At 41.9% G+C, this 72023-nt stretch overlaps 1 protein-coding gene across 1 annotated transcript; it reads left to right on the forward strand.

Moving 5' to 3' along the window:
• The first annotated feature begins 14707 nt into the window (after positions 1-14707).
• Positions 14708-44090, forward strand: LOC128468356 (uncharacterized). Its single transcript, XM_053450047.1, has 21 exons — positions 14708-14756; positions 15297-15367; positions 20266-20748; positions 26009-26050; positions 26144-26179; positions 26650-26691; positions 26773-26817; positions 29082-29671; positions 30726-30861; positions 31685-32500; positions 32917-33095; positions 34186-34333; positions 35665-35735; positions 36697-36715; positions 37760-37824; positions 38757-38885; positions 39172-39348; positions 40436-40533; positions 41350-41500; positions 42668-42831; positions 43708-44090. The coding sequence occupies exons 2-21, from the start codon at positions 15319-15321 to the stop codon at positions 43757-43759; spliced, it is 3492 nt and encodes a 1163-aa protein (XP_053306022.1). The 5' UTR covers positions 14708-14756; positions 15297-15318; the 3' UTR covers positions 43760-44090.
• The last annotated feature ends 27933 nt before the right edge of the window (positions 44091-72023 follow it).

Raw genomic sequence — 72023 nt, forward strand, 5'->3', positions numbered from 1 at the left:
ACGGAGGAGTTAGTCAGACAAGCCAGGATTCGGTACACGGAGGAGTTAATCAGACAAGCCAGGATTCGGTACACGGAGCAGTAATCAGAGTAGGAGCAAATAACAGCACGTCAGACTCAAAGACTACACAAGGGTAAAGTGCAGCAGACCAGTAGGCCTTTTAAATTAGGAGCCACACCAAGCCACGCCCCCGGAACTGCACTGGAGATTGCTCAGGCAACAACACCCCCAGTCATCTCCCAGCCTGGGCACGCCCCCTCCTATGACTCACACGCAGGTTGCTAGGAGACGTGTGGCTAGAAGCAGCTACACTAGGTTTGCTGTTATGCCGCAAATGCGAGGAACGGCGCCCGGACAAGGCTTCTCCGGAGAGGTAAGTTGTGACACCGGCCCATCTCCCCAGCGGCAGAAGGAGCACCAGGGAGGGGGTGCAGCTGGCATTCCTCCTGAGCGACTGACAGATATCCAGGGAGATGCGGCAGTCAGCCCATCTCCCCAGCGGCAGAAGGACCACCAGGGAGGGGTGCAGGTGGCATCCCTCCCCAGTGGCTGATTGCGTACTCGGGAGATGGCACAGCTGGCCAGTCTCCCCAGCGGCAGCTCACAGGCTGACAGATGGCCTGGGAGACGGAGTACCAGGGAGTGGTAGCAGGAGCACCAGGGAGGGGATGCAGGCGGCATCACTCCCCAGCGGCTGAGTGAGTGCATGGGAGATGGCGCAGCCAGCCAGTCTCCACTGCGGCAGCTCACAAGTCCGGGTGCGTTGGAAAAAGTTGGATGGGGGTAGATAGTGAGAATGGGGAGAGGGGATACATAGTGCGAAGGGGAGACAGAGTAGATAGTGAGGGAAAGGGGAAAGGGGTAGATTAGAAGAATAGGTGATTAGAAGAGGGATTGTAAAAATATTGAAATAAATAGTTAGAATGAGTTAGAGAAGGAATGAATTAATGTGTGGATGAATTGTGTGAATGAGTAAGAGAATTAATTAATGTGTGGATTAATTGCTTGAATGATTTGTGAGAATGCATTAATGAATATATGTAAATGGTTTGTGTGAATGAGTGAGAGAATGAATGACTGTGAATGAAAGAGTGAATGAGTGAATTACTGTATAAGTTTTTGAGTGTATCATGGATGTTTAAGTGATTTGGGGAAAGGTAAAGATGGCACAAGCACGGTGTTTATGAGACAAAGCACAGGGTGCTGTATGGGGACAAAATTGGCTCACTCTGGGCTGTAATCCGTGTGTGTAATCTGGGTGCTGGTCAGGTTCTATGTGGGCAATGTGGATGCCAGAGCTGGCCTTTGGAGTGTGCAACCTGTGATCAATGCCTGTAATTTAGTTTTTTTGTGATTTCCAATTGATCTATACTTGAAAAACTTGGTTTGTGTGTTATTCTGTTGATCTGTATCTGCTATGCTATGTTTTCCATACATTATTTATATATGTGTTAATAATAATAGTGATCAGGCGCTAAATGTTGTACTATTAAATAAATAATTATAAAAAAATTTTTTTATAAAAAATTAAATATGAAAAATATATATAAAATTATATATAAGTGATTGTAAATAATGCTGCAAACACTAATAGGATGACCCCAAAATACCTATAATAATAAAAATATAATAAAGTGTTGCGCCTATAATTGTGAAAGTGACAATCAATTGATTATTACACCAAAATAATGTGCAGTGAAAATAAAAATAAAAAACAATACTTATATTGGTTTTCCAATCTCCATTCGTTGTATCAGAATCATGTATCAATATATGGAAACAAAAAAGAAACAAAAGATCATAGTGCTTTCAACAAATAAATGTGAATCAGGTGTATCCTCTATATGGTGTTTCACTCACATGGAGATGAGTTTGCTCTGACTTGTTCAAATATATAGCAAAGGAGTTCCGACTCCGTTTTCGTTTAACAAGTTGTTTTGGGAAGTTCTCTCCGAATCCCTTCTTCGAGCATTTTAGCCGTCCACACAGCAAGAGCACGAATCAAGCAGTACAAAATAGAAAGGCAGGGAGGTGAGATATAAATGCGTATTTAATATTTAAAAAAGATGCAGCATGCTTACATTTAAAAAAACAATCTGTAGCGCGTTTGAGTCTCTCCGTTCCTTTCCGAGACGGGCGACTTGCAGGTGTAGCGCGACGACAATCCAACACTCAAACGTGTTTCACCCAATCCGGCTTCTTCAGTGACGTGTTGGTTTGTTCTCTCCTCCCTCCTTAAGTACTTGATCCCATGTGTGACGTGTTAATTGTCTCTCGTTACTTTGGATCAAGTGTCAATTATCGCTCTGTGACATGTTAATTGGCTCTCGTTACATTGTATCAGGTTTAGGTAGGTATTAGATTAGGTAGCGATAGTACACATAGCGAATCCATATAAAAAAGAATGAGTCAATCAATTAAGGGTATATTTAAACATTAGTGTAAAATATGTAGTATAGGATTAATTCTAATCTACCAACATATTGAATATTTAGGTAATCTCTTAAATTTATAAAAATTTTACAATTATAAAGTGCATATCAAATTAGAAATCTCATAATTTCCTTAAACCTTAATTTCATGATCCATACATATATATATATATAAGATCAATAAATATAAAGTTGAATAAATATGTATATAAATATAAATATCTGTAATATACAATAAATACATATCCAAAATACAAGAGAGAAGAATATAAAAAATATATATATGAAAATAAATATAATAATCAATACAATAAATATTAAATATGATAAATACATATGTACAACACATAAGAGTTAATCTATTCCTCTCCATAATATATATCCATATAAGATTTTTTAATCAAATTTAAATGTATATATGGATGTATAAAATACATATGTGTATTTACAAGAATATAAATCCTATAAAAGAGGAGAAAAAAAATATATATTAGAAAAGGCAAAAATTATTATATTTTAACAGGTAATCTAGTCTAAAAAATTAAATAAATCAAAATCTTGATTTAGACCTTTGGGGTTTATAGGCGCAACACTTTATTATATTTTCATTATTTATATATATACCTGCAAATATATGGTTTGTATGTCTGATGCAGATGACCTATGCATGCAAGTGCTGTTTATCAGTGGTGGAACTATCGGGGTCACAGGGGTCGCGACTGCGACCGGGCCCTGGAGTTCTGCCAGTCATGGGGGCCCAAGGGGTGCCGAGTGGTTGCTGAAAACGACCGCTCGGCAACTCTTGGGCCCCCCTGACTGACAGAAATCCAGGATGCCTCCGCTCCCCGCCGCTGCCGCGGCTGCCGTCGCCACTGCCTCAGCGCTGCCCAGAGTGCAGTGTTGGGAGCGTGAGGCGTTTGTCTCGGGTGCCGGTGCTTCACGCTGAGCGCCGGCATATGACGTCATATGCCGGCGCTCAGCAGTAAAGCGCCGGCACCCGAGACAAACGCCTCACGCTCCCAACACAGGAGTTGTCGGTAAGTGACCTACAAAGGGGAGGTAGGGAGGGATTAGGTAGATAGTGAGAAGGGGGGGAGTGGGTAGATCGTGAGAAGGGGGGTAGGGAGGGAGTGGGTAGATCGTGAGAAGGGGGGGTAGGGAGGGAGTGGGTAGATCGTGAGAAGGGAGGGTAGGGAGGGAGTGGATAGATCGTGAGAAGGGGGGGTAGGGAGGGAGTGGGTAGATCGTGAGAAGGGGGGTAGGGAGGGAGTGGGTAGATCGTGAGAAGGGGGGGTAGGGAGGGAGTGGGTAGATCGTGAGAAGGGGGGGTAGGGAGGGAGTGGGTAGATCGTGAGAAGGGGGGGTAGGGAGGGAGTGGGTAGATCGTGAGAAGGGGGGTAGGGAGGGAGTGGGTAGATCGTGAGAAGAGGGGGTAGGGAGGGAGAGGATAGATCGTGAGAAGGGGGGGTAGGGAGGGAGAGGGTAGATCGTGAGAAAGGGATAGATGGGTTTGGGTTGGGGGTGGTGTTGGGGGGGCCCTTAACAGATTCTCGCACCGGGGCCCTGAGGTTTCTAGTTACGCCCCTGCTGTTTATATATGTTGTTTATTTGATCTATAGTTCACAGGGAGGAAGGAAAAGAGAGGTATGGCTTAGTGAAAGAGTTGAGAAAGGGACTCTGGGAATGATTACGGGGGAGAGGACCTCTCAAAGTCGCGGTAGGGTCAGAAAGAGGGAAGGCTGCACTGACTCTCACAGTCTTCCCCTAACCTGCAGAGTCAGTGTGGCAAAAGGGAAGCATAGGGGGGCGTGTCACAAACGCACTCTACTCCAAGCGTGCGTGTGACTTGTTTCTGGTGGTAAAAGGGTGAAAATTCACTGTCTACCCTAGACCAGAAATAGTGATAAAAATACAAATATCCGCCCTTATTACCACCCGCAATTAACTATAATGATATAACTAATATCAAAATAACAGTGCCACCAATGGTCTAATCAGGTAACGTGAGTCTTTACCAGACAAAGGCAGAACTTAATAAAGGAATATTTATTATGAACAAAAAATCATACAAAAAAGATGATAAACAGATTATTTACACCAACAGATAAAATAAAAAGGAGAAAATTACAGAAAACCTAACTACTCACTTGAATGGTAAAGTAACAGTTTTTCTGTCCGTAGGGCTCCGGCAAGGAAAGATGGCGACTTACTCAAAATTAGATCTTGGCCCCTAGTAAGCACACTGACCAATCTTCTCTCATTAACGTTATACTCTTTCCCAGTTCATCTCAAGTTTGACCCCAGAGGTGGTATAAGCGGAAGGAAGGTGTACCATAAGTGACCTCCCCCTTGTGTGGTGGAAACATATCAGTCAAAATAACTTATTTTCGTTTTATCGTCCCTTCTGTGCTCGCCACAGCAATAGTTCATGCATTTATGAATTTCTTGTAAATTGTGAAGTCCATAGATATGTCACTCTCGCTACTTATGACTGAACAATTCCTTCCAAACGGTTTAAGTTGCGCCGCCATGTATGTACTCTTTTTGTCGGGTGCGCTTTCCCCGTTCTAGGTATGCACACAAGGAGGTATGATACTGAATCTATGAGTTATTATTGATATGTGTTGTATATGACCTGGATATGAAATGGTTTTCCTGACTGCTAGTGATCACTTAGCATATCAAATAATTCAGTATCTATGAGGGGATACAGGCATATGGTGAATGACTCAGCTAGTAGACTTAGTAGACTCCGCTTCCCTGTGACATTTCACACCTTGTAGAGGGCCTTGGTTGGAGTCCCAGCTTCAAAAGACCAATTTATCTTAAAAGACCTTTTGGCACCACATGCCTATACAATCGAATTAACCCCTCACATCCTGAAATTGGCCATACCATCTCTACCGGGTAGCAAGCCCATGTACGTACTACACCAGTTGGTGTGACAGGGCGAACTGGTTTTACTTTCTATGCTCTAATGTAAACAAGCACAACAAATTCTTGAGCACTTTGCCATAAAGCTGAAGGTGTGGTTGCACTCCATGCTTTTAGGTGTGATTCCTGTATTTCATTGTTAGAAAGTTGGGTAAACACAACATTATGGCAAGCACTACATGACAGGCGCATAGTTGAATTGTGTCCCAGGATGACTGTACCCATACCCAGTAAAGACGCTTACACTTTATTAGGTGCAAATATACTGTATTGGCTTGATTAAAGGAAATGTTGCCACTCTGCTCCCCCAGATATGCTGCCACTCTGCCCTCCCCCCAAGATATGCTGCCACACTGCCCCCAAGATGTGCCCCCCCTTAGACTTACCAAAGCAGACTCCCGGGTGTCGTGCGGGGCAGGGGACATCTACGCAATACGCGTATACAGCTTCCGGTGCCGGCACTTTCACCTCCGCTCCCGGTGCGTCTGCACGATGTGCTTTAACAATCTTGTTAAAGCACATTGAGCAGATGTGCCGCTGCCTGCTCGGCGCCCGGAACTGCATGTCCCGGACGATGGGCGATACGAATTGCGCATTCCTGCGCTAAACCCTGAATATAGGCCACACCCACACTTTAAAGACTTAAAGTGTGTGGGGGGGAGTATTCAGTCAAATACGGTAATTTCAAAACCCACAATATTGGGGCGCATGTACATAAAAAGGAAAACCGAATGAGTTCACGGATGGTCTATCCAGACCCTCTTGAGATCTGCATTCAACCATGCAAGGTCAATGGAGCCCAGCTCACTAATCAGTGTGATTAGTAAAAAAAAATGTAAACAAAAAAATATGGTAACGTAAAAATTCCCCACTGTCACCAAAATAATAAATGTTTTTTATGAGCAAGTCCTACAATTCTATATCTTCACAAAAATCCCCGTGTGGAAAGAGTTAAAATATTGGCATTATAAATGCGGATAGGGTGTCTAGTTTGAAAAAAAATTATGATTTGAGGGATAAATTGGATTGGCCGGCTTCAAAGATATCCCAAATATGGGACGTGGGCACAGACTGACCAGATGTCTAAATGGCAAAAAATACACACCTCACAAAGGTGGCCTTTTACCCCCCAAATAACCCAACAAACTCAAAATATTGGGGTGTTGTTTGACGCGGACATATACCAGGAGTGGTAAATTCATACCTGAAGTACAACGTGTGAGAAAAAAATACTAAACACATTTACTACCATAAAGTTTGACAAAGGCTGGTGGTAAAATTAGTGCATGGAAAGGGTTAAACTACTAGCATTTCAAATACCTTGGGGTGTCTAGTTTTCAAAAATATTTGGTTTGATGGAGTGAATTGTATTGGCCGGCTCCAAAGATACCTGAAATAGGATATGTGGGCAATCTTTTTGACAAGTCAAAATTCCAGTTTGAAAAATGCACGCCTCTCAAAAAGGGCATTTTAGTCCCCAAATAACCTAACAAACGCATGTATGGGGTATCACTGTGCTCAGGAGATGTTGTGGAACACATATTGGGGTGTTGTTTGGCAGTGACATATACCAGGTACAGTAAATTTATACCTGGAGTACAACGTGTGTGAAAAAAATTCAATGTTTTTTTTATTATCATAAACTTTGACAAAGGCTGATGGTAGAACTAGTGCATGGGAATGGTTAAAATATATGGTTTGTTGGGGTAAATAGCATTAGCCGGCTTCAAAGATACCCGAAATAGCACATGGGACAGAATGTCAGCTTTGGGAAAAAATTGGTTTTGCAATAGCAAACCGCTACTGGTACTTATTGCCCCATAACGTGCAGGAAAAAAAGCAAAAAAACATAAATTCATTGGGTGTTTCTAAACTCAGGACAAATCGTAGAATCTATTTAGCAGTTTTTTTCATTAGTTTTTGCAGATGAGTAAAAGTTAGATTATATGATAAAAATAATGGTATCTAAAGAAAGTCCTGTTTGTCCTGAAAAAAACAATATATAATATGTGTGGGAGCACGAAATGAGAAAGAGGAAAATCACAGCTAAACAGCAACACTGAAAAATGTTAAAAGAGTCATTGGCCCTAAATGTACTACGGGTAAGAAACGGTCTTGTCATTAAGGGGTTAAAAAGGACTATACTAATTTCATAAGGGTAAGTATATCGAGGACTGTATTTAGTCCACCTTTTTTGTACGTTCTAAATTTGTAAATCCATTCTGGTTCTTTTTGAGACAATATTGGTGTTATATCTCCCCCTCGCCAGTGTGGTTCTACTAGGTCTATGCCTTTTATTTTAAACTCGGGAAAGGAAAATGACTTGCAACTATTGCATAGTGTCTTGAGACACTATGTTTCACATTATTATTTTGAATTCTGCCTAGATGTTCCAAGGCCCTCACTTTTAGTTCTCTTGACGTACGGTCTATATATTGCGTGCCACATGTGCATTCTAAAAGATACACCACATTCTTAGAATTGCAATGTATAACTTGTTTGACTACACATTCTTTCCTTGTGATGGTACATACAAAATATGTTATCTTTTTCTTCTGACAATTACAGGTTTTACATAATTTACACCTTCCACAGTGGTGGAAGCTCAGGGTTTTTTTAGACAAGAAATGTTCTAATGGTTTCTCTATTGTTGGAAGAGCACTAGGAGCCACAATACTTTTTACATTTCTTGATTTCTTATCAATAGTGTTCGGTTTAGGTACTCTTGTAATATCGGATTTCCCTTTAATATTGGACAGCATTTATTGCTTTTTTTATTGTAAAAGTGTTAGCATTATATTGTGTCAAAAATGAAAAATGTAATAATATAATTATATAATGGCAACAGTAGATGTCTCATCTTTATATACTGTAATTTCTCATTAACAAGGAGTGGATCCATCAAAAAGACTTTATCTACTAACAAAAGTATGAATCCGCTACAAAATAAATTTATAGTGGATGGCATTAATTTCATTTTGACGCATAATTACTTTTTATTTAATGGAAGATTTTATCCACAAATGTGCAGTACTACCATGGGAACCAGATTTGCACCAAGCTATGCCAATTTGTATGTGGCAGATTGGGAAGCTAATCACATCTGGCTCAACAATCCCTTTGGTGCAAATTTGGTTCTCTGGAGACATAGGCTGCACTTCAAGAGAACTAAACATGAGGGCCTTGGAACATCAAGGCGGAATTCGGAATAATAATGTGAAACATAGTGTCACTAGTTGCACTATGGTGTTAGCAATCACACTCCTATCATGTCAAGTCAGCCCATACATGCTGGTACAGGGTGGCTGTAAATGATGTGCAGACCCCATACTGCTGGCAGCTGTGATGTCACATGAACTCTGCTGGGTTCCGCTTCCTCTGTGCAGTACAAAAGACCCTCCCACAGGTAAGCAGCCGGACTCTTGTGATCCCGGTTACACTGGCTGCCGATCTCACGCGGGCCGCAACCTGAGGTTCCGCGGGCCGCATTTGGCTCGCGGGGCGCATGTTGGACGCCCCTGCCTTAGTGTGATCCCTCCAACCATTAAGTTTAAACAAAAACGCCAAAGCCGACATATTATCCCCAAGCGCCGCCGACGAAACCCCTTTGGAAACCAAATCAAACAAGAACCATAGCAACACATCTAACTGCATGAAACCAGCCTATCCCATTCTTCCCAGACCTTCCCATATGCCGACCACATTACCGGTGCCAACAATGCCCTTACGCCTCCTGCAAGCAACCGGTCCCTAATTGTCACATCTCGTCCAGACAAACAAGACCCGAGTCCTGAGCCCCTGGCGCCACCTCACTGAACCGATCCCACTGAAAACGAGATAAGGAGTCCGCTATAACGTTCAAGAAACCATTCAATAAAAGAACAAGAGATGGAGCAACCCATAGGTAGACACAAGTCAACAAAATATTGACCCTCAAAAGAACAACCCAAATCCAAACCGATTTCAAATTATGACCACAACTCTGAAACTGCCGAACACAAAACGGAATATAAAAACCCGAATGAAAACCCTCCAGCAATAACCTAGCCGCCTCGTGATCACCATAGCGGCTTAGCCAGGGGAGCATCGCGTTTAACTTCACTGGGGGAAGCAGCCCTCGATCCAGTCACAGCAGATCCTGAGACTCCACCTGATTTACCCTTCTTAAAACATCTGGCGAGACTATGGGAACCCCCACAACCGGAACATTCATGCTTGAATTTACAAGCCGACCCCCATTTGCATTGACTGTCATTAAACAGCCAGCAGAAGCCTTTCTTGTTACTGGCCACCGTGGAACTTGTCCTCCCACGCCGGCCCCTGGCTGAAAGGGCTGAGCCTTTTGAGCCATCATAAACCATCCATAATGGCAGGTCCATTTGGTCCCACTGCATACCTGGATTAGCTGACAACTGCTGCCTAAACTGTTTGTCATACTTCCATCATGCTAAACCCCCGTAAGTTCGATAAGCCTCCCAAATACCATTTAAGTAACAGAAAAGAGGAGAGCACAAGTTAGGCGCCTTCTCCCCAATGACACTAGCCAAAATACAAAAACCCCTCAATTTCCAAACGACTTAAGAATCTTCCTATACCGCTTTTTCTTTTCTTCCTCCTACTTTTTCAAATTCTTCAAATCAAGAAACTCATCTAATGGTAACAGAGAGAACATTTCAACAAACTCCCCTTTCCAAATTTTATCCTTAACTTCCTGCTTAAGATGGATCCCCAAAGGACCAGCAAAAGAACCATAGGCATTCTGCCTAGGCGAATCCGGAATTCCACCTACCAACTCTGCCCTCTCGACACTAACTTCCAAAGAGCTTACACCAACCGCTGACACCTCACCGCTAGAAATACCTTCAACCTCTGGGACCACCACAGGACCAACTGCTCCCTGCCCGGAGCCCGACGAAGACCAAACTTGACCACAGCCTGACCCACTATGAGACCCCTTCTACAGAGACCCCAACAAACTCTTCAAACCATCCAACAAAATTTGAGTAGTAACCGAAGTTTGTAGCTCACCACCGGAACCTCCGGCCATAGCTCCTGTCCCCAAGGCTGCCCCCTGCCTTCTCGAAAGTCAGGTGGCAAGGCCGCACTCCTATCACTCCCAGCCGCTGCCGCCGAATGTCCCCGCTGGGTCGGACGAGTCACCCTCCTCGGGTTGCTGGACCTAGAAGGAGAGGAAAGCCTAGGCACAACAAGAAGAACTCTACCTGACAGGAATTCTGGATGTAAAACGACTAGAAACCCCACACTCCCTCACAGGGCTCCTGCTAGTAGATCTAGACCTAATACAAGCATGACCCAAACCCCTGCCTAACCCCACTGACCAGTCGAGAACCCCTTCACCCTCCCCGAAAGAACCAACATCCTGAGGCCTGTTGCTAACGCCCTGGGGCTGCCGATAACCCTCTCCGCTGCATACGCCGCGTCTACCTCCCCTGAGGGACACGCTGGTGGAGTCCCGCTACTCTGGACGTCACAGCCCGACGTACAGGCAACCACGCTGCCCTCTGTCTCACCTACTGCAGACCTGACAGCACCGCTCGACCTCCCGGGGCCCGCCGTGTGCGATCCTCCGTACCTGCCGATGTAGCCGCGCCCAATACCAGCCAGGTCGTCATCGAGGTTCCTCTCCTCAGCCAACACTCTCTGTAGACCACATGGCGCCCTTGCTGCACCGCTCCCTCAAACACCAGCTCCGCTGCGGCCTCTTCCGCTCTCGTCGCATCTCTCGCCCGAGCAACTCCGAACACACCGTCCTCCCGTCGACACTTCAGGGCTCAATCGCTCCAGAGGCCTCGTGTGCCGAACAGGCCGACTCGATGAAGGAATTGTCCCGACATCCAGCAAGGGCACCAGCTGCTCCCTCAACCATCCGGTACCGCGCTCCCGCGTAGCCATCGGAATTCATTCCAAAAGCTCCTCAATTTCCTGCTCCATACCTGCAAAATAAAGCAAAGGCCTCTCTTAACTAAAATCGCCCAAATAAATGAACAACCAGGATTTGGAAAAGCAGTTAAGTGAGCCTTTAAATTAAATCCTTTATGCACACCACCCAGCTCTGTCAAGGCCCACTCCACCTAAGCTGCACTGCTTCATGGGCTTCATGCATCTCTGTGATGTGAGTGCTTTTGATGACTACAGTCCACTTTAAAGATAAAGATAGTAATTCTAATACTAGGTTCATCTCAAGGTGCAAATACTAAGGGGGGGGCCTTGCCATGTGTACCATATAACTGCACAGCTTTATGAACAGTTTTTGAAGAAACAGCTAGAGACAAAATCCTAGATGATAGCAAGTACAAGCTTGAAGACAGGCAAAGGAATCTTACATTGTGCCATAATGATGATCTACATTTTAATGTATATACATACTGTAGCATCCTAAAATGGTAGTGGTACAAAAATAATGTTCCTTCCCAATTAGCATACCTCCCAACAGTCATGGGTTGATGGGTGAGATCATTAGATTTAAAAGCAGTAGGGGTCTGTGTACTTTATTGGTTAAAATGGGTGGCTACAGCTCCGGGGCGATCCACTTCTGGCACAGGCCACCACCATTTTTCTTTTCTTTGCTTTTGTCCTTCCCCATGTTATTTGTGTTTATTCACTAAAAAGTCAAGTGATCATTCTGAGCTGAGAGCCCACATGCAAAACAATTTGCAGATTCTCTCATTTGCAAGTTACTTGTGAGCAGTGTTCCCGCACATAGCTTTCAGAGGGAGCGCACACGAACAAAAATTGTGCGCACAACCAGTAGCGTACCGAAGGGGGGGGGCATTTCGCTCCCTTTCAATGCGCGCGGCAACTGATGCTGTGCGTCGGGATTTGATGTAATATCCCGGCGCACAGCACTGACGCCACGCCCACCGCCTCCACTGCAAAGGAAGGAGAGGACACAGAAGAGGAAGAACGAAGAGGAGGAAAAGTGACAGGTAGGAAAACATTCTGTGAGAGTGAATTAGTAAATGTGTGAGAGTGATGGGTGTTATGCTGTAGTTTAAACTGAATGTTTGTGAATGAGTGTGTGTGTGATAGCATGGATGTGTAAGTGTGTGTGGGGGGGATAGCATGGCATAGGGAGGCTCTAATCATATTCCTATCATGCTCAGGTTCCAGCATGTACTGGCTGCCTGAGCATGATAGGATTGCTGTTAGCAATTATATATTTTTTTGTTCAATTTTGGTGTGTTAACCACACCTTTATTAAAAGTAAGTAACACACCAAAATTGGACAGAAAAATATGATAACAATATTAATATAGATATATGATTGCTAACAGCAATCCCACTCCTATCATGCCCAAGCAACCAGTACATGCTAGAACCTTGGCATGATAGGAGTGTGATTGCTGTTAATTATATATATATCTATATATATATATATATATGCATATATTGTTATTGATTTTGTTGTCTAATTTTGGTGTGTTACTTTTAATAATTGTGTTTTTTTTGTTTTTCAAGGTGTGGGGGGATCATTTTCGGTTTCAGTCAAGTGAATGCTAAATTTTCAGGTCCAGAATTTTAATTTCGGTGCACCCCTATATATCTATATATAGATAGATAGATATATCTATATCTATATATATATAGATATAGATAGATAGATAGATAGATAGATAGATAGATAGGTATAGATATATATATATATATAGTATATATATATCTCTCTCTCTCTATATATATATATCTATATATATATATATATATAGATACTAGGCCAGACACTAAAGTGGTAGGCCTACACCACATCAATGTTTGGCTTAGTATATAGTGATAGGTGTTATGTTGTACCACGGTCAATGTGTGCCTCTGTATATAGTGATAGGTGTTATGCTGTACCACCGTCAGTGCGTGCCTCAGTATATAGCAGTTATGCTGTAACACCGTCAATGTCCGCCTCAGTAAATAGTAATAGGTGTTATGTTGTACCACCGTCAATGTCTGCCTTAGTAAATAATGATAACAGTTATGCTGTACCCCTGTCAGTGTTTGCCTAATGATAGAAGCTATGCAGTTTTAAAGTGTGTGTGTGGGGGTCCACCCCAGGTGCCAAAAACTCTAGGTACGCCCCTGCGGACAACAGTTTTTCCCAATTTTTTTTTATCCTTTATGCGGCCTGGAGCCTCCGCTCGTGATTCACTCATAATTTACTTATGCAGTGAGAATTTCACCTTTAAAAAAACATTACAGTAAGTAATACTGTTGTGTAACTAATACTACATTATCACACTAAAATGTAGTGTTATTAACCATGAGCGAGCTATACCAAAAATATAGAATAACAATTTAAATTTAACATTTGCAGAAGCATATTGTGGGCACAAAATTTTGTCTCTGGGAAAAATTTTCTGCGCACACCACCTAAGAAAAATTAGAGGCAACATTGCTTGTGAGGGCTTGCAAGGTTATGCAACCTTATTTTTTATTTTGCAAATTACAAACAACGGCATGCAGATTGAGTGTGTACTTGCATGCTCCTGCCTACAACTTGCAACCTCTTCTGTCATATAACATTTTAGAAATGGGGGTCCCCAGGAACCTAATATTAACCAATGGGGGATTACAACTGAGATAAAATGTTGGCCCATAGCTTATGACAGCTTTTACTCAGTATTTTCTGTTGAGCTATTCCTCATTTCTGTATCTCAAAGAAAGCTGAGTGAAGTTCTCAATGAAGTGTCTGCATTGGTTTCATTATTCAGTCCTGCATGGAACTTTTCTGGCATTCAACTTGTCAGTTTAATATTACGTTTCTCCTGAAACCACAATTAATTAATCCTTTGTGAGTTTGTCTCAATCAGTGTTTATTTACTTGCCAAACAGCCCCTTCCAATGTTTCTAATAAACTGTTTTATGGAACATTAATTATCCCTTTTTGTAAAAGTGAATCAGGGTCCCAAGTCTCTTAAGATGTCATTCATAAGCATTAAAAAAAGCTAATCTTTGTTGTTTTGTATTTAGATATATCATGTCCTTGAGAGCAAACCACTCGCTAAGATTGAGGATTGCAGAGATAGATGGGTCAGCTCAGTTGCTGGGAAATTCCAAGTTTGACTTAAAAACCAAAGGTTACTTTCTATGCAAACAATGAGATACAGAACTTCCTTGATGTTTCAGATGCTTTAAAGAGTTATTTTGAATAATTCACATAATGTAAAAGAAAGGAAAAAAATAAAATACCGTAAAGAACACAATGAATAAGAATACGGCACTTCTCAGTAGTAGGAATGTTGTGACGAGAATGATATTCGAGAAGCTACAAGGAAGTAAAATACAATAAACAATCTATACATTTCCCTGATGTTGCGTTTACCCAACTTATTTCACAGCTACCACTCACAACTGATCTATAAAAGACATAGCTATACAGCTGTAAGTAGAAATACTTCTGATAAATTATTTTCAGCATAATATTTTCTTTATCATTTGTAATCACTTTAACATTCTAAACAAAGTCAGACTTCTTGTACCTTTAATTTATTTATTGTCTTGGTGCTTTTAATTGTGTGTCAGAGTAACATTCAAAGCAAAGAACAAATGGATGTTTGGAGGATTTTGAAAACCGATTGTAAAAGATACCTGGTCAGAGAAATTTAGGAAAAGACTAGTATAGTTAACAGCTCCAAGTAAGTGCATTTATATGTGTGGCTACTATCTGTAAGATATGGCATTCAGATTTTCCCCTTTCAATGGAACTAATTCTCATGAAAACCTTCAGAACTCTTTAAATGTAATATACATGCTGCTACATGTTTATGTAGTTGTATTTTGTGTATGTTCACTTGGGCAATAACCAATAGCTCCTCCTCAAGTCTCAAATAAACAGTTTGATCGATAACCATATCAGGCTAACCAATTGTCCTAGGCATTGCTGTATTGGATGAGTTATTAAATGTGCATGCATATTTACAGAAGACGCAATCCACTCTGAAATATGGATACTGATAGAGGAAAATGTGCTAACTGTGGGCAAGACGAGACTGGTAAGTACAAATATATAAAAGTTATAGGTTAACAATATATATATACATATCACACACTCTTAAAATTTGGTGATTCAACCTTATATATTTACGTTACCGCCCCCCCATTTTTTTTTGTTACACACTAAACACACGCACACTTTGGAATTTGATCCATAACATTCCATCCTATACAACATTTAGCTCATTTTCTTTTCTACTTTTTTTTCTTGCCCCTCTTTCTCTTTGCTACAGACTTCTTACATGGGCAATGCTTGAATTTGATCCATACAATTCCGTCCAATATACAATCGATATACCATATTTGTTCGGTTAAAAGTTTTATATTTGAGGTCGCTGCAGGGGACCTGGATCCTCCTCTCTGGTAACCTCTGCTGCTGCCAGCAGTTCCTCTGGTGCTTCTATGATGGAGCACCGGAGTGACATTATCTTACAGTGCTCCAACATAGAAGCCCGGCGGAAGTGCCGGCAGCAGTGGAGGTTGTCTGTGCACATTGCGCAGATGTTCACCGCCTTCCAGAGAGGAGAATCCCCGTAGCGTTGCAGGGAACCTGGATCCTTCCTAGCAGCTGGTGAACTTCCACAGGAGCTTCTATGACAAAGTACCAGCGTGACATGACCTTCCGGTGCTCAGTCGTAGAAGCCCCGGCAGAACTAACGGGCAGCAGAGGTTATCTACGAGCATTGCGTAGACGTCCACCGGCTGCCCCCACTAGACACAAGGGAGTCTGAAGCACAGGGGAAAAGTCTAGGGATGTATTGATAAGTCAGGTGGGGGATATAAGGCATTTCTGGAGGCAGAGTGGCATATAGGGGATTATTTGACATATCAGGGAGGCAGAGTGGCAAATAGGGAAGCAGGGTGGCATATAGGGAGTTAAAAGGCATATCTGGGAGGCAGAGTGGAGTATAGGGGGTATAAGGCATATCTGGCAGCAGAGTGGCATAAAGGGGGTATAAGGCATTTCTGGGGGACAGAGTGGCAAGCCTGGGGGCAGATGTGCATAACTGGGAACAGGTTGGAAAATAAAAGGAAATAAAAACAAAAAATATGTTTTCTCAATCATAGTTTTTATTAAATATGAAAAAATAGTTTACATGTGAAATATTTACTAGTGAAACTTTTCTTCCTATGGGGTAGTCTTATATTCAGGCTTTTTCTTTTTTTTTCCTAAATTAATATTCAAATTTTGGGCAGTCGTCTTTCAATCAAGCAAATACAGTAATTTAGTTCAGTTTTTTCTTTTTGCACTTCTTACACACGCACTTTTGGAATCTGTTTTTGTTGCATTTTTGGTGATTCTCATTTGAAAACAGATAAATGACTGCTTTACTCTGTGCGCTCTGGTGCTATGTCTCTTAACTGCCTTCAGTGCTATATCAGTATTACTGAACCACTAACTATATATAACATTATAATATAACATCATTATACATTCTGTTTAAAATAAACAATTGGTGCAAACATATCTAGAATTAAGTCTATCCAGCATAATACAATATTCTTTGGACAACATCTTGTGTCACTTTAAATCTCTGTTGGAGTTTGCCGAGAATAGTTATAATACACAGTAAATAATAACATTCTGCTTGACTTTCAAAAACAAAAACATATATTGAACTGATTCTGGATACCAGAATAAGGCTTATACATAAGGTCTCTATTGCTTTACTAGCCACAGCCTACTTCATATTTAAGAAACTGTTTAACCAGGCGCACCTAATGGAAAATAACCAACTGCCTTTATTTTGTTAATCTGCCACCATCCTACAGTTACTGTAGTTTACAATAAACATTATACAAGGCCTGTCACAGCAGATGATCCGCAGGGGTCCGTTTTAACCCCTTCAATCCCAGGGGTTTTTGGTACCTCAAAGCCCGGAGCAATTTTGCCATTTTTGGGGTATGTCGGTTTAGCGATTATTCTATTTTCCTGTGAATAGTGCACCCATGTAAACTATGTATTGTTTTTTCAAGGAGAGATAGACCTTTCGTTTGATACCATAGTTGGATGATTAGCTGAAAATTTAGAATGAGAAATTTTGTAAAAACTAGCGAAGATTAGAAAAAAAAAACTAATTTTTTTTACATTTTCCCTCTGAATCCTCACAAAATTAGGTAAAGTGATGGAAAATCCCCTCCAAGTTTATCAATTCAGGTGTCCTGATTTCAGAAATACCTAATTTATATAAATTTTCCAGACTTTCCCAGCACCAGGGAGCTTACTATAAGGTGTACAATTTTGTATACTTTTTATGTCTATGGCTTAATGGGTTTGGGGGTTGTGAACGGGGGCAGGAGGGTTATACTGGCTAGATGTTATGCTAGGGCAATGGGAAGTAAGGTTTTTTAATATTTTTTTATTATCTTTTTTTATATATTTTTTTAATTTTTTTTTATTTTCATTTTTTTATATTTGTTTTGTATTTTTTTATATATTTTTTTAAACACAGAAATGGTTAGAGGTCCTCTTAGGGACCTCCTGAACATGCCAGTGATGTCACAATGACATCACAGCTCACATTATAATTTTTTTTAGTATTATTTATATTATTATTTTAATGATTTATTTAATATTATTTTTTTAATGAATTAACTTTTTTTTTTCAGCTTTTCTCTTTCAGGACGGGAGGGGGGGTGAGAGACATGGTTTCTCACTCCCCTCCCCGCGATCCCTCTGCGCCGATCACACTGTGATCTCTATGCAGGTCCTCACAGACCTGCATAGAGATTGCAGCGTCTCTGTGCCTCATCGGAGGGCAGGATATCCCCGCAGCCTGGCTGGTTTCTTCTTCTCTCGCACGGTTAAAAAGGGCATGCATTGGGCATCTCTCCACCGCAAAACCCCCTTATTTTGTTCAATAGACACTGGTCTGCGGCATATATGTTACTGCCAGTAACTTTTGATTTGTACTTTGTCACAAGTCACAAGTCTATGGAAATTGAATTTTGAATGGTGCTCTAGTACTAGTAGTTCTCCATCTCCTATATCTGCTCTCCCCTTTTCGTACTTTTTTTTTTCTTTCTTTCTCTCTAAGAAAATCCTACCCATAGGCAGCACTCTGCATGCAAAATTAATCTTCCCCAGCAACAATTGCAAGTGTCGAAGCTGCACCTTCTGCAACTTATCCGTCGGCATCCTACATTCCATAGCCCTGGAATCAATCTAGATTGCTAGGAAACTCAGACACGAGGAGGGACCCTCAGTCTTTGACCCCCAAAACTCTGCATTACCCTCTGGACCTTCTCCAACAGGCTGAGACAGTCCCCCAAATCTGAAGAACCGATACACAAAAAGTCATCCAAATAGTTGAGAATGGACGACACTCCCGACTCCTCCCTGACCACCTATTCCAGGAAAGTGCTAAAATATTCAAAATAAAAACACAATATCGAGCATCCCATGGGGGGATTTTATCAACATAAAATTGGCCCTCAAACTGACATCCCAGCAGGTGGTGACACTCCGGATTGACTGGTAACAGCCGAAAAGCTGCTTGCGTGTCAGACTCAGCCATGAATGCACCCCTGCTTGCGGCCCTCCGTATTCAAATTGCCTCATCGAACAACGTGTAGGGAACCCTACACTACTCAGCTGAATGTCATCATTAACTGAACCCCTAGTGGGTAAGACAATTGGTGAATTAATCTGAACTTGCGTGGCTCCTTCTTGGGTATCACCCCCAACGGAGACACTCTTTAATTGGCCATGGGAGGAGACAAAAAATGGACCAAAGCCACCTCTTTAGCCAACTTATCCCTTACCACACTAGGAACATCCAAAACTGAAAGCAAAAGAAGGGTGGTCCACAAAGGGGATCGAAAACCCTCGATAAAACCCTTCCACAAGATCCACACCGCCTTGCGGTTTTTATACCGGCTTAGCCATGGCTGCATTGCGCCAACCTCTATTGGGGTCGTCGCCCTTCCCTCCCATATCACCACGGTCACCACCTCTTCCTCAACGGAAACATGTGAACAATCACAGCAAGAGCATTCATGCATAAACCAACATGCAGTACCGCATTTGCATTGTCCTTTGTTAAACTGGTAGTAACACCCCTTCTGATGTTGCCTGACCGAAGACGCCTTAGTGCTTCCCCCCCCAGCCGCCCCAAGAAAGTACGAAAACCCTCCCTGATGTGTAATTGGGCGAGTCATTATGGGCAGCTACAAGCCAATATCAATCTGATCCCACCAGATGGATGATCACACCGTTAAGCATTGGCGGAACTGCTTGTGATATCGCCACCATCCCAGACCCTTGTTAAAGAGTTAAACTCACTCCCTGTACAGACCTTTAAAATCTTGCAAAAACTCATAATACCAATTGTGACCATAAACCAAAGAGGGCAAACAATAGTATGATATTGCAAACTGACCATTTAATAAGGATACAAATACAAAGAAAATATGACTCACAAAAGAAGCTCCGTTTTACCATAACATACAGAGCCACCATGGATGTCTTGAAACCTGTACTTGAATCCACCAAGATAAATGTGAAAGAAGTTGCAGCTTTCAGGGCTCCAGATGCCCACATGCAGCGGGGAACACACACAAACATCACACAGTCCCATGACAATTGTGCTCACGTAATCCACGGGACTCCAACCACCCAAAGCATTTCACTCATTGGCTTCCTAACGGTAATAAATTAAAAGCTTCCAGAAAATCTGGACGAGCTTCCAAGTGGTTACATTAAGGAGAGGAAGGGGCAAAGTATTGGTTAACTTGATAGAACATATGCCCTATGCTACAAAATCCTAGATACTATACAGTGATATATAGTTTCCTGTAAACAGTATTTAATAAAGCCACGATAGGTTGTGAAGATCCATTAGACGCCTAGTGGTAAAGATTTCCCATCTAATGCTGTTCTATTTTCTTTTCGCAGGTAAAATGATATTCCACGATATATATTGTTATGATGTCTACATATTATCACCACAGTGTCCTCATACTCCAAACCAGTGTAAAATTGATTTTTACATGGCTGAAAAAATTGTCAAACCTCTGGAAGAGGAAGGCTATAACTGTTACTATGGTTCGAGAAACATTCCTGGAGGAAAAATGCTCATACAGGCAATGAGTTATCCAATATCCATTATCCCAGTTACTGTTGTGCCAGTCTTCCGGGACAGGGAATTTTCTGCTCTTCGGAATTTAATACTAAGGCCAAAATACCTGGATAGGGTGGTATTCATTTTATTTGATTCTACACAAATATTTCCTCTAGTGTCACAGAACACTTATTCAATACACGTGGATGATAAATTCCTTCTACCGAAGTTGATTGAAACTATTAGAAGTAAAACCCAGCAATTACCACTGGAGGAGAGGAAAATGAAGTATGAGAGAATGAAAGAAAATGATGAAGGTAAGAAATGTGTCAATTTCATGAATATAGGCAGAATAAATAAGGAGGTAGACACATAAAAGGAATGGGAAAATATAAAAAAAATATTTAAAAAATACTTAGAAACTGCAGAGATGCAGCTTCCTACATTCACCATAGTCTTTTGTGCCACTAATTAGCTATTTGAAACAGTCAATCAGTGTCAGGAAAGTGCTCCCACTGAAAACAATAGGAGCACTTTTAGCATATGCACCCCTCCCAGAGCATTCACAGAACCAGCGCTGGAGCTGCCTGGGCTGGCCATCTGGCACATCGGGCAATGTTGGCCAGGTGGGTCACTGACCAACATTGCTTCATATGCACCTGATCTCCCACTAGATCGGTAGATCAGGTGCTGCAGTCACCAGCTGGATATGTCTGGTCCCATGTTACATGAGCAAAAAAATATAGTGTGATGGGACCGGCCCGTACTCTGACACCTGCCAGATGCTGCTTCTGTCTCCCCATAGCCACCAAGAATACAAGACTTTGGTTGTCAGGTGGAGCTAGCGTCGAAGACAGCAGGAAACACCGCTCCTCAGGAACCTCGGTGGCACTGTAGCATAGCAATACAGTTCTCTACTGTCCTGACAAGGAAAGCGCTGAGACATACCCCAATAACAAGACAGAACTCGTATGGAGGGTAAACCAGAAACTAACTTTATTGGAAATAGCACAGATATTTATACAGACAACATAATTGGAACAGTATAATCCCATCATCCACCAGACAGCCTTGCGCCTCTATACAGTTCTACAGCCAGCAATGCCCACCCAACAAAAAGTCACTATTTGGGGGGAACCAAAGGGAGTGGCATTAATTCCGGGGTACCAATGGAGAGCTCAGGGTCTGAGGATGTTATGTTCCAAAAAGCATCTTGATCCGATGTTGGTACCCTAAGCGACAGCGTTGAAAACTTCCCCGGGAATAATCCACACGCTAGACGTGCCAGAGTTCCTTAGCCGTGGCTGGATAAACCCTGGTCCTAAAGATGGGTAATAAAACCAGGGTTCCCAAATAAGCTCCCTCTCCGTAACCACCTCCGAGTGTTAGTATAACCCCAAAAGAGCAATGTGGTGGGACAACGGATGTCCATAGTGACGCAGTTCCAATTGTCGGCAGGCATCGTCACGGTTCCTAGCCGCCGTACAGTTCAATAAATTTAAGGCTAGGTCCCGGTCAGGCGTATGGAGCATTTCCGAACATATAGAGACCCCATAGCTGGCAAGTTCATGGGAGCCTGGTTAGGGCAGACCAGACAGGGTTTTCCAGTCACCCTGTGCCCCCCAATGAGCAATGGTACTGGGTAGAGGGGCAAGGAGTGTCCCCAGGAATCCATCAACTCAAAACTCCCCCTCCCAAACTCAAATATACCCTTATGTGTCCTCAGCCTCAGGGGGTTACCGTGACACATAGTGTGTGCCAAGGCCCTCTCATTATCTACAGAATACCCTAATGTGTTTGCAAAGGGGCACCAGATACATTTAAAGGGGCCTCTAAGCTATCCTATGCATTAACATATAAATGGTGGCTGGAGTGTAACATTAGATTAGGGCCTACACGCCCAGCTATGAAGGACATATGCAGCAGCACTTTAAACCTTTCCCAACAAAAAGCTGTATGATTGCTCAATAGGAGCAATTGTGCAGGATTGACCACCCCCCATAGGCAGCTTCAGAGAGCTGGGTTTGAGGGTTTCTTTGGTTCCCAAATGTGGTTAAATTAAAGGATATAAAATTTGTTGAAAATGACACGGCTCGACCTCTCGCACTCAAATGGTTAAAGGTGAACTCACACCATACTTTTATATCTTTTAGTTATTGTCCTGTGACTACAATGAAAACATATGCAATGTTTGTTGAAAAGTCTCATAAATAGTAACGTTTCAATTTTTTTTCTATATTTTATGTAAGTACTCACGTACCCATGATCCCTCTGCTCTTTGTTGAACCAGTTCCTGTGACCTGGAAGTCATTACATTACACAGAGTCAGTTGCGTCACACATGACATAGGGTACAACAAATAAATATTTATGCTGCTAATGTACTTATACAAGTCACATATTTTCCAAGAATAGCAAAATGCATCTTTAATTTCGACAATACTCTGAATTCACGTTTGGTGGGTCTGGTGTCCGCTGGGGCTATTGTGTTTGAACTCTGTCTAGGAAAGGCAACACATAATTGGAGCCAGGACCGTCCCTAGTAGGGTGCGGGGCCAATGGCGACTTGACTTTTGTTGGAACCTCAACTGATGACAATGCCACGTACCTACCTAAAGTGCTGAGAACACAAGAGACTGTCTTTTTCTCATTATGGTCTCTCAACAACTAGGTGCTTTGTTAAGTTCCAAAAAGATCTAGGGCTAAAGTGTGGTGTGCCAAAACGTTTACCTGACTTTTCTGAAATTCCTTTTTGTATATATGCATGTAATAGTACTTATTTAATAAATGTTATTAATAGTTTTATGTAACAATAACTTATATCGTTACCGAGTTGCTTTTGACCTTAGAGTGCTTGAGGCTTCCTGGTATAATGCGTGGTCACGAATTTACACTAGAAGAAAGGAGGTTTAGTCTAAGGCAAAGTAAAGGGTTTTTACAGTTAGGACGATAAGGATGTGGAATTCTCTGCCTGCAGAAGTAGTTTTATCAGTCTTTACAGCCGTTTAAACAGCAACTGGATGAATACTTGCAAAAACATAATATTCAGGGATATAATTTTTAAATTGGGAAACAGCTTCTTGATCCAAGAAGAGATATGACTGGCATTCTGGGGTCAAGAAGGTTTTTTTTCCCCTAGTTTGTTGCAAAATTGGAAAGTGCTACAAACTGGATTTTTTTGCCTTCTTTTGGATCAACAGCAATTACCAGATGTAGGAAAGGCTGAACTTGATGGACGCATGTCTTTTTTTCAGCCTATGTAACTATGTTCCTCTAAGAGTAGCCAGGTGTCCCTGTCTCTGCAATGTTTTGTACAACTGAAAGGTGCATCTACTAACCCTAGGCCAACCTATTCCAGATGCCACTAACTCTAGGCTCACTCCTAACACTCTAACACCATACGCTGACACACACTCACATTAATGCCATACCTTAACACCCCCCCTCCTGCACACTCATGCTAACACAATACTGTCACATCATCACATTGTGTCAATAGGCAGGCTGCTGCCAGCTGGCAAGGGGGTGCAGAGCGTCGAGTAACTACCCACTTTTGGTCTCCTGTGCGTTCCCAATGGCTTGTGATGCCCCCTAGGAGGCAGGCCCGTGACACGCATCAAGAGGCGGGGCTTCCTTGGTGCAAGCTTTAAAAATCTGTAAGTGCAGCTTACAACTGGTGTTGTGTATTGTGCTTTTGCTGCAGACTTCTGTTATCAGATTTTGACCCTTGGCTTGGATATGTGATTTTGATTTGGCTTGAGTATTTCTGTGTATAGACATGGACTGGCTGACTACCTGTGCCGTGTACTGACTTGTTGATTGGCTTGTACACTTACCGGCTTTGTGTACCGAACTCTAGCTTATTCTTTTTTTTTATTTATTTTTTTTATTGATTATTTATAAATAACAATACGAACATATACATAGTACATAAGACATTTCATTCTTACATCGTACGAATAATATTACTGAAATAAATTTTATAGCATTCAAAGTTCAAGACGGTGACAAGACCAAGTCATCAAAGGGGAAAGGAGAGAGATAGTGATAATATTTTTAAACATAGTAATAATATAGAAATTGCCAGGGTTATGTGGGGAAAAAAAAAGTAAATAAATAAAAAGAAAAAAAATAATAATTTTTAATGTGTTTAGTCATTTATAGAGATCCATCTATACCATGGAGACCATATTGCATCATAATTCTTAATGTTATTGTGGGTTCGATAGAAATGTTTCTCCATTGTATGTTGATAGTTTATCTGGGATAAGATCTGGGACCATGATGGAGATTGATCCAATTTCCATTACCTTGCTATACAGATTTTGGTTGCTGCCAAGATATTAATTGCCAAGTATGATTTCGCTTTATTCTCCCAAGGTAGGTCTATGTGGAAAAGAAAAGTTTGCGGAGACAATGTCAAGTCCGTCCCAAATAGACATTTAAATAGGCTAGTAATTTCAAATCTCAGATTTAGAAGTTTGTCACACTCCCACCAAATATGTATCATAGACCCCAATTCTGATTTACATCTCCAACACTTATTAGAGGTAGCATTATACATTTTATGTAATGACATTGGAACATAATACCATCTATGAAGGAGTTTATAATATTGTTCTTGAAGGTTTATACAGTGTATCGCTTTCCTTAAGTTATTCCAAGCTTCACACCATATATCAAAAGGGTAAAAAAAACCCAGATCTCTTTCCCATTTCAAGATGGTATTTGGTTTATCCAAAGTAAGCTCTTGGTCCAATATATTTCTTAACCGCTTTATTAGATTTTTTTTTGTAATGCTTACTTATAAACTTGTCTAAGTTAGTCGAACTCTAGCTTATTCTAACAATCCCTATTCTAACAATTAACAGCAGGCATCCTGAACATCTCGGCTTTAATTCATTTCTGGATCCTGCTAAGCCTTGCCCTAACACTCAGTGACCAAATATACCTGCCTACATTTGAGCCGCCTCACTGCTGGGATCATCTAAGTCTCTGTCCTCTCTATTTGGGGGTTTAACCCTTTGTTGGAGAGTTTCAGGTAGAAGAACTTCTGCAGTGAGTGCTCATGGTGACAGCAGACCTCACACATACACTCACATGCACATAGGCTAAAACCATCCACAAAAAAAATGAGCGCTGTACAGTAACCAAAACTCACTAACACACATATATAATATAATAATAATAATAATACAAATACACATAAATATGCACTCATCTCTACCCATGTCTTCTCCTTTTCTTACCTTCAGTACAACATAGTTGCTAATCATCTGATCCCTAAAACAACTGTCTGTTAATTGGATAACAAATAATTATATATAATGAGATGTTCTAAAGAGTGTAATATTAGTATCATTCATCAAGTTGCTTTCAAGTTGTTGTATAGGTGCAGAGAGTAAATGGTAAACAATCAAACTCTCAAGTTACAATATTATAATGAAATTACAATAAAATGCACATTACAGTATATTACACTATACAATAAAGGTGTGTTTTGTGCAATGCAAGTTAATTTAAAAAAGTATATTTATATATATATATATATATCTGTGTTTTCTTTTCTGTGCACCAGAATCGACTGTGTCTTCCACTACATCAGACTTTCACAGGCAGAGTAAGTAAGTTTTGTTGACTTATCCAAAGCTTTTCTTTACTACTGGTCTTATATACCTTTAATGTAATTTCTCTATTATTCTCTACCTTGCAGTTTCATTTAGAAGGTCAAATAGATCTGCAAAGTCTGGTAAGTAGGGCTTCCAGGTATCTCAGTTTCTTCCAAAATAATTTTATTATTCCGTTCTTATCGTTACAGTATATATGTTTTTAAAGTTCAACTTACAAAAGGTTTAAGAAAGGAATGCGTACACAGACAGCAAATACTATTGAAGCATAGATTTGGGGGATTGGCTCACACACTATAACCATAAATTGCTTAGGGCACCACTACTTTAAAGTACTTGTTCACATCCACATAATACTGCCCAAGAAAGCTAGTGCAATCAATATATATAGTTACAAATGTAAAAGCAAAATTATTGCTCGAATTGCAGAATAAATGTTTGGCTCACTGCAAAAGCACTAAAATATTGCATTTTACACATATATATATATATATATATATATATATGTGTGTGTGTGTGTGTGTGTGTGTGTTTATTGGGATTCATTTATACATTACAGCAACAGCTAATTGTTTAATTTTCTTTGCTGCAGACTTCACTATTTCTTCAACTATATCAGAAGTTCACAGTCAGAGTAAGTAAATTTTAAAAGGTTATTAGGTTATTTTACTGGCAGTATTATGTCCCTAATTTTCTATTCATCTCTACCTTGTAGTTCAATTCAGAAGAACCAGCATTGCCTTTCCAGAAATACATCTAGGTAACACAATTTCTTTTGGAAAGAATAATCCTTAATACATGTCTAACGTAAAACAAAAGTAGCTGTAGCTCCTGTAGCTTCTTGGCAGACCATCAGGAACTCTCACATGAATCAGTGCTGCAGTTGAATGGCAGTGTGTACAGCAGATGTGTTTGGCTGGATGCATCTCCAGCAAACCAAGGTGATGGAGGGGGAAAGATGGCAAATGCATGGTGAGATTTTGTTGAATTCTCTCTATCCATTTGCATGCCCACAAAATGTTAATTTAAGGGGGAAACTCAGTTATCATATATATGTTAAAGTGGACATGATGGCTGAATCGTCTTTTTAAAATAACACATTTTACATGACCTTGTTCTTGACCCATTAGCTAATTCATGTTCATCAAGTAAAAAAGCACAATATTGGTAACAAAACGAGACATGCAACCACCAAAACAAGACAAGACACTCAGACTAACATATCCAGACACAACATTAGCATTCACGTTAACACAACCAGACACACTAACTAACATGCACACATCCACTGACACTAACCTTTCCACACAAACACTAACATATCCAGACACTCACACTAACACACAGGCACACAGACATTCACACTAACACACACCTAGACACACACACTAATGCACACACCCAAACTCATACTAACACATATATCCAGACATTCACACTAACACAACCACCCAGACACTCACACTAGCACAACAGATACTCACCACTAACACACACAACCACTCACAATAAATTACACACACAAACATATCCAGGCACACACGAACTGGAATGCACACACACACTAACATGCCCAGATACACACACAGTCTTGCATACTAGCATACACACACACAAGGCTAACATACATTCTACCATAATACACTGACTCAAAAAAATACACTGACATGCTGTTCTTGGACACTTCACCCAGTCTAATACTGTATACTGGCACACACATTCACTCTGACATGGTACACTGACACCCAACACAGTCTAACACTATTTACTGACGCCCCCATGCACACTCACTTTAACAAGGACGCTATCACACAATCACTCTACCCCCAACATAGTTTAACCCTGTACATAACCGATAAACACATACTGTACATTGTACATTGACACCGCCGCTCACACACGCTTATTCTAACCCCCGTCTAGTATTGTACACTAACACTCATACGCTTATTGTAACACTGTGCACTGACACACACGTGCACTGTCCGCTGGTGGTATACACTGTATACTCACACATACTGTACACAGTTTAACTTGTACAGAGTCACCCACAAATGTATTCTAACTCTGTATACTGACACACACACACTTTAACCCTGTGCACTGACACACATACACACACATTCATTTCAACCAGGGATCGACCTTGACATGGTTCATGGTGGACATTTTCACAGTTTAATCACTTTGCTTGTTATTTAAATTAATACTAAATAGTGCACCCGGGTTAAATGTGTGCTAGAGTGAATCATTCTATTCCAAAATGGTAAACTACACATGTATACACATACACTGCCCTTAAAAATGGGATCAATTGCTGGCACACAGTGCTAAGGAGCGCTGAAGCAGAGATCTGAAGGAGCAGACCTCATGCACCCTTAATTTTGGGCCAGTTAGAGGGAGATCTGTGATCCTTAAGCAGCAGGCACCCCCTCTGGTTAAGGCTCTGAACACACACACGCTCAAATACCCAGACACACAGACACTAACTCTAACACATACCCACCCAGACACTCATACTAACACAACCAGACACATTGCACACTGATGCTAACACACTGGACTCTGAAACTGAAACACTTGCATAAAAACATACCCAGGCACAGACACACTAACATACCCAGACACACACTATAATACAATGAAACACACACTAACATAACCAGAAACACACATACACTGACATACCCAGACATACACACAAACATACCTAAACATGAACACACACTAACATACCCAGACACACACACTAGCATACCCAGACACACACACACAATAACACACATTAACATACCTAGACTAACAAACAGCTCACTTATGATGCCTCAGCCAGTCGCTAATGTTACAAAACCCCTGAACCCCACATCTTCTCTGAAATTAGGTGCATAAAGAGGTAAGTCTTCTCGGGACTTACCTCTTTATGCCTACAACTGGAGCATACTGCGATCAATCTACTTGACAGGGTTTATTTTGATGGATGGTTGACAACAGAAATTTCAAAAGATTTTGTTATTTGCTCAACAGGTGAAGCGGTGTCGATTGAAGATGTAAAACAATTGGCATCAACAGCAGAAATTCTGCATTACTGCTCCCACGAGGAAGAAAGGATTCGAAATGTTGCTGCAATAACATTGACAAAAGCAATTCAGAAGAATATAACCACCTTTTCTATGAATGCACATTTACAAGAATTTGAGAATGCATTGAATCATACTATGAATCAAGAATGCACCAAAAAATGGAATACAAGCCTTGAATTTACAAAATTATGCTTCTGGGACTCAGCATTAGCCTACATTAAAGTGGGCAAATATCACACAATCCTTAAGGCTCATATGAAATGTGTGACATTAAAAAAACGGAAAGCCACCAAGAACCAATTTGATCTCTGCCAAACATACCAGAAACTCATTGTCTGCATCCTCAAAAAAGTCAAAACACCGTCAAATCGTTTGGATGGTAGTAACTTGCTTATAAAAAACCTGCAATCGTATATTTCCATTCTAGATGGCAAGACATCTTTCTCTTCTGGAAAAGCAAGAAATGAAAACAACATTTTAGCCAATTTGCCTTGGGATGCAAAACACATCTATGTATCAATCATTACAGAAAAGGTAAGTTATTATGGTTATCAGACTATTATTTGTTGTTTAATTAGACTCATGTGAATTATAATTATAATTCCACTGGGAAATGTAATATTAAAAATGTAACACAATTAGCTATATTATTAAAGTGAGTTTTATTTGTTAGTGAAATAGAGTGCATCAACGATATGTTAATTTAAGGTACATGCAAGGTACAAATGTCGCCCTCAAGTATTTTTAATGCCCCTATATTGCACGTAGAAACATAGAATTTGACGGCAGATAACAACCATTCGTCCCATCTATTATGCCCATTTTCCTGATGTTAGGGGTTTAAACCCCCATTAGTCTTCGGTCAGGTCCTATAGTAATCAAATGTTTATGTCTATCCCATGCCTATTTAAATCTCCTCACTGTATTAGCCTCCACCACGTCTGCTGGGAGACTGTTCCATTTATCCACTAACCTCTGAATTAAGTAGAACCTCCTTACGTTACATATAAGTCCAATAAGCTTGCTTCCTGTACTTTGTTTAACCCCTTTATGTATTTAAGTGTTTGCATCCCTCTCTCTCTTCTTTCCTCCAAGCTATACATATTAGGCTCCTTCTACTCTTCCTCATAATTTCTGTCCTGCAAACTACTTACCATTTTTGTAGCTCTCCTCTGAAGTCTCTCCAATGTGTGAATATCCTTCTGGAGATGGGGTCTCCAGGACTGTACTCGTTAATCTAGGTGAGGCCTAACCAGAGATCTGTAAAGTGGCATAATCACCTCCCACGTTCGGCTACTAATAGCTCTCCATATGCAACCCCGCATCCTGCTTGCTTTTTTTGAGATGCTTCATTGCATTGTCTGCTTACCTTCAAGTCATCAGAGATAATTACTACTATGTCCCTCTCTTCTTTTCTAACAGTGCCACCAATGTTATATTCTCTTATATCTAGGAAAAAATCAGTGCATGGCTATCAAGCAGAATTTGTAATTGTATTGTATTGTTGCTACATAGTAAGAATATAGATGCTATATATAAACGATCCTTCTTACCAATCCAATGCATTGTATTTGTTTATTGTTTATAGATAATTGCGAAGAAATTTTCGTTTTCTATTGAGGACTTTTTCAAACATATTTGCTCTTTGGTTGGGAAGAAACATTGGGACATTTTTCTCCCAGTGGTTGAAAAAGTAACTGAATATATTCTGGAAAATGGCACAGGTATTGAAGAACATAAACGAAACAACCCTTTGCCTTTGAAAAACAAACAAACTGTGTGAGGACGAATTGCTAAACTGGTTCTGTGTAGAAAAGAAAGATTATGGAGTATAATTAGGTGCACATATATAGACTGTGAGCATGTTGGGTGACCTTATGGTAGTAGAGCAGCAGCTCACACAGACAGCTGCAGGCTAATGCTGCAGAGTGTGTACCGCTCTCAGCTAGCAGCGGGCATTTGCCAGATGTGCCAGATGGCCAGTACAGGCTTGATGTTAGCATATGTGTGAGCGTATGGTGTTAGCCTGTGTGTATATCTATATGGTGTTGGATTGTGTGTTAGTATATACGGTAGTGTTAGCATGAGTGTGTTTCAGCATATGATGTTAGAGTGTTCGTGTGTGTACGGTGTGTCGGGCTGAGCCTTGGGTTAGTGGCACCTGGGAGAGGTAGAGTAATAACGGGAGAAGGGTGTGTGTATGTGTGCATGTATATGTGTAAAGAGTTAGCGTAAATGAGTGTGTGGAGGTTGATGTATGGTGTTAGGGTAAGTGGGTGTCAAGGTAAATGTCTGTTTTATTATAAAGTATCTACAAAATATAGTGTGTTTGTTAGTTAAGGGGCTGAAAGAAAACTGCTTCCAACTGCTACTAACCCTAGACACACCCCTCTATGTATGTTCCTTTTCAAGTACAATATTTCAAGTTAAAACATAATTTAATTAAACTTAATATGGTTAAGAATGAAGGAATTGCTATACATTTGGGTTTTTACCTGTTTGTTATGGTTTGCTGCAAACTGAAAATATTTTAAATTCTATCTTTAGGTGCATGTTATGAACCACTGAAGCTTTTGGAGATGATTTGGAATCTCCAGAAAACCACAGGAAAAAAACATAGATTAACGATGATTCTTAAACACTTCTCCCAAAAACTTTTATATCATCCTGTACATGATGTCAGGAAATTCATTACTCCATTTTTATTTGAATGCTTATGTGGAAAAGGTGTTGAACTATTAGGCAGTGCTTGCATACAAGTAGATCAGGACATTGTTGACAGATGCATGCATGAAAAACTATCAAGTAGCAACCTAGATCTGACCATCAAAGAACAAGTGAAGGCAGGTCCATTTTTCTTTAAATTTGAGATAAAAACCCCAAATTGTGACAATGCCTTATTATATATGCTCAAGCAAAATACTTTAAATGACATATTACAAACAAATTCTACAGATTGTGCTTTCGAACAATTCCAGGAAATGTCAAGAGCTGTAGAAATAAGCCAAGGCAATGATAATATTATTGAGTTGCTAAACACAACAGAAACTGATATACTTCCATTTTACATGGTTGAACATGGAAAGCCATTGCTACAGTACCTGCATGAGAAAGAGAACCAGCTTACTTGGACACAAATGATTGATATACTGATTGATGTCACTAAAGCAATTGATCATTGTCATGGTAAACGTGTCATCTTACGAGACATCACTCCTGCCAGCTTTGTAGTAATACCAAAGGTTAATGAAACTTATCAAACAAAGCTTGCTAGCTTTCAGTATGCAAAACACATTCAAACTGAGGAGAATAATATTTCTGCATCCTATTATGAAGAAGACACTGACAAGTTCTTCTTTCGAGGTAAGACTATATTTGTAATGGGCAGATCATTTTATCAAACAATTTAGTCTAGTTAAGTTTTTGAAACTTTTTTTATATGTATGCTCACCCTTCTCCCAAATGTTATTTCCATTAAAATGAAAAATATTAAATTATAAAAGTTATAATAAAGCAACAATAAATGGATTTTCTTAAAAGTTTCTAAGAAAACTGACCCAAGATAATGTGTCCAGATGTTGGAAGAGGGCATGACTGGCATAATTTAACAGAATCATAAATCACTATAAGAATATTGTGGTAAAAAAACAACAATTTTTATCCCAAGTGAGGCCTGGTTTACTAATTCCACCATACTTAGCAAATCTCCTTTTCTTATAAAAAATTGAAATAATGAGGAAATCTTATAGAATGAGCTGAATACTTTATTTTCAATTAAGGTGATGGAAATGAACCGGTTGCTGTTTATTTCACTGCACCAGAAACACTGGAAAATAAGATCTTTACAAATTATACAGAGACATGGATGCTTACTGCAAGTATTTATTCAATCCTTCTCTACGGCAGACAACCGTTTCAAGAACTAGCTCACCTCACATTGTTTCAATATGTGAAAGAGGTATCACTTTCAATGACACATATTTCAAATATATTTTTTCATACAAAATGAAAAACAAGATGGAAATTGTACCGTACATTTATATTAAGGTACAACAGCTCTGTTTGGTCACCATTAAACACTAAAATCTTCAACTCATATTACTTTTTAATTAAATCAGACCAATAACACCCCACACCAGCCATGGCCAGTAGGTGTCAAGCAGATGAGGACTGACAACTTCTGGCCCAGGGAGCAGGTACAGCTGAGTGGCCCCCAGGCCAGGGACGTAACTAGAAGCCTCAGGGCCCCGGTACGAGAATATGTTAAGGGCCCCCCACCCCCAACCCATCTACCCCTTCTCACTATCTACCCTCTCCTTACCCCCTTCTCACTGTCTACCCTCTCCCTACCCCCTTCTCACCGTCTACCCTCTCCCTACCCCCCCTTCTCACTATCTACCCTCTCCCTACCCCCTTCTCACTATCTACCCTCTCCCTACCCCTTCTCACTATCTACCCTCTCCCTACCCCCTACTCACTATCTACCCTCTCCCTACCCCCCTTCTCACCATCTACCCTCTCCCTCCCTACCCCCCTTTGTAGGTCACTTTCTGTGCAGTCCTGTGGTGGGGGCACGAGGCCTCTGTCTTGCTGCGCACGGCTTCACTGCTGAGCGCCACGCTCCCACCATTGCAGTCAGGGCAGCGCTGAGGCAGGCGGTGGCAGCAGCGGTGGGGAGCAGAGGAGACAGAAGGGCCCTGGAGTTGTGCCAGTCAGGGGGGCCCAAGGGGTGTTGAGCGGTTGCCCCCCTGACTGGCAGAACTATCCATATCTCAATCTTTTTCCTTTTTATTTTCAACAATTATTTTGCCTTACTAAATATAGAGCATCTCTTATTTTAAATATTCAGAGACTTTAAAAAAACAAACCTGAAAAAAGGGGTTTTATATTTTTTATGCCATTCACAAATATACACGAAACATAACCATGTCTGATTCTTGAGCAATTAGCATCATTTTAAGTTTTCTTTTAACTGTCCTGTCACTTGTCTCATTACTTGTTTATAAGAATAGTTTTTTTTAGACTATATAGTGTTTTAACTTTTGCAGATAACATCTGACCACAAGGTACAAATTCCAAATTCCTTCGCACCTGACTTGTGGGCCATTATAAGCCGCAATTTGGACTACAAGCCAGACAATCGAACAGATGTTACTAATTTACTACAGGACTTGGTAACGTATAAAAATAACCTAGGTAAGTTAAGTACCATACCTAATTTTTTTATTTAGCGAATCATTCAAAAATCACATCTTTTGATTTTGACTTGCACCTGAAAATGTGCAATGAACATGTTGCATTCAGCTCCAAGGGTGAACCATTGCTCCACTTATCCAGATGGGTATAATGTGTCAACTTCATGTGATTATGAGAAAACGGTATCAACTCAAGTATGGGCTTGCCTATTTTGGTGTACATGGGCTTTTTTTAAGGAACTGGAATGAATCACAAGGTGGATAAATGGACACCATGAATAGATCTAGGTTCTAGGCAATGCCTTCTAAAGTCTAAATGTCTGATTAAACATTTTAAGTTTACAGGCTATCATATAGCATTTTCTGTTGGGAAGGACAAACAGATTTATATGAATTAAGTTTTCATTTCAGCAGTTTAGAATTTTTCTATCCCAGTTTGGAATTTATTCAGCAAAGCAGAGGGTTTTGGATGAGTTGCAGTTTCATGCAAGGCCATATCTTTATGCCCCCCCTTCACCACTATATTTACATACATGAATGCTACACTTATACACACCTGCCCATACACACACACACACACATATACACATACACTATAAGGACACAAGTATTGGGACACCTAACCATTACACCAACAGGGACTTTTATGACATTGCATTCTTAATACATAGACATTAATATGTAGTAGCATTTTCCAAAAAGTCTTGCTATGTTCCTTTCAGCATATCAATACATTTTGGACAATGATGTGCTTCCAACTTTGCAGGAACAGTTCGGGAAGGCTCTTTTCTATTCCAGCATGACTGTGCCCTCCCCCCCCACACACACACACAGCACGAAGCAAGGTCCATAAAGACATGGTTGAATAACTTTGGTATGGAAGGACTTGACTGGCCCATACAGAGCCCTGACCTCAACCCCCATAAACTTTGGGATGAATTGGAATGGAGATTGCAAGTCAGGCCTTCCTGACCTGGCAGTGCGCACAGAGATTGATGCTGAATACTGGAATGTGATGTCATATCCCAGCACTCAGCATCAATCGATAAGGAGCACGTAAGCTGAGGACTAAAGTAACAGACCTTGCACTCCTTAATGTTGAGCTGGTTAGAGGGAGTTCTGCGATTTACCTACAAACTTCAACTGCAAAAAAATGCTTTAGTGAATAACCACAGTAGCTAGTGCGTGACTATTTTGTGAATCTGATGTAACATAAAACACATTCAAAAGTATGCACTGAAGAAGCCTTTAGAAAATATATAAAATGAAGTATAATTACTGCTGAACACTGTTTGAACCATAACCAAGATGTTGTTGCATATATTTTTTCAGGACCCAAAGGCAACACAATTTACAGAGTGAAATCAGTGTGTTGTTTGATTACTCCAGATGATATCCAAAGGGTATGGGATATTTTATTTCTTTATTTGTAACATTTAATGCGTGCAAACTTTGGTCTTTGAAACACAATCTCTTATTGTACTGTGGGTGAGGCTACATTAATGATTTTCAGAGTACAGAGGATAGATTACCTGGAGCACTCCCTCTTCCAGCGGAAGTGGCTTTGAGAGGATGAGGGGCCAGTCAGACAAGGGGACAGGGCTAGATCCATGTGGGTAAGGTTAGCTATGTATGTGGGCAGTGCTAGCCCCAGACAGCTCATAATAGGCTGAAAGTAGAAGGGGAAGTGAGCAGGGAAAAGGCATTGCTGCCTCCAGAATAGAAAAGTAACCCGAAGGCCCCAGGAAGCAGCCTTTCCCCCATAAAGTCAATCCTAGAAAGTTCCCAGATATAGCTAGGACGCACTAACTGTCTGCATTCTGCAATAATGAAGTGTAATAAATTGTTAGAGCTGGGGGAAAAGAAAATAAAGATTTACAGCAAATGTTTGTAGATTTTGCCCACTGTTATTGTACCTACTTGACTTTCATGTAAACATGTTTGTGAATGAGAACCCATACAACCTACTTATCAGGATAACATGGTAACATTGTTAATGTATGAGAGTATTGGCATTATGCTGTACCATCAAATGTTTTAGGTTGTTTTGGCATTAGATTAGCATGATAATGGATTTATAAAGGGATTTAAACATTCCACATTGTATCTAAAGCTAGTATGCAGTCTGCTAAAATAATCCTCAGAATGTATAACCCATCTTGGACTTGGAGAGCAATACAATTTTGATAAAGGGATAACTTTCTATATATATAAATATTGTATAGCTATTCTTATCAGAAAGTTATTTAATGCATTTTCATTTTTATATAGTTTCTGTTACTGAGAAAAGTTGAGCCCATTTGATGTTTCATCAGATTTGCCTTTACTTTACTTTATACTTTCTTCATTGTTTATGTTTTGCAGGGTTATATAGACAACAAAGGTATAATATATATATCAAGATCTATTATTCTATCTAAATTGGTGTAATCTATATATCACACTAGACTTATCTGTCTCTCCACCTATTTTAATATCTGTATACCTACTTATCTATCATCTATATCATCTATTTGTTTGAAGCGGAAGCGTTGCCTCATGAGCTCAGTGCAATATTTGAACCCATTGAGGGCAGGTCAATTTTATTTATTTTTCCTGTCTGGTGCTGACTTCATCTAACCTTCTTTACAAGGGTTTCCAAAAGCCAGTAAATTTACCGACAGTTAAAATAATCAGTTAAAATAATGTGTAACTAAAACTAATATCTCCCAGGTATTCGTCTTTTGTACCCATATCACCCTGTCTCCCTTCCCTCCGTTGATGCCCCTCATTTCTATGAGCTTACGTTGGTTCTTTTGTTGGTGATCAGAGTTCCTAAGTAAAAGTCCAAGCATAAACAGCAGAAAATGTGTAAATATAATGGTTGATACCTCTGTGATCCATACTGATTACATACTGTAAAATCTCAGGTATAATAAACACAATGTATCCCTTTTTATTATTATACTCTAATAGAAATTAGCTTATGCTACATAATTGCTCCATGAACTACATTGTCTGTGAACCCTATTGAATCTGTAATAGAGTTTACCTTTTTTAATGCTGGAAGTGTAGTTAAGCTCTTCTCACTGTGTGTAGTGAAAGAGTAGCAAAGTTTTAGATATGTAGTTAACACTGCTGACCAAGAAGACAATGTGTATCTTTGAATTTTGCTCTCCAATGCTGGAGTTAAAACTCCTGAGTATAAGATCATAATGTAAACAATGTGCCAATTTGAAAGATGGGTGTGTGGCACCATTGGTGTGATGAAGGATGTTTGTGCAGTGTTACTAATATGCTATGTTAAAGACACCTTTTCTGTTTGTCAATCTCATCTGTAAAAAAATCTGGGAATTTATTATAATAATAAATTATTTATCACTATAATCTTCAAATAAGAACCAATTCCAAGTAATTAAATTGTGAAATGTTTTTCATTTTATTATAGGAGATTTTATCCAGGAAATCAATCAAAAAAATTCACAAAAAGTCTACAAAGATCATGTTAACAGGGTAAATTTTTTTGAAACACAGCATAATTATAAGGTGGGATAGGCATGTCTTTTTTAAAGTCAACTCCAAAATAACTTGTTTGTGATAATGTTGTACAAATAAATATACTGTGTGTAGGAACTAACCCAAAAAACAAAATCAAGAACTTAATTTCTCATAGTACTACAAACCTATGAAGACCCTTAAAGGGGATCTATTTGTGACAATTGGGTATATTCACAAAACGACTTCACTAAAGTGCTTGTGGGTTAGCAAAAAATATGATCTGGGAGCAGGCAACCTTTGGATAACGCTTGGCATTTAAGGTTACAAATCTAGAGGGGACAAAATAATTAGTTAACTTTTTATGGCATATCCAGTTATTATTATTGCTATTGTTTTACATTGTGTATTGGGATCATTATGCAAGTTTCAGGTGAGGACATGAAAGTTCTCATATGCCTTCACAAAGATCCTAAATACGTATGACCTTCAAGTTGTTGTTTGAGTTGTTTTGTACATGTTAGCAAAACTAGGCATCCAACCTCAGTTAAGTTCACCCTCGCACTCTATTTGGGTTGTGGTTAAAATAGGTCTTTGACCTATAATAACATTTAAAACAAGTATTTTATATTAATGTTCTAAAGAAAGATGAAATGGGATGATATGATAGAAACATTTAAAGGGAATCAACAAGGTGGGGAGTTTATTTAATAGAAGAAAAACAACCACAACAATAGTATATTGTCTTAATTTAGAGGAGCAAATATTAAAACTGATGTCAGCAAGTATTAGGTTACTGAGAGGGTAGTGGATGCATATGTAGCCTTTATGCAGAAGTGGTAGATGTTAATACAGTGAAGATATCACAGGAACCAATGAAAGTATTCAGAAATTGGGCAAGTTCTTATCTGCCAACACATTCTATTATTCTATGAATTCTAATGTTGCAGACCAATTACCTACATGAGGTAGTATCTGTCAGAATGTGCCTTGAAACAAGGAAAAAAATAAAAGAATTAAATCACCCAAATCTGTTAAGAATGCGAGACATCAAGAGCCATCCTTATACAACTGAGTTGGTAAGTTACTGTTTAATCAAGTTAATGTGTGTTTTATAAAATTAAGATGGCAGGACAGTCTTATCTCCAGGGCTACATTTTCACTAAAGTCCATATGCACTCAAGTAGCCCCTAGGTGCCAGATACAAGTCCATGTCCAAAACAATTACAATAAAAGACAAACAAAAAACACAGTCTAGGTAGTTGTAATTAATGAATTTAATAGTACTAAAAGCTGATAGCAACAATTTCCTTTAAATAAAAAAACGTATTTTGTTAAATAGATATCACTTTTTTCTGCTTTTAGGTATCTTATCCTTTTACCGAATACACCTGTACACTGGAAACACTCGGAGCCAATACTGGAATGAATGATCTTCTCACTTACTTTGGACAGCTCACTTCCGCTTTGCAGTATCTGCACTCAAACGATATAGTCCACTGCAATTTGCAGTGCAGTCATATTTACGTAAATCCAAAAGAGGTCAGCTTCATAAGTGGGATTTTATATCTGTAATCTCTTTTAATTGTGTCGCCAGGCAATACTGGCAATATTTTAGTGGTATATTTTTTTCCCATGACATTAAATTGTTGGCCTTCACTATAAGTAAATACCCAAATAGACACAAAACAGGACAGGCTCGGCCACACAACACCCACACACCAGGACAGGCTCTGCCACAATGGCACCCACATCTGGACAGGCTAAGCTCCAGCCAGCCCTGCATTGTGTATTCATGTGATGCCCCACCAAGTCCCCTCTTGTGTGTTATCACCCCTTCTACCTTGTGTACTTATGCCATCACCAATAGCATTTTTTTGTAACTTTACTCTTTCCTGACCTGCTCTGTGTTCTCCTCATCGGGATTCATTGCCACACAAGGAACTCCTTTGACTGTGTGAGCCTCCCCCCTTGATCGTTACCTCTCATCTTCAAGGGTGTGGGACGAAGAGCGTCACTGAGGCATTAGGCAGCATGGTGTCTACAAGCTGGCCGATTTAACTTTAGGTGACCATCAGAGGTGGCCTCATTGAATCACTGCTTTGGCACTCCACCGACCCCCGGACAGGCCGGCCCACCTGGAAATCTCTTGGTTTCCCTGTGGGGAGGTATTAAAAGGCTTCCTATTGTTTTGGCAGCAAAAGGGCAGCTCCACTAGACTGTATCAATGCACTTCTTGGTAACAGTGTTAGTATATAAGAGATACTTACTGGGCAACTGAGCCCAGTTTGCCTCCTACATATGTGGCACTGAATGAGGCAAATATGACTGCTGGTGACATAAGTTACTGGGGATTTCCAGTCCTAAAGTGAATTGTGCTGTGTCTGTATTTCTTGTGTGAATAAAAAAGTTCCAGAATTGTAGAAATTAAATAAAGTTGTCCTGCTGAGTAGCCATTTGAAGAGCCATATCCTTAAGGGTGCATACCATACCATACATTTAACACATTCATTGGTATTTGCTTGTTAAGCCGTACCCAAAGTTAGCTAATATCTGTACTTAAACACGTTTCACAATGCATGTTGTCAAGTACATTAGTTAATGTTGTTTCATTCTCCTCATAAAATAGAAAACACTAATATTGGGCCACTTTGGACGGGCAGTATATATAAGGAAGCCAGTCTATCAATATGTCTTCAAAATGATGCCTCCAGAAGCAGAAAAATGGTATTTGTTCTCTTTTGAGCACTTAAAATTACTTCATTCTTTCTTTGTCTGCATACGTTTCTTTACTGCCCAAGGCCGAAAACTGGGTGTTTTTTTACTTATTGGTCACCTTAACTGGGTGACTAGAAATCCTCCATAAAGCAGACTATGCTGGCACCTTTCATATATATATGTGGTAAATATATATGTGGAAAAAATCAGGGAGCTAATAGTGCCTCTGTCTACTCCCACCTATATTACATCTGTGATCTGCTTCTGTCTCTACCTGGATGTCTGCACGTTTTCTAAAAATAAATCTCTCAAAAATGGAACTTCTCATATTCCCTCCATCCTATGCTAAGATTCCTTCATCAGTTCCCCTCAATGTCTATTGTGTGATCATCTCTCCATCCCCTCAAGTTACCTGCCTTGGTGTCATTCTAGACTCTGACCTATCATTCTCTCCCCACATTTAGTCTGTCTCAAAAAACTGCCACCTTCAGCTTTAAAACATTGCCCACATCCGTGCCTTCCTAACACAAGATGCCTCTCCCATCACTTTACTAACACCTCTCCCCTCTGTAAGTCTCTTCATTGGCTGCCTGTGCGCTTCAGGATTAATTTAACACCAGTATTCCCATATTCCTTTAGCTCACCTTTCCTGCAATACTTATACTAGTGTGGTTGGTTCTTCTGATGACGTTATATAAAACTATAAATAATAATAATCTGTTCTATGTACATTGAGATCATATGTATTTTTTCTCTGCATATTACCTGACTGCAACATTTAAATATATATTCACAATTTGTTATTCTATTTTATTCAATTTGCAGGTCAGCACCAGAAGTGATAAAACATGGGATGTACTCACGTGAATCTGACATTTTTAACTTGGCCATTGTATTCTGGGAAGCTATTAGTAATCAGAAAATGAAATCCAATAACTATCAACTTAAGCCATTTGAACAGTGTACTAGCTACATGGTGAGTCTGGGAACTCAAAGCAAGCACAATCTACACTCACTGGCCACTTTATTAGGTACACCTGTTCAATTGCTTGTTAACACAAATAGCTAATCACATGGCAGTAACTCAATGCATTTAGGCATGTAGATGTGGCCAAGACCTTGCTGAAGTTCAAACTGAGCATCAGAGTGGAAACTGTGCATCAGAGTGGAAAAGGAAACCTTTTCACTTTCTTCCCCAAACAGAGATTGATCCGAAAAAGAGAAAATATCCAGTAAGCGACAGTTGTGTGGATGAAAATCCCTTGTTGAAGTCAGAGGTGAATGGGCAGACTGGTTCAAGATGACAAAAAGGCAATAGTAACTGAAATAACCACTCGTTACAACCAAGGTATGCAGAATACCATCTCTGAACGCACAACACATCAAACCTTGAAGCAAACGGGCTACAGCAGCAGAAGACCACACCGGGTGCCACTCGTGTTGGCTAAGAACAGAAAACCGAGGCTAAAATTCACACAGACTCAACAAAATTGGACAATGGAAGACTGGAAGAACGTTGCCTGGTCTGATGAGTCTCGATTCCAGCTACAACATTCAGATGGCAGGGTCAGACTTTGGCGTAAACAACATGAAAGCATGGATGCATCCTGCCTTGTATCAACTGTTCAGGCTGGTGATGGTGTTGTAATGGTGTGGGGGACATTTTCTTGGCACTCTTTGGGCCCCTCAGTACCAATTGAGCATTGTTTCAATGTGACAGCCTACCTGAGTATTGTTGCTGAACATGTCATTTATGACCACAGTGCATCTTCTGATGGCTACTTCCAGCAGGATAATGCACCATGTCACAAAGCTCACATCATCTCAAACTGGTTTCTTGAACATGACAATGAGTTCACTGTACTTCAAATGCCTCTACAGTCACCAGATCTCAATCCAAACAGGAGATTTGCACCAAGGATGTGCAGTAAACAAATCTGCAGCAATATGTCATTATGTCCATAAGGACCAAAATCTCTTATGAATGTTTCCAGTACCTTGTAGAAAGTATGCCATGAAGAATGAAGGCAGTTCTGAAGGCAAACGCTGGTACTAGCAAGGTGTACCTAATACAGTGGCCAGTGAGTGTGTGTATATATGATGTAAAACATGACACCAAATTAAAAAGATTTAATTTTTACAGGAAATATTCAGTACATTTCCAGACAGTTCAGACACACAGGGAGATTGCCTCTATGAACTTTGGAAATGCATGCAAAATTGCTGGAATCCAAATCAGACAAAGAGACCATCAATTGATCAAATAGTAAATACCATCATGTTAATCGGAAGACATTGCACACGCCGGTAAGTGTTTAATTGGTTGGTTTTTGGTTAAATAATTGTGTGGGGAATATGTTTCCAATGTCAGGATTAGTATTAAGCACAGCACACAACAAAATAGTCTGTAATGAAGCTCAATACCTAATATTGCTACATTAGCATACTCTTAACCCACAAATCTGATATGTTACAGCACAAAATAGAGCAATACATATAATATAACTCATTGTTATTTATTGTGCAATATAATTATTGTAAAAAAACAATCATATTGAACCCACACTATACCAAGAGGCAACCAGTTTTGTAGAAATGAAAAGCACATAGTATATAATTCCCACTAATTAAACAAAATATAAATAGAACATATGATACAAAATCAATCATATTAATAAATCAAAAAAGGTCAAAGTGCTAGATTTGTAGAGATTATTTTCTACCTTGCTTGGTCCAAATGTGGCACTTGCTTCAAAACAGAAATTATTATTTTATGATCCACGCTGGTGGTCTTGCTATGTAAATCATTGTTTTTTACTTACACTACATTCTACAGACACTATGATACTGGTGGTCCCCACACGTAATTCTTCTAAAGATGCTGGTTGATGAGAAGGTCTATTAGCTGGTAGCTGGCTGACTGTACATAGATTGTGTTCATTGACATCCATAGCATTTTTCCTATTCTCCCACTGGCATATTCCACGTTATTTCAAATTATTATTAGTTTCTCCTGTAGTTAATTTTACCATTATTTCCCTGCCGTTTCTCATGATCATGATCAAGGATAGAACAGATGTATTATAGTTTTTCAATAAAGAACAATTCAAATGTCTAAACATGTCATATCTAATCATACATTAAATTATCACATGAAACTGATGAGAATTTATATCCATTTAGGGCATCGGAGGATATGAATCCCTCTTTAATTTACGAAATAATTCCTGGCTAAGTCACAAAAAGAGTTAAAAATGGTGGAAATGAAAATATGAAGATCTACATTTCACTTCACTAGAAAATTCCCTTAATTTGGATAAACTTCTGTAATCCCTGAGTAATATCTGAAGTGAAATAGGTGGACATTTGGGGAAAACGCAAACAAAATAATGTGAATGTTTAGAAAAATACTTAAATTTAGCTATAAATTAGTGTAAATAACTCATAAGAGGAAAACATGAAATTAGAAGTTGTACAATGGTAAAGTTTACTATGCTCAGCATGCTGCACTATATTGTTATGTGAAATGTATTTTTATGTACAAAATACAAAATACATAAATATTATGACTCTGTGATGTGTACCACAAATACCGTATTGGCCCGAATATAGGCCGCACTTTTTTCCCCCACTTTAAGTCTTTAAAGTGGGGGTGCGGCCTATATTCGGGGTCTAGCGCCCGACGCCCGGGACATGCAGTCCCGGGCGCCGGGCAGGCAGCGGGGTTAGGATACAGATCCCCCGCAGCGGTGCAGGGGACCTGCATCCTACTGTCTGATACACTCTACAGTCTAAGCGCATCGCACGGACGTTCGATGGATTTTAACCCCCCCGACTTACCAGGGCAGACTCCCGTGTGTCTTGCAGGGCCGGCGGAAGACATCTACGCAATACGCGTATACAACTTCCGGTGCCGGCACTTCCGCTGAGTGCCGGCACCGGGAGTTGTATACACGATGTGCATAAATGTCCCCCTCCGGCCCCGTAAGACACCCAGAAGTCTGCTCTGGTAAGTCGGGGGGGGGGAGGACAGAGTGGCAGCATATCTCGGGGGGGACAGAGTGGCAGCATATCTCGGGGGGGGACAGAGTGGCAGCATATCTCGGGGGGGGACAGAGTGGCAGCATATCTCGGGGGGGGACAGAGTGGCAGCATATCTCGGGGGGGGAGAGGACAGAGTGGCAGCATGTTTTTTGGTGCTTTTTTAAAGAAAAAAACTTTTTCTTTAAAAAAGCACCAAACTTTTAGGGTGCGGCCTATATACGGGGGCGGCCTATATCTGAGCCAATACGGTATGTGTTTTACAGTACATAGGTATCTGCGATTTATGCTTCCGAATACTCCTTTGTACAACTGCCGAAGTTCTACCTCTATTGTACTTCTGGATGATATTGTGCTCACTTTGTATATCTGATTCTATGTACCTTTCTCACATGTACAATAAACGGAGAATTAACTAATATAAAGCTAAATGTGTTGGTGACGGTTCTGTGGTAAACCTTTTTCTTGGGTGAAGCAGGTATATTATATAAAGTATATAACAAGTCTGCATCTATGATAAGGGAAATGTTTTCAATGGTGTGCGAGGATTGGTGCGGGGAAATAGAGAGAGATCCTGGAATCTAGATTTAAAATGGAAAGTGACCTAGTCCAAGAAAGTGTTTTATAAATTTCCAGAAAGAAAATGAAGTTCATGTATGTTTACCTATCTTACCATTAACCTAGAGTAACATCCTCAACTTTTGGACCCTGATCAAAGGTCAGAATGTTTCGAATTAAACATCTCACTGCATATAGATGTTTACTGGGTGCTATAAATCTTTATAATTTCATCTTTTTTTAATCTTTGTTCTAGCTATTGTATACTCTGCAGTAAACTTGATTTAAGTTATTTTACAATGTTAGTTATATATGTTTGAAGATAACTGTAAAGACAACTATGGTTGGTGGTGCCTGAGATTATAGTAGTTGGTTCCCCCTGTAACTAGAACACATGCACATACTAACACACAAAACTTGCTCTAACACCCAATCACATACACTGACACAAACACTCTACTGCCATACAGTAACACACGTTCATACACTTAGTCATACATACTGTACACACATGCACTCACTCTCCCCTTATCAATGCAGCACACACAGTTCTCTCTCCTTGTCCCTCTCTACCCCCTCCCCTATCTTGTGAGGATATTGTACTCTCTATGTTGCTGCCCTACTTCTGCGGGGTCACATAGTGGATGCTACGTGATCCACTAGGTGTCTCTTTAAGTGGACACATAGGTGCGTGTACCCACATCAGCCACCTTTTCATGTCCCCGTGTATCCTTATTTTTAAAACATATTCTAACTGCATTTGGAATTAATAACTGAATGTGTATGTATTTTTGATTAATAATGTTAACTTAATTTAAAATATGGCTGTCACTTAAACAATAACAGTTCATGACTTATGAAAGGGGACTGCTGGTTTGTTTACAGAGGGGGCAAAGTCAGCAAGGTACTGTGATCTTTGTTCCATGTGGGCTACAATTGTATGTAAGGTGACTAACATTTTACATTTGATACTGTGAAATGTGGCTGTTTCTACAAATACATAATAGAAACAAGTCTTGTCCCTGCTTTCGTAATCCTTATGCATATAAAAAAATGTAAATATTGAGACATATAGCAATTGTAAGAAGCCAATGAACCATCTGCCCAACAGTAATGCACAATCATCAGAACCTTTGTGAATTTATAGTTCTATAATTATATTAGTATATATTAGTATATACATATACAATCATGCCATTAATTAGTAATTTACATTTGTTTTCAGTGGTGTAGGAGAACTGGGTTGGGGGACAGGTGTATAGTGATAGTAAATCAGCAAATTACTGGAGACGGGGGCTAGACCAGTACTTGGTATCAAAATACTACAAGATTGCATTAAAGTTACAACAGGTTACTCTCAGCCAAAACCTTTATATTTTTAATATAAAACCAGGAAGAGGGTGTAAAGACATGTTATTGCAATTAATAATCTAGCTTCTGGCATTTAATGAATACTTTATGACTGAAATATGAGACATGTTTGTAATTTGCATGCCTGGGAACCCATCCTGCTTCCCCAGGTCTCTGGGTCACTTTCCCTGCTTATGGGATGGGCGTTTAGTCACGTCCATTGCCCACCCAGTTTCATACTACTCAAGGCTGCCTGGATCTAGCCCTCCCCTTCCGCCAACTACCCCATCCCTCATGAAACCACTTTCCCAGCAGAGGGAAAGCTCCAGATGGCTTGCCCTGGGAAGATTCCATGTATGGTAAATGCAAAAATATATATACACTACAATGACAAACATAGTGGAACACCTGACTATTACACCAACAGGGACTTTTATGACATTGGTTTCTAAATACATAGACATTAATATGTAGCTGCCCCCCCCCCTTGCAGCTATAATGGCTTCCACTGTTCAGGGAAGGCTCTCAAAAAGATTTTGGAGTGTTCCTGTGATATTTTTTGTCCATTCATCCAGTAGAGCATTTGTGAGGTGAGACTGATTGCAAAGATGGCATCCTATCACAGTACCATGCTTGAATTCACTGTGCTCTTTATAACCACCCTTTTTTCACAAACGTTTGTAAATGCAGACTCCAGAAATAATCAATAATGGGAACGCTCTAGCCGTGATTAATCATTCCCAAGAGTTCCTCTGGGTGCTGCAGCCTCTCTTTAGACTCACCCCCAGTCCGTGTATAACAGCAGAGATCCTCAAGAGAACGCATCCGGAGGTAACGGAAACCAGTACAGCAAGAAAGTAAAATCAAGAACAACTTTATTTCTGTCCTTGCACAGCAGACACCAACATCCTCCACCAGCAGGACCAGACTTTACATTTCGCACACCCGTGCTTAATCAAAAGCAGTCTAGTTTACAAGGAATATTACACCCTTTAAGTACTAGGGTGTAATTAAATAAAACCATTAACCCCTTAAGGACCAGGCTGTGTTTTACCTTTTGTACCATTGGGACCGAGGCTGTTTTAACACTTTTGCGGTGTTCCTGTTTAGATGTAATTCTCTCTTCACTCATTTAGTGAACCCACACAAATTATATATTGTTTTTTTTCGGGACAAGAAGGGCTTTCTTCAGATACCATTGTTTTAATCATATTATCTAATTTCCCATAAAAAAAAATAATAAAATATGATGAAAAATGTAAAAAAAACCACATTTTCTGACTTTTACCCAAAAAATCTTTTACTCATCCAAAACAGCTAATGAAAAAACCTACTAAATATATTCTACTATTTGTCCTGAGTTTAGAAATACCCAATGTTTTTATGTTTTTTTGCTTTTTTCTGCACGTTATGGAGCATTAAGTACAAGTAGCGTTTTGCTATTTCAAAACCATATTTTCCAAATCTGGTAATTCTTCCCCCCATGTGCCATTTCGGGTATGTTTGAAGCCGGCCAATGCAATTTACCCCATCAAATCATATATTTTTGAAAACTAGACACCCCAAGGTATTTCAAATGCTAGAATTTTAACCCTTTCCATGCATGAGATTCTACCACTGTCAGGTCCCCGCCGCGGTACTCACCTTGGTCCCACGAAGAGGGGTCCGACGTGGCAGAACTGCTCACTCCCCGCCGTTGACGATGCCGCGGTCTTCTTCCCGGCATGGTGATCTTCAGGACGGCCGGAACACAACTGCAGGGCACGTTCCGTCTTTCGCACGCTCTCTAGTGGCGTGCGCGCATACAACTCCTTTTCTTAAAGGCACAGTCACAATATTCCCAGGTGTATAGAATCAGGTTAATCTGGACATCAGAGGGCGTATCCCTTCCTCCTTCCTATAAATCTGTGCCGTTTAGTTCATTCATTGCTCAGATATACTGTGCTCTCTACGTATATACGTCAGTGCTCCCTTATCATTGTTTCATTGGATATTGACTGTGGAATCTTAGGATGTGGAGAGTGGGTAGGAAGAGGTTAACTGTTTCTGCTATTTGGTGATAAGAGTCTGATGCACTGGGAGGTAGTATTGTTCTGTTGAGGAACAGGATATGTATGGTAGAGGGCATAGGTCAAATTACACAGCTGGTGAGAAACTGGACCATAAGTGTAGGCTCAGGGTCAACTTCAGGGCACAGGATGTCTGCTTTAATTAACTGAAACCCCACCCATATCATACATATTAATGATATGTAGGTTAGGCTTTTGCCTTTTATGGTAAACCCAGAGATATTACAATTGTGCCAGCCCTTTTGTAGGAGTTTACTTATTTCTTTTGTTTTCAATGTATATATAGTGTGTGAAAATGTAAAGCTGTTAGATTTGCCTGCTTTTGTGCAGATCTCCCTGCAGCTGCTTGTATCCGGAATAAACTTTTATACATTCAAAGAAGTCTGGTGGTCAGCACAACGTTTGATTTCCACAACATGACCCTTCGCTTTCCTTATCGTGTCTGAACCTTCGCTGCCTGAACTGACCTCTGCTTATCCTGACTTCGTTTACGTCTCATCCCTATCGGTACCTCGCTTTTGATTCATCCACGTCTCCAGCCTTGCATATTGGGCTCCGACTACTAAACCCGACAACCACCAGCCTTTGCCACACTTTGTGTTAGTATTTTTTTGGTATTTATTTTTACACAAATTGTACTTTGGGTATACATTTATAGCTCCAGGTATATGTCACTATCAAACAACACCTTAATATATGTTCAACAACATCTCTCGAGTACAGTGATACCACCCATGCATGGGTTTGACTGCTGTTTGGGGTTAAAAGGCCACATTTGGGAAGTGCGCTTTTTTTCCCCCCTATTTTGGTCAGTCTGTGCCTATGCCCTATCTTTGAGCCCGGCCACTACAATTTACCTCATAAAACCATATATTTTTGAAAACTAGACACCCCAAGGTACTTAAAATGGTAGTATTTAACCCTTTCCATGCATCAGATTCTACCACCAGCCTTTGCCACACTTTGTGGTAGTATTTATTTTTGTATTTTTTTCACACAAATTGTACTTTGGGTATGAATTTATAGCTCCAGGTATACGTCACTATCAAACAACACCCTAATATGTGTTCAGGAACATCTCCCGAGTTCAGTCATACCCCACATGTATGGGTTTGTCTGGTGTTTGGGGTTAAAATGCCACATTTTGGAAGTGCGCTTTTTTTCCCCATTTCGGTCAGTCTGTGTCTATGCCCTATCTTTGAGCCTGGCCACTCCAATTTACCCCATCAAACCATTCATTTTTTTAAATTAGACACCCCTTGGGTATTTGAAATGCTTTTATTTAAATTTTTCCATGTCAGGATTTTTGGGAAGATACAGCGCTAATTTTAGCACTTGCTCATAATAATAAACTTTATTTTTTTATTTTATTTTACTCTTTTTGGACTTTTTTTTTACATTTTGCTGGAACTGGATAGCTCCTCTAAAGCATAATAATTTTTAAATGTTACCATGTTTTTTTTAAGCGTTTTCTTTTTTTCCTTTTTTTTTTATTTTATTTTTTTTTTAAATATTTTACTAATCACAAAGTGATTAGAAAGCTGGGCTCCATTGACTTGTATGGTTGAATGCAGTACCTGTATTCAACCTGCAAGTGGAGCCAGAGTTCTAGAGGGTCTGGAGACCGTCTAGCAAACTTTTTCAACTTTATTATTTTTTTTCCTGGGCCGCCGCCATCTTGCGGATGGCGAAGACTGCGTGCAGCTGCGGCTGTGACCGCTCTCCGGAGCGGTCACAGCCCGCCCTGGGGTAAGTATTTGGTGTCGCTGGATGGCGGATGTTGACGCCCCGGGGAGGGGCCAGAAATGGCACATCATGCCGATCTCGGTGTTGCTGAATGACGTGCCTGACCCGGCAATGGACGTTAAGGGGTTAAAAAGCAAGTGAAATCAATCAATCCAAAATGGGATAAACACCCCCCTCTTCACCCTTCACATCATAAGAAACCAAGTAAAATAAATATAACAAATAAATCAGTTCCAATTCATTTATTACTAATTCATAATTAATTCATCATATATAAATTAAACAGTATTAAATAGTTAATACATTATTACAGAAATATAATTTAGATACTTTCAAAAATATATTATAACTAAATAAAAAATTTAACTTACATAATTAAAAAGGAGGATTATTGAAAAAAATCATGATTCCTAAAAAAGTGACACGTTTCATAATGTCCACAAATGAATCATTCATCCCTTATGATAAAGTTAAAGGGGCAGGAGTGCACACACCGCGCTGCCCAATGGCAGTGCCTCAGCACTTCGTCCCACGTCTTAAAAGGGGTGGGACGAAGAGCTAACCCCCTATATGCCACTCTGCCTGTAGAAATGCCTTTTAACCCCCTATATGCCACTCTGTCCCATGATATGTCATTTAACCCCTATATGCCAGAGTGGCATATAGGGGTTAAAAGTAGACTTGGGCACCAGGGGGCTCTTCGTGTTCGTGCTCGTCTTCGGGGGGAAAAATCCTTCGTATTCCGCGAATATTCGCCCGTTCCTGTCTTATCTTCGGGCGAATATTCGCTGACATTCTTCGTGCTCGTTTAATCTTCGTTTCCTTCCCGGTGGCCTAGCAGGGGTTAATACGTGGTTAACAACACATCGGAGCAGCAGCAGCTGCCGTGAAGGAACGTGTGTGCAACTCTATTGGTCGTTTCGGCAGGGGGCTGGTCTGGCATCGAGTGAATTGCAGAACGCACTTCATTCGTTGATGGCAGGCCAGCCCCCTGCCGAAACGACCAATAGAGTTGCACACACGTACTGAGGTGTACTGTACACAAAATGACCTAGAGACAAATGCTCCAAGGAACTTGGCCTCCGTTTATCATACACAATCACACATCCATAGATGTTTAATAAAAGAACAGGGATTATTTTACATTTTTAAATTGATTTTGGACCACTTGTAATACATGCCTAACATTTGCTACCTATTTACAATGGCATACTTTGCAACAACCCAACTTTTACTGGACAGGACTGGAAAAAAGCAGGACTGTCCACCAAAATCTTGGGTGTGTTGGCAGGTATGCGGATGGAAAAATGTTGGACAAGAACTAAAAAATAGCTTAGGGTTAATGTACGGTTATGTTTAAGATTAGTAGCAGTGCACTGGTTTGGTTAAAGATGTATTATGTCTAAATAATAATTTAATTTTAATTTTAATGGGTTTAAAAAAAAAATTAGGGGTTTATTTAAATGTATTTCAAAGTTAGATTTATTATTTAGTACTTTATTATATTTATTTAATGTTTATACTAGTGCTACCTACCGAGCTATAACTACCAACGTGTATTTGCATACCTAGTTTAGCTAAATTAGATGGGACAGGACTGGAAAAAAGCAGGGCTGTCCCTGAAAAAGTTGGGTCTGTTGGCAGGTATGTGGATGGAAAAATGTTATAGTATGAAGTGTGAGTTATAGCGTTAATGCTAGTGAGTGTAGAAGTGAAGGCCAGAAAAAATAACAAGAGGAAAGGTCCTTGTGATTTGTGCATTGTACGTGTATGTGTTATGTGTGTTATGTGTGTTGTCACTGTGTTATATGTGTTATGTGTGTTATGTGTTATGTCACTGTGTTATTTGTGTTATTGTGTGTGTTATGTTTGGTTGGTTGGCTGTGTATCAGAAGGAAAATAATGAAATGGAAAAGGAAATGGAAAAGGCGAATGAGTGGGCAATTGGCGACCCACTCACCTGTTTCACCCCAGAGCAAAGCATCCAAACACTGTCAGTCCTAGACGTTTGGCAGCGGACTTCCAGAGCTCAGACACAAGGCCCTAGCGTAAGCTGGCCACTCCGGCGGAGGTAGCAGGCGTTGCCACACCGCAAACAGACGCAGCCAGGGGGGAGAAACTGCCCTTACCATTAGGGACATTTGAGGCATGACACTAGCCAGGAAGCGAACTGGCATTGAAGAGACACTGGCACCAGCAGCAGCAGCAGAATTGGGAAAGGCGAATGAGTGGGCAATTGGCGACCCACTCACCTGTTTCACCCCAGGGCAAAGCACCCAAACACTGTCAGTCTTAGACGTTTGGCAGCAGACTTCCAGAGCTCAGACACTAGGCCCTAGCGTAAGCTGGCCACTCTGGGGGAGGTAGCAGGCGTTGCCACACCGCAGACAGAAGCAGCCAGGGGGGAGAAACTGCCCTTACCATTAGGGACATTTTGGGCATGACTCTAGCCAGGAAGTGAACTGGCACAGAAGAGATGCTGGCACCACCACAACCACCACCACCACCACCAGCAGCAGCATTGAAAAATGGGAAAGGCGAATGAGTGGGCAATTGGCGACCCACTCACCTGTTTCACCCCAGGACAAAGCACCCAAACACTGTCAGTCTTAGACGTTTGGCAGCAGACTTCCAGAGCTCAGACACTAGGCCCTAGCGTAAGCTGGCCACTCTGGCGGAGGTAGCAGGCGTTGCCACACCGCAGACAGAGGCAGCCAGGGGGGAGAAACTGCCCTTACCATTAGGGACATTTGAGGCATGACACTAGCCAGGAAGCGAACTGGCATTGAAGAGACACTGGCACCAGCAGCAGCAGCAGAATTGGGAAAGGCGAATGAGTGGGCAATTGGCGACCCACTCACCTGTTCCACCCCAGAGCAAAGCATCCAAACACTGTCAGTCCTTGGCATTTGGGAGCGGACTTCCAGAGCTCAGACACAAGGCCCTAGCGTAAGCTGGCTACATTGGCGGAGGTAGCAGGCGTTGCCACACCGCAGCAAGTGCAACCAGGGGGGAGAAACTGCCCTTACCATTAGGGACATTTGAGGCATGACACTAGCCAGGAAGCGAACTGGCATTGAAGAGACGCTGGCACCACCAGCAGCAGCAGCCGCAGCAGCAGCAGCATAATTGGGAAAGGCGAATGAGTGGGCAATTGGCGACCCACTCACCTGTTTCACCCCAGGGCAAAGCACCCAAACACTGTCAGTCTTAGACGTTTGGCAGCAGTCTTCCAGAGCTCAGACACAAGGCCCTAGCGTAAGCTGGCTACATTGGCAGAGGTAGCAGACGTTGCCACACCGCAGCAAGTGCAACCAAGGGGGGAGAAACTGCCCTTACCATTAGGGACATTTGAGGCATGACACTAGCCAGGAAGCGAACTGGCATTGAAGAGACGCTGGCACCAGCAGCAGCAGCAGAATTGGGAAAGGCGAATGAGTGGGCAATTGGCGACCCACTCCCCTGTTTCACCCCAGGGCAAAGCACCCAAACACTGTCAGTCTTAGACGTTTGGCAGCAGACTTCCAGAGCTCAGACACAAGGCCCTAGCGTAAGCTGGCTACACCGGCTGAGGTAGCAGGCGTTGCCACACCGCAGCAAGGGCAACCAGGGGGGAGAAACTGCCCTTACCATTAGGGACATTTGAGGCATGACACTAGCCAGGAAGCGAACTGGCAGAGAAGAGACGCTGGCACCACCAGCAGCAGCAGCAGCAGAATTGGGAAAGGCGAATGAGTGGGCAATTGACGACCCGCTCACCTGTTCCACCCCAGAGCAAAGCATCCAAACACTGTCAGTCCTTGGCGTTTGGGAGCAGACTTCCAGAGCTCAGACACAAGGCCCTAGCGTAAGCTGGCTACACCGGCGGAGGTAGCAGGCGTTGCCACACCGCAGCAAGTGCAAGCAGGGGGGAGAAACGACCCTCTCCATTAGGGACATTTGAGGCATGACACTAGCCAGGAAGCGAACTGGCAGAGAAGAGACGCTGGCACCACCACCAGCAGCAGCAGCATTGGAAAAAGTGAATGAGTGGGCAATTGACGACCCGCTCACCTGTTTCACCCCAGGGCAAAGCATCCAAACACTGTCAGTCCTTGGCGTTTGGGAGCAGACTTCCAGAACTCAGACACAAGGCCCTAGCGTAAGCTGGCTACATTGACGGAGGTAGCAGGCATTGCCACACCGCAGCAAGTGCAACCAGGGGGGAGAAACTACCCTCTCCATTAGGGACATTTGAGGCATGACACTAGCCAGGAAGCGAACTGGCAGAGAAGAGACGCTGGCACCACCACCACCAGCAGCAGCAGCAGCATTGGAAAAGGCGAATGAGTAGGCAATTGGCGACCCGCTCACCTGTTTTACCCCAGGGCAAAGCATCCAAAGACTGTCAGTCCTTGGCGTTTGGGAGCAGACTTCCAGAACTCAGACACTAGGCCCTAGCGTAAATTGGCTACACCGGCGGAGGTAGCAGGCATTGCCACACCGCAGCAAGTGCAACCAGGGGGAGAAACTATCCTCTCCATTAGGGACATTTGAGGCATGATTTCAGCCAGGAAGCGAACTGGCAGAGAAGAGACACTGGCACCACCACCAGCAGCAGCATTGGAAAAGGTGAATGAGTGGGCAATTGACGACCCGCTCATCTGTTTCACCCCAGGGCAAAGCATCCAAAGACTGTCAGTCCTTGGCGTTTGGGAGCGGACTTCCAGAACTCAGAAACAAGGCCCTAGCGTAAGCTGGCTACATTGGCGGAGGTAGCAGGCGTTGCCACACCGCAGCAAGTGCAACCAGGGGGGAGAAACTACCCTCTCCATTAGGGACATTTGAGGCATGACACTAGCCAGGAAGCGAACTGGCAGAGAAGAGACGCTGGCACCACCACCAGCAGCAGCAGCAGCATTGGAAAAAGTGAATGAGTGGGCAATTGACGACCCGCTCACCTGTTTCACCCCAGGGCAAAGCATCCAAACACTGTCAGTCCTTGGCGTTTGGGAGCGGACTTCCAGAACTCAGACACAAGGCCCTAGCGTAAGCTGGCTACATTGGCGGAGGTAGCAGGCATTGCCACACCGCAGCAAGTGCAACCAGGGGGGAGAAACTACCCTCTCCATTAGGGACATTTGAGGCATGACACTAGCCAGGAAGCGAACTGGCAGAGAAGAGACGCTGGCACCACCACCAGCAGCAGCAGCAGCATTGGAAAAGGCGAATGAGTAGGCAATTGGCGACCCGCTCACCTGTTTCACCCCAGGGCAAAGCATCCAAAGACTGTCAGTCCTTGGCGTTTGGGAGCAGACTTACAGAATTCAGACACTAGGCCCTAGCGTAAATTGGCTACACCGGCGGAGGTAGCAGGCATTGCCACACCGCAGCAAGTGCAACCAGGGGGAGAAACTACCCTCTCCATTAGGGACATTTGAGGCATGATTTCAGCCAGGAAGCGAACTGGCAAAAGATACTGGCACCACCACCAGCAGCAGCGTTGGAAACGGAAAAAGGTGAATGAGTGGGCAATTGACGACCCGCTCACCTGTTTCACCCCAGGGCAAAGCATCTGAAGACTGTCAGTCCTTGGCGTTTGGGAGCGGACTTCCAGAACTCAGACACTAGGCCCTAGAGTAAATTGGCTACACCGGCGGAGGTAGCAGGCATTGCCACACTGCAGCAAGTGCAACCAGGGGGAGAAACTACCCTCTCCATTAGGGACATTTGTGGTATGATTTCAGCCAGGAAGCGAACTGGCAAAAGATGCCGGCACCACCAGCAGCAGCAGCGTTGGAAAAGGAAAAAGGTGAATGAGTGGGCAATTGACGACCCGCTCACATGTTTCACCCCAGGGCAAAGCATGAAAGTCTGTCAGTCCATGGCGTTTGGGAGCGGACTTCCAGAACTCAGATACTAGGCCCTAGCATAAAATGGCTACACCGGCGGAGGTAGTGTTATGGAACTAGAATATATCAGCAAGAAACGCTTATTGCTTTAATGAATATAAGCTGGCCTCGACCAAGGACTTTCGGATCAATTGGAGGCTGCAACCCAGATGAATCGTATGGCATTAGATAGGGATTCTGGCAGAAAAAGGCGGAGTCTGTCAAATAATTGGAGAAACTTGTTGTATTTTCATCCCAGATAATACAGGCCCCGACGGAAAAGTGACCGTGGCTATTAAAAAGTTAAATTCTCTAGGAGACGAATTAAAGCGCAACTCCGGAATCGATTATCCATGGGCCGAATGGTTTGGCTGGCTCAAAGGATGGAAACAAGCTCTGGTCCAGCTGGGAATACTTTTACTGATTATTGTGATTATTGTCGCTTTTATGCTATTATGTGTAGTCCCTTGTCTTCGACGTCTATGCGATAAAATGCTTGCAGTAGGCGAGACTACCACGTTAATGCTTATGTATGATGACATGATGCCAAGCTTTGCATCTTCTTATGAAACACCATTTAGTTCGATAGTTCCCCCTGACGGTAATCCCCGCCCCGTGTAGGGACATATAGATCCGAGGGACATGTCCAAGACCTGAAACCTGGATTTTATCCAATAGGGATAATTTGTCGCCACTGCAGGTGAAGAGGATGCGGGATTATGTCCGGTAGGATCTGTCAGGATTAGGGACAGTCGGCCATCGTATATTCAAGGGGGGACTGTTATGGAACTAGAATATATCAGCAAGAAACGCTTATTGCTTTAATGAATATAAGCTGGCCTCGACCAATAAAGGGTTACACCTCACGCAGATACGTGAGAGACGCAAGTAGCAGTGTATTCAGTTTATATTTTACTAACCGCAAGCGCCATTCTGGCTATATCTAGTTGCAGGAAAGTATCTAATATTTGCTTCTAACTGTTTTCTGCCTTTCTGCCTATTTCCGCATAGTTTCAGGATTAACCAATTAATAAGCTTTACGTAACCTGACGTCCCTCTTTCCGGACACTATATAATCTATAATATAAACAAAATAAAGCAGAGTGATTTTGGACTTGACCCAGAGTGTGTCGTGTGTCTTACTTCTCTCTCCGTGCACGTACATTTATATTCACATAATTTGGAGCAGTTCAACAATTGAAGAAAGGCTTTATTGGAAAGCATCCAAAACAGTTGGCGCCCAACGTGGGGCTCGAGGAAATCGTACCTGTCGGAGTTCCCTCCCGGGGAGAGTTCACGCCGTGAGCTGACGATTGGACCCTGGGACTGCAGCCCAGTTACAAGGTAAGATCTACCTTGTGTGTCACTCGTTACTCACGTGTGTATTCGGAGGAGGGAACTCAGGTAGTTAACGCACCCTCGAGAGGCAATAAAAGAACCCCATGTAAATATACTGTCGTAGTCACTTGTTGAACTGTGGTGCCTCCCTTTTCTGGCAAGCACACTGTAGTAGGAAGGAATCGGTAAAGTGTTTCAAGTCTACACCTGATCAACCCAGTTGCTCTGATCCCAGACGGTGCCGTAAGACTAACACTATTTTGGACAGCCCAGTCGCCTGTCCCCAGTGCATAATATTACTACAGTGTGTGTGTGCCTCGCTCGTATTAGAAGGTTTCGGACGGTTGCGGACAAGGTTACGATACCGTTGCGGAATGGGGAACGATAACAGCGTTCCAAGTGGGTTCTGTACGCCCTCCCAATTAGTTGCTGACAGACGAGGGAAAAGATACATTAAGCAATTATCTAAGTTGGAAAAACGATATAAAGTACCCAGAGGAGGAACCTTATCAACTTGCACCTGGCAAAACCTCCTAAATGAAAAAGCAGGAAAATTAGACGACGACGGATTGAAAGATACTGTTAAAATCTGGCTAGATTGTTGCAAAGAATTTAAATCGTTAGATGGTGAAGAAATGTATGATGAAAAGCACTCAAGATATCTGTGTAAAATTCCAATGTCTCATACGCCACCGCTCTATAATGGCGCCGAGTCGTCGGACAAGAGGTAGAGCTACCCAGCCTGTAATGCAATGACGTCAGGAAGCGGTCGCTCTTGTCTGTACTGTGAGGCCCCCCGCCCCCTGTCTACTCCGGCTACCGTGTCGTGTCTGACACAAACACCAGCGCCATCTTGTGACGCACTTCACCAACTATCGTTAGTGGAAAATCCCCACCAATTGCCTGCCCCGCCTTCTATGTTATATCCGGTACAGGCATCAGCGCCATCTTTGTTAACTGACAACGCCCAAAATTCTGTCCTACCTCCAGCTCCGTTATCTTCTATATCTATTCCCACAGTGTCATTGTACCCAGTAGTTAATCCGGATGGCACATTTGTATTACCTACCCAGATTACAGCACCCAGACATATGGTCCCAATCATGATAATGGCAAGCGGTGAGGAAACAAAGAAGGAAAATATATCTACTAGTGCTGTTATGCTTCCGGCCCAACACCAAGCTGAGGAAGGCCTACTACTCCAGGAAGGCAAAACACTAGAAAAACCTCAAGCAGTACTATTTCCAACCGCTCCTCCCGTAGTTACACCCCCGGTACCTACACCCAGCACTACTGTCCCGTTAATGATGATGGGCCCGGACGACAGTGCAGAACGGGAGGAAATAGATACGGCCGAGGGCGCAACAGCTGCCCCGACCCAATCCGATGCCAACAGCGGTATGGTACTTAAAAAGGGAAAAAAGTTACCTAGACCGAAACCAATAACTAAACCCCAAAGAAGAACTAAGCCCAAACACACACAGTCCCCCTTGGTGGGTTTTGACCCACCTGTTCTTCTTGCTGAGGAGATGGGAGCTAGGCCTAAGCACCAACCTATTTTTACTGATGAAGAAATAGGTACTCATTATAGTCTATCAGAAGAAGAGGGCTCAGAGGAGGAGGAATCCCGAAGCATTTACCATGGCTTACCTTTTGTACGTTCCCCTATAGGCCATCGCCGTATAAGACATACTCGACAATCTGATACCGAACAGCCCTCAAGTACGTCAGCCCCTCAGCCACCATCCATTGGGAATACAAATCCCAATAATCCGTTTTCTTCTCAATTCGCTGAAATTATGTCTGCAGCTATAGTGCAAGCCACACGACTCGCCACAGAAAGTTTTTCTTCACGAGATGGTCTCTCTTCTACGGAACCGCGCTCCAAGTATGTAGCATTCAATCCGCGACAATTGTACACAATTGTTAAAAATCTTCCCGAGCCTGATACCCACACAATGCCATTCTATCGCAAAATCTCGCAAGCCTGGACCATTTATGGATGTACTTGATCTGACCTTGTTAGTATTGTCCAAGCCAAAGCAGGAGATTACGCAGATTTTATTCTCAACCAAATTATACGAGACCCATTTTATCTACCTTGCGATCCCAGATCCACTGAATCAGGTCAACAGTTTATCAAGCAACTGGAAATCTGGGCGAAGGACAGATTGTCCGAACAAACAGTATCTCTACAGGATATAACGCAAGAAAAAGGAGAGTCAGTGGAGAAATATGCCTACAGAATCAAACGACATTTTCGTGACCTAGGATTCTTACTCCAAGAAATGGCACATATTCGTATGTTGGGTCGTGCTTTTGTAGACGGCCTACGTTCTGATCTCAACAAAGTACTTACCACCTGCCGCCCTGAATGGAGATCAATGGAACTCGAAGTCCTTATACAGGTTGCTAAAGGATTGGAGGCAGGAAACAGCAAGAAAAAGTCCGCCATTGTAGCAGTGATGACCGGAACCGATGCCACCAATGAAGCCACGGACGGACAGCGACAACCTCGTAAATGCTATGGATGCGGGAAAGTCGGTCATATTAAAAGAGTATGCTATAGTCGCCATCTGTGGTCCGCTTATCAAGCCCAGAACCAAAACCAGAACCAGAACACTCCTCCTCCACCTCTTTCTCCTCAGCCATAGGAAATAGGCGAGCAAATGGAGGAGGGGGACTCTATTTGCATGGCCGTCTCCGCCCCTCCTTCCGGCCCTTCCCCTAAGATCACTCTTGATGTAGCCGGAAAACCTTGCTCATTTCTTGTTGACACTGGCGCTGCTCGTAGCGTGCTTTGTGAGACGGATGCACACCCATCCTGGTTATCTGATATACAACTCCCCTGTAGTGGGTTAGAAGGCGTGGTTCAACACAACCCACTCACACGCCCCTTACCCGTCACAAGCTCTTCAATACATCTGCCTTCATCTACTCTAGCTCAATTTGTGGTCAGTGCCACTTGCCCTTTCAATCTTCTAGGAGCGGATTTTCTCAGCAAAATCCAAGCTAATATCTCTTTTACTGACAATGGAACTGTCACTCTCAATACTGCTCTCGTCCCTGAAGAAACCTGTATGTTTATGGCAGTAATACATGATCCACCTCAAGATGAGCCCCCAGACTTTCTAAACAAATTGCTTGACAATCTTCCAGCTATTTTGTGGGCCTCTGGGCCTATGGATATTGGATGACTCAACGTCCCACCAGTACAAGTTGTGCTTAAGGATCCTAACGTTCTTCCATACAAGGCCCAATATCCTTTATCAGTGGCCCAACTAGATGCAATATCTATTCAAGTAGCTGCACTCCTAGAATCCGGTGCAATAATACCTACTACTTCTCCTTGCAATACTACGCTGTATCCAGTCAAAAAGAAGCCGATCAAAGGCCAACCTCCAGTGTACAGGATGATACAAGATTTACGAGCTGTCAACGAAGCCACGGTTCTGGATACCCCTATTGTGCCAAATCCACATACTCTTCTATCCAGCATTCCACCTACGGCATCCTGGTTCACTGTAATTGATCTTGCTAATGCCTTTTTCTCCATTCCATTACACCCTTTGTGTCAATATCTTTTTGCATTCACACATGCTGGTCGGCAATACACCTGGACGGTGATGCCACAAGGAGCTCAAAACAGCCCGTCCAGTTTCAGCAAAGCTATGTCTTCTGTGCTTTCTTCATGGCAAGACGCTCACCCGGAAGTTGACCTCCTGCAATACGTGGATGACCTATTTTTTTGTGTTCCAGACCCATCCATGTGTCAAGAAACTACCCTGGACCTACACCTTACAATGGCACGGAAAAAGGCCATCCTGGAGTTGGCTCCGCCAGAAACTCCACATCAGCTACAGACCTTTCTGGGTCTCATTTCATACCGTCGTCCCTGGATTCCCGACGCTTCTGTTCTAATGCAACCACTATATGACTGTATACCTCAAGAACTACCAGTAATTTTTTATTTAACACCAGAGGCACTGGACTCATTCGACGCTCTACAACAAATGATTGCCTCATCTCCAGCTTTAGGAATTCCGAACTATTCTCTTCCGTTCCGTCTCTATGTTATGGAACGGCAAGGCCATGCCACAGGCGTTCTCACTCAGATGCACGGTGGTCGACATCATCCCCTCGGATTCTACTCCAAACGATTGGACCCAGTTGCTCGCGCGACGCCTTCCTGTGTAAGAGCTATTCACGCTGCCAGCTGTCTTCTGGATGTCACTTCAGATATTGTCCTCGGACATCCCTTGACAATTCTAGCTCCACATGATATCTCAGCTATTTTACAACAGACCCAACCCAGACATCTCACTGCTCAGCGTCATCTTCGTCTCCAAGGGAGTCTGTTGTTGCCCGACAATGTTACTATTCAACGATGCAATGTTCTCAATCCGGCTGCCCTCCTTCCACTTCCAAGGGGGGAGTATACTGATATTCCGTCTACGGATTTTATTGATCTAGCCACAGAAGAAGATCTTCAGGAACAGCTATTGTGGCATACACAGTCATCAAATGTCGATTTTCCAGATGTACCACCCGAGGACGATCCACATGATTGTCTGACCATGATGCAAGCGGAAGTCGGTTCGCCTCCGAACATACAGGATACCCCACTCTCAAACCCAGAATGGACCCTATTTGTGGACGGCTCCAGATATGCCGATGACAAGGGTCGCTTCCATACGGGAATGGCGGTTACGACTGACACCACTGTACTCTGTGCAAAAGCTCTACGACCGGATCAGTCGGCTCAGGAGGCTGAACTAGCTGCCCTCACCGAGGCCTGCATTATGGCTAAAGATTCTACCGCAAATATTTATACGGATTCCAGGTACGCCTTCGGAGTTGTACATGATTTTGGAGTCATCTGGAAGACAAGAGATTATATCACCGCAGCAGGGACTCCAATCAAGAACGGGAAAGCAGTTGAAGCTTTGATGACTACGGCACTACTCCCGAAACAAGTTGCAGTGATCAAAGTCAAGGCACACTCACGGGCTGACACTATGGAAGCAAAAGGAAACGCCTTAGCAGATAGTGCAGCCAAGCAAGCAGCCCTCAATGAAGACTCAACGGCCCCTCTAATGACGGTGACCAAGGAAGCACCAATGGAATTAGACTGGGATATTTTAATTAAATTACAACAACAAGCTTCAACCAAGGAACAAAATCAATGGATACAAGAAGGAGCATCCAAGGATGAGCGGGGAGCCTGGGCCAGAGGCCAATATCTTTGTTTACCCCGAACTTTATATCCTTTAGTCGCATCACTAGCTCATGGACCGACGCATCAGTCTAAAACCATTATGAAGGAGATTATAGACAAAATCTCGATCGCACCAGGAATCACCCCGATACTAGCACGAACCACTGAATCATGTTTAATCTGTGCTCAGTGCAATAGGACAGAACCTACACCATCCAAATGTTTACCGAATGCTCAATACCCTTTCCAACGGATTCAAATTGACCATATTCAAATGCCGATGTGTCAGACATTTCAATATGTACTGGTAGTGGTCGATGTGTTTTCCGGATGGCCAGAGGCCTATCCAGTACGAAACCAAACCGCACCCACTACCGCCAAGAAACTTATTCAAGAACTTATTTGTCGCTTTGGGGTCCTTGAGGTCATAGAAAGCGACCAGGGACCTGCATTCACTGCAAATATCACCCAAGAAGTGTGGAAGATTATAGGTTCACATCTTGCTTTTCACACTCCCTACAGACCCCAGAGTAGCGGGAAAGTGGAAAGACTAAATGGCATTATCAAGTCAAAAATTTAAAAAATGACTCAAGAGACTGGTCTAAATTGGGTACAGTGCCTACCCATCGTATTTTTTGCTATCAGACATACGCCAAAGGCATCACACAAATTGACTCCACACGAAATACTTTTTGGATGTAGCCCTATGCTAGGACAGTACTTCCCACAACAGTTGCAAATGAATTCTGAAACAATGGCAAAATATGTTATTGCTTTGATTACTCAATTATCTAATATACATGCCCAAGTTTTCTCTTCTATTCCAGATCCCAATATTTTCGAAGGTACTCACTCTCTATTGCCTGGAGAGTGGGTGGTCGTGAAGAAACACGTCCGATCTACCCTGGAGCCGAGATTCGAGGGCCCTTTTCAAGTGTTACTAACGACTCCTACCTCAATAAAAGTTGAAGGGAAACCCACCTGGATACACGCATCGCATTGCAAGAGAGTCAAAGGATACGACCCTCCAATCAATGACTCCTAGAATGCATATCCTGTGCATCCCACTATTATTATATTTAATTTTCCAACATACATGGGGAAAACCAGCCCAAGCTATCAGTCACCAGGGGGGTCGGGTAGCCATTACGAGAGATGCAAAACAAGCAGGTCCTCCCATTTTTTGGTACAACTCCAGTAGCACAACAGTAGCCACATACTCATTCCAATTTTGTCACATTATAGATTGTGTTTCTAAACGCTACACCAATGTATATACTGGTGTGATGACACAAGAAGGGGATACCACCGACAATTTTGACCCCGGGTATTGTGATGTTCAAATAGGAGAATGTGTTGGGTATATATATATGCTATGTTGGAGGGCAATGGGGGGACAACTGTAGGTATTGGGCTCTGTAATAACTAATTCAGGTACCAAATGGGGATATAAGCCCCCTGAAGGCCTAGCCCTCAAAGATCAATATGGTAAATCATTGCTCTCACGAATGACTCTCATATCCACCGGAACTGGTGATATCCACCACCCTTACTATAGAGAATCCCCAGCCAACTGATGCTCGAAAATATATTTTCGGGATTTACAAATATGGTTTTATGAGCGGCGAGGCCCCCTTCTATCTTAAAGATATGTACAATAGTTTAGAATGGAAAGAGCCACAAGGTAAACCATCAAACCAACCAGTTTCGGAACTACCAGGAATCCCATATATGGTCCAGCGTGCCATTCTATGCATGATAGCTATAGCGAATCCCACTTATGATGATACTGTAGCCATAGAAACTGGATATAATGATATTAATCTATGGCTCGAGTGGATGCAATATTCTGCTACTAAGCACAATAAGTCCAATTGCTATGTGTGTGGTAGAGCCCGTCCACATCTGGGTACAGTACCCCTACAGTTGCCCTATCAGTCACTGTTATGTCTATTGAGTCTTTATACCAATACCAGTAACAAATTCACCGAATGTGAGAAATGGAAAAGAGAATATCCTCTATTAATCGAGGCTCCCAAGCTCAACGGAGGAATTACTATATATTCTGGCACTTATATTTGTATTTCAAACACCAAAGGAACAGGCAAATTTTTTGGTAAATTCTCTAATGGTAATTGTGCTGAATACAGCAATTTGACCGGTTCCCCCACACAGAATCAAGTATATTCTCTGGGAGACATCTATTGGCTATGTGGAGACATGAAACTGCGCACCAGATTAGAAGGTAGTTGGACTGGTGAATGTGCACTGGCCAAAGTTATAATGCCGTTATTTATAATGTCGGAAGAGCCAGAAGCTGTTGAGGCCCAGTCTACTCTGTTCCGTAAGAAACGCAGTGTCTCAAAAGCCCCCGAGGGAAGCTTCGACCCCCATGTGTATATAGATGCAATAGGAGTTCCTAGGGGGGTCCCAGATGAGTATAAAGCCCGAGATCAAGTAGCCGCTGGTTTCGAATCCATTTTTCCCATTGTTACAATAAATAAAAATGTTGACTGGATTAACTATATCTATTATAATCAGCAGAGATTTGTCAACTACACCCGAGATGCACTCCAAGGACTTTCGGATCAATTGGAGGCTGCAACCCAGATGACTTTTCAGAATCGTATGGCATTAGATAGGGATTCTGGCAGAAAAAGGCGGAGTCTGTCAAATAATTGGAGAAACTTGTTGTATTTTCATCCCAGATAATACAGGCCCCGACGGAAAAGTGACCGTGGCTATTAAAAAGTTAAATTCTCTAGGAGACGAATTAAAGAGCAACTCCGGAATCGATTATCCATCGGCCGAATGATTTGGCTAGCTCAAAGGATGGAAACAAGCTCTGGTCCAGCTGGGAATAATTTTACTGATTATTGTGATTATTGTCGCTTTTATGCTATTATGTGTAGTCCCTTGTCTTCGACGTCTATGCGATAAAATGCTTGCAGTAGGCGAGACTACCCCGTTAATGCTTATGTACGATGACATGATGCCAAGCTTTGCATCTTCTTATGAAACACCATTTAGTTCGATAGTTCCCCCTGACGGTAATCCCCGCCCTGTGTAGGGACATATAGATCCGAGGGACATGTCCAAGACCTGAAACCGGGATTTTATCCAATAGGGATAATTTGTCGCCACTGCAGGGGAAGAGGATGCGGGATTATGTCTGGTAGGATCTGTCAGGATTAGGGACAGTCGGCCATCGTATATTCAAGGGGGGACTGTTATGGAACTAGAATATATCAGCAAGAAACGCTTATTGCTTTAATGAATATAAGCTGGCCTCGACCAATAAAGGGTTACACCTCACGCAGATACGTGAGAGACGCAAGTAGCAGTGTATTCAGTTATCTATATTTTACTAACCGCAAGCGCCATTCTGGCTATATCTAGTTGCAGGAAAGTATCTAATATTTGCTTCTAACTGTTTTCTGCCTTTCTGCCTATTTCCGCATAGTTTCAGGATTAACCAATTAATAAGCTTTACGTAACCTGACGTCCCTCTTTCCGGACACTATATAATCTATAATATAAACAAAATAAAGCAGAGTGATTTTGGACCTGACCCAGAGTGTGTCGTGTGTCTTATTTCTCTCTTCGTGCAGGTACATTTATATTCACATAATTTGGAGCAGTTCAACAATTGAAGAAAGGCTTTATTGGAAAGCATCCAAAACAGTAGCAGACGTTGCCACACCACAAACACGTGCAACCAGGGGGAGAAACTACCTTAAACATTACAGAGAAAAAAAATTAACTTTCCAAGCTAAGAGCTGGGTAACCCAACTTGGGCAGATTGAATTTAAGAAAGGCAATCTGCTCCATCAGATGAGGTGCCATGCGTGAGCGCTGTGGACTCAGTATGTTTCCAGTCATAGAAAACACACGCTCACTTTGAACAGTGGTTGGCGGACATGATAGAAGCTGCTGCGCAACCCATGAGAGTGCAGGCCACACACTCTTCTTTTCATCCCAGTAGCTAAGAGGATCAACATTAGGCGCAGAAGGAACTTCACAGAGGTAAAGTTTGACCATTTCAGCAGCACTACTCTCCTTTCTGCTGCTAGCTCTGTCAGATGGTCCAACTATACTCCCAAGTGCCTCTTCCCAAAACGCAGCTGCTCCACTCAGCTGTGTTGTGCTGCTTGTGGCACTGCTGCTGATGCTGCTGCTAGGAGTAGCAGACCACATCATCTCTTCCTCCTCCTGCACCTCTCCCTCCTCGGACAGCATTCCCATTTTACGCTGCCAGTCACGCACCTTGTTGACCAATTGCTCCCGGTAGCTACTGAGAACGTTAAATTTCAAAGCTAGCTTTCCCTTAATTCTTGGATCACAAAGGCATGCTAGCATCATTTCGGGACTCTCTTCCATTCGTTTGCGAAGGTGTACTTTTAGCAGATCCTTCAGCTTCCTGACTATGGCTGCTACGTCAGGATGTAGAGTGCCACCTTGAACAGCCTCACGGTTTCCAAGGAACACATCCATCTTGCTGCCTAGATGGGAGAACACTGGGATTACCTGGGCCAGACTTGCAGTGTTTGAGCTTAAATTTTCTGTGGCATCCCTGAATGGTTTAAGGACTGCCACTAGCCGGGCGATCACTGTCCAATCCTCCCTATTTAATATAGAGGTAATCCCAATATTGTGCTCTGAGGCAAGATTATGGATTGCCCTCTGCTGCTCCAAAATCCTCTCCAGCATGTCTAACGTGGAGTTCCACCGTGTACTGACATCCTGACGTAGGCAGTGTACGGGAAGACCTGACCTCTCTTGCTCTTCCCTCAAAAGTTGGCTAGCCTTAACACTATGGTGAAAGTGCCCAGCGATCTTTCTGCAGCGGGACAGAACTACTGCTGCCACATTAGTTCCTTCTGACATTGCTGCCTTCACTACAAGATGGATGATGTGGGCTGCACAGCGCACACCAACAATATGACCATCTCGCAGCGCTTTCACCATATTGGCACCTCCGTCAGTTACCACAAAACCAACTTCAACATTGGTGCCCGCCTCTGCTCCCACCCAAAGGCTAAACATTTTCCTCATTGCATGCAGAATATTTTGGGAAGTGTGCTTTTCATCCATCACTTCTGCATGGAGAAGGAAAGATCGGTAGCCTGCTGCAGCAGCTTCCTTAGACACACCGGGCTGCCACCAGTGTGCTGTCAAAGAAAGAAAGGCATGCTGGCCGCTAGGTGCACTCCACAAATCTGTAGTGAAATGAACAGACTGACCAGCAGCCTTGGAAAGCTCCTCTTTCACTGCTGCAACACAGGGCCGATACAATGAGGGGACAATGTTCCTGCTGAAAGTGGAACGGGACGGAACTGTATATTGTGGAGCCACAGCCGCCATCAATTGTTTGAAAGGCTCCCCTTCGATCATAGAGAAGGATGCCCCTCCAACAGCAATGAACTGACCAATCAGTCGCGTTACTTTATTGGCCTGCTGTTTGGGCATTGACCTTTTGGATTGGAATGCCACAAATTGTTCCAGGGTGGGCTGGACATGCAGTGCTCCAACCTGCCTTGGTCTCTGGCTGCCAGCACTAGCAGCTGCTGCTGCTGCTGCTGCTGCTATTGGCTCAGAAGAAGAAGCTGTTGGGGTTTTTCCACGGCCACCAGCTATGCTGCCTGCACTGTTTTACTTCTGCATCTTTCCCCAATAGCACAGCATTGTGTTGAGTGCTGAGGTGATGCTTCATGCTAGCACTGGTAAAATGGCCAGACACTTTCCCTCTGCTTATTAGCTTCCCACAATGTTTGCACTTTCCATAGCGCCCTTCTTCAACATTTTCAAAGTGCTCCCAAATTGGCATAGCCTTGGAGTGTGCCTTGGGTGCTGCTCCTACTGCTGGTGGTGGATGAACAGAGGCAGAACTAGTGGTTGTGGGACTGGTGGTAACAGTACTGGCCATAGTGGGACTTCTAATTGCTTTAGATTTGCTATGTTTTGCTGCTGCTGCTGCTGGTGGTGGTGGTGGTGATGGTGATGATCGTAGCGGAGAAGGTGGAGGCTCAGGGGAAAATTGTGCACTAGTCATTTGGACACTGCTCCCTGAGGAATCTGATTCCTGACCACTCATTCCTCTACTTCCTCTGGCTCATAGTCTAGCTCTTCATTAGCCAGATCGAATGGAATTCCTGCTAGGCTGGAGCTAAGACTGATATCGTCGTGAGACTCGTGACTAGTAGTAGTGCGAGCAGGAAGAATAGACTCTGCACTTGGCCTCTCAGTCTCAGGCTCCTCTGCTACCTCGCTAGGTGGAGTTCCACTATGTGTAGCCCTCTCTCTAACTGTCTTTACAAAAATGTTGTAAGGACTTGGTTGCTTGCTAGAGGTACTAGGAGGACATGGCGTGGCGGTACCAGTGGGAACAGTAGGCGCAGCACTAGTGGTGATAGAGGCGGTAGAGGTGGGGGTGGTGGGGGTGGTGGTTTTCCCTACAAAGGAATGAGATCGCTTTGGTTTGGGACCCCTCTGAGTCTTGCTGCTAATTTGGCTTTGCTTGGTACCTTTCATGCTGCTTGTGGATGGGGAAGATGCTGCTTGGGGCAAAAGGCACTTCTTTTTACTGGGCTGGTACTACTTGTGCTACCCTTTAACTTTGAACGTGCTTCTGGTGCTTTAGGCTTTCCGTAAAAAAACATAGAGCTTGTGGGCCTAGCCGCACTACTACTGCCTGCTTTTGGTGCCTTTCCTTTACTTGATGATACTTCAAGCAATGCTTCCCCAAATGATAAGCGAGAGCTTGGCCTACTTGGCCGACTAGACTGACGCAAAGGCTGCATCTTAGAACTGGTGGTGGTGCTGGTGGTGGTAGATGGAGCTTGTCCCTCGTTAGTCCCAAAAGGAGGATCCATTTCAAATTTTGTGTTGTGTGTGTAGTGTAGTGTAGTGTTCAAAAAACTATAAAAAAATAAATAAAAATAAAAATAAAAAAGGAAAAACGAATTAAAGACAAAAAAGTTAGAGGAAGTTCTCTGCAGTGCTACTGCTTAAAAAGTAAAACTATGCACTACTGCACTGTGCTGTTGTATGCAATCTGCCAAAGTGCTAAAGTTATTTAAATTATTAACTCAAGATTAACTATTTAATAACTAGCAGTATTTTATTTTTAATTTGAATTTACACGGGCCTAAGAGCTTAGCCTACTACTATGCTAGCCTAAAGCTATATTTCCTTACTATAAGTCTACCTCTAGGCAGACGCACTCAAACCCACTAAGCTAAAGTGAGGTTAAATCAGATTCAGTATATGATTTATTAATTAATATTAATTTATATAATATTAATAGATTAGAAATAATTTACTTATATATTATGTATTATAGATAGAAGAATATAGATTATGAATTAGAATTTAGAATTAGAATTACTTATATTATAGATTATGAATTAGAATTTATATTGTTATATATTATTTATAATATATTATAGATTAAGATTAAAGAAGATTAGAATTATTTTAGTACTACAGCTAATAGCTTGAAGCCTTGCTTAGTACAGCTCGTCACAGTCAATTTTTCTTGAAAATAATTAGAAATAAAATAAAATGTCACAGCAAAACAGTTAGCTTCACTGCTTGCTGAACAAAAACACACAGCACTTATGCGGCTGCACTCACTAGCCCAACAAGTTCACTTCACTGATGGACTGAGGTGAGCAAAACACTAAGGGTACTTTTAATAAAATTGAAATAAAATGTAAAATAAATGAGAAAATCTTTGCAAAACAGTTAACGTCACTGCTTGCTGATCAAAAAAAAACACAGCACTTATGCGGCTGCACTCACTAGCCCAACAAGTTCACTTCACTGATTGACTGAGGTGAGCAAAACAAATGAAATAAAATGAAAGATTAATTAAGAAAAATTGACTTGGTCTCTTACTGTTGCTAAAACAAAGCATAAACTATAGAGCTGCAGCACCAGTACTAATAAGATTAGCTGAACTATACGCTAGTAGTAATTAATTAATATTATTACTTTTATTTATAGCTAATTTAATTAACTATTAAGATAAGAAAGAATTATAGAATTATTGATATTACTTATTTTAGATTAGACACTAGTAGATGTCTTGAATGTCTACAGTACACTCTACACTCTACACAAAAATTGTGCTTTAGTACAAACCTCTGATAACGAGGAGGGTTCCGACGACACAAGCGAAAACTAATGTCGAAACCTGCAGAAATGTAGTTTTGTTTATTCCTTTGCTTTATTTTGTACATTTTTGTACATTTTTTGTACATTTTGTACTTTGCTTTATAGTCCTCTATCCCTCTCGCACGTTTTCTGGGAGAGTTGACAGTAATTACCAAATGTTTTAGGGTCATGCAGGCTTATACTAGCTATGATTATTGGTAGCATTCCCAACTACGCAACATTTCCAAAATTCGTCCATTCCTGACTGCCAGCACCGCAAAACAACTAATCCACTCCCTCATAATCTCCCGTCTAGACTACTGCAACAGTCTGTCCTGAATGCCTCTGCCAGACTAATCTATCTCACCCGATGCTCTGCATCTGCCGCATCTCTCTGCGAGTCCCTCCACTGGCTCCCCATCCATAGCAGAATTAAATTTAAAATACTAACTCTATCCTACAAAGCTCTCACTAACGCCACTCCCCTCTACCTATCATTTATAAATAAAGTATAATAATAATAAAATGTGGTCAAGGTACAGAGTGAGTACAGCATTAAGCATTCAGAGTGCAATAAATCTATCAGGTGCTGTTTAGCAAATGTATACTACCCAGGAAACAATCAAGGATAGGGCGCAAAAGGTTACATATAGCAAATGGAATAAAACTGCTATAGTTAACTGTTGCAATGCCTGAGATATCTATATTGAAAAAAATCCTATCTCAGATCACTCTAAAACTAAACGCATTAATAATAAAAATCTTAAATCTTAATGATTTTTTTCATTAAGTAAGGCTTTATTACATTAAATAAAAGTAACAACCTCACAGGTTTTGTGGACTTCAAGCTTCTTCTGCTGGGAGGCTGTTCCACATAGTGTCCTTTATTGGGTAAATTGGGTAGCTACAGCTCTGTGGCTATCCACTTCTGGCACAGGCCATCACCTCTCCATATTTTTTTTGCTTGTTTTTGTCCATTTTAAAAATGGGGGGTCCCCAGGAACCTCTTATTAACCAATGGGGGATTGCAACTGAGGTAAGATGTTGGCCCACAGCTTATGACAGCTTTTCTGTTTTTCTGTTGTTGAGCTATTCCTCATTCCTGTATCTCAAAGAAAGTTTAGGATAACATCTCAGTGAAGCGTCTGCATG

Source organism: Spea bombifrons, chromosome 11, assembly GCF_027358695.1.
Source record: "Spea bombifrons isolate aSpeBom1 chromosome 11, aSpeBom1.2.pri, whole genome shotgun sequence".
NCBI lineage: Eukaryota > Metazoa > Chordata > Amphibia > Anura > Pelobatidae > Spea > Spea bombifrons.

What these genes read in the sequence shown, in the direction of transcription:
- LOC128468356 (XM_053450047.1), top strand. Translation starts at nt 15,319, where the DNA reads ATGGATACTGATAGAGGAAAATGTGCTAACTGTGGGCAAGACGAGACT. An exon ending in ATCAGAAGTTCACAGTCAGA is followed by an intron (nt 26,692 to 26,772) that starts GTAAGTAAATTT and finishes TCTACCTTGTAG; the next exon opens with TTCAATTCAGAAGAACCAGC. An exon ending in CCTCCAGAAGCAGAAAAATG is followed by an intron (nt 40,534 to 41,349) that starts GTATTTGTTCTC and finishes TTCAATTTGCAG; the next exon opens with GTCAGCACCAGAAGTGATAA.